Source organism: Toxotes jaculatrix, chromosome 19 (genome assembly GCF_017976425.1).
Source record: "Toxotes jaculatrix isolate fToxJac2 chromosome 19, fToxJac2.pri, whole genome shotgun sequence".
NCBI classification, from domain to species: Eukaryota; Metazoa; Chordata; class Actinopteri; family Toxotidae; genus Toxotes; species Toxotes jaculatrix.
Genome location: NC_054412.1, coordinates 20,911,206 through 20,979,780, shown reverse-complemented (window position 1 = coordinate 20,979,780; position 68,575 = coordinate 20,911,206). Strand labels below are relative to the sequence as shown.

At 42.3% G+C, this 68,575-nt stretch overlaps 8 protein-coding genes and 2 non-coding genes across 13 annotated transcripts in view; 4 read left to right on the top strand and 6 right to left on the bottom strand.

The window, feature by feature from the left end:
- Positions 1-1,211, bottom strand: part of gja1b (gap junction protein alpha 1b) — a 6,539-nt gene extending 5,328 nt beyond the window's left edge. Inside the window, exon 1 of the mRNA XM_041064329.1 lies at positions 1,079-1,211. The gene's annotated coding sequence lies outside the window, so the exon portion shown is untranslated. The remainder of the gene's footprint in view (positions 1-1,078) is intronic.
- Positions 1,212-3,081: 1,870 nt separating this feature from the next.
- On the bottom strand, positions 3,082-5,044 carry LOC121199584 (gap junction Cx32.2 protein-like). Its single transcript, XM_041064412.1, has 2 exons — positions 4,939-5,044; positions 3,082-4,198 (listed from the first exon to the last, which is right to left on the bottom strand). Exon 2 carries the CDS (start codon positions 4,180-4,182, stop codon positions 3,310-3,312), a length of 873 nt encoding a protein of 290 aa, XP_040920346.1. The 5' UTR covers positions 4,183-4,198; positions 4,939-5,044; the 3' UTR covers positions 3,082-3,309.
- A 4,438-nt stretch (positions 5,045-9,482) lies between these two features.
- LOC121199838 (gap junction Cx32.2 protein-like) lies at positions 9,483-12,747 on the top strand. Its single transcript, XM_041064799.1, has 2 exons — positions 9,483-9,529; positions 11,034-12,747. Exon 2 carries the CDS (start codon positions 11,043-11,045, stop codon positions 11,805-11,807), a length of 765 nt encoding a protein of 254 aa, XP_040920733.1. The 5' UTR covers positions 9,483-9,529; positions 11,034-11,042; the 3' UTR covers positions 11,808-12,747.
- Positions 12,748-13,178: 431 nt separating this feature from the next.
- On the bottom strand, positions 13,179-22,749 carry mcm9 (minichromosome maintenance 9 homologous recombination repair factor). Its single transcript, XM_041064797.1, has 15 exons — positions 22,645-22,749; positions 21,072-21,252; positions 20,582-20,747; positions 20,208-20,314; positions 19,743-19,949; positions 19,566-19,647; positions 19,216-19,416; positions 18,983-19,108; positions 18,527-18,646; positions 18,257-18,431; positions 17,883-18,085; positions 17,572-17,775; positions 16,323-16,405; positions 15,568-15,713; positions 13,179-15,140 (listed from the first exon to the last, which is right to left on the bottom strand). The coding sequence occupies exons 2-15, from the start codon at positions 21,234-21,236 to the stop codon at positions 13,307-13,309; spliced, it is 3,819 nt and encodes a 1,272-aa protein (XP_040920731.1). The 5' UTR covers positions 21,237-21,252; positions 22,645-22,749; the 3' UTR covers positions 13,179-13,306.
- Positions 22,750-24,182: 1,433 nt separating this feature from the next.
- Positions 24,183-34,096, top strand: cep85l (centrosomal protein 85, like). Of its 2 annotated transcripts, none has more exons than XM_041065097.1 (13): positions 24,183-24,539; positions 25,598-25,762; positions 26,513-27,378; positions 27,473-27,558; positions 28,573-28,690; positions 28,809-28,976; positions 29,068-29,220; positions 29,370-29,521; positions 29,787-29,904; positions 29,997-30,047; positions 30,691-30,789; positions 31,487-31,667; positions 33,924-34,096. In XM_041065097.1, exons 1-13 carry the CDS (start codon positions 24,491-24,493, stop codon positions 34,088-34,090), a joined length of 2,373 nt encoding a protein of 790 aa, XP_040921031.1. In that variant the 5' UTR covers positions 24,183-24,490; the 3' UTR covers positions 34,091-34,096. The 2 variants fall into 2 exon arrangements, with proteins under 2 accessions (XP_040921031.1, XP_040921030.1); XM_041065096.1 differs by having other exon boundaries at positions 29,367-29,521.
- Positions 34,097-35,807: 1,711 nt separating this feature from the next.
- On the top strand, positions 35,808-35,878 carry trnag-gcc. Its single transcript has one exon. It is a non-coding gene; the product is annotated as a tRNA-Gly (tRNA).
- A 1,556-nt stretch (positions 35,879-37,434) lies between these two features.
- Positions 37,435-49,167, bottom strand: gopc (golgi-associated PDZ and coiled-coil motif containing). Of its 2 annotated transcripts, XM_041064594.1 has the most exons (9): positions 48,660-49,167; positions 46,144-46,308; positions 43,715-43,738; positions 41,341-41,516; positions 40,968-41,133; positions 40,780-40,875; positions 40,379-40,543; positions 40,117-40,282; positions 37,435-39,674 (listed from the first exon to the last, which is right to left on the bottom strand). In XM_041064594.1, the coding sequence occupies exons 1-9, from the start codon at positions 48,918-48,920 to the stop codon at positions 39,559-39,561; spliced, it is 1,335 nt and encodes a 444-aa protein (XP_040920528.1). In that variant the 5' UTR covers positions 48,921-49,167; the 3' UTR covers positions 37,435-39,558. The 2 variants fall into 2 exon arrangements, with proteins under 2 accessions (XP_040920528.1, XP_040920530.1); XM_041064596.1 differs by lacking the exon at positions 43,715-43,738.
- A 1,481-nt stretch (positions 49,168-50,648) lies between these two features.
- On the bottom strand, positions 50,649-55,924 carry LOC121200028 (peptidase M20 domain-containing protein 2-like). 2 transcript variants are annotated; one of them, XR_005896482.1, is made up of 9 exons: positions 55,387-55,924; positions 54,730-54,878; positions 54,449-54,591; positions 54,218-54,372; positions 53,816-53,951; positions 53,411-53,518; positions 53,059-53,230; positions 51,489-51,686; positions 50,649-51,342 (listed from the first exon to the last, which is right to left on the bottom strand). XR_005896482.1 is itself a non-coding variant. In XM_041065060.1 (8 exons), exons 1-7 carry the CDS (start codon positions 55,792-55,794, stop codon positions 53,064-53,066), a joined length of 1,266 nt encoding a protein of 421 aa, XP_040920994.1. In that variant the 5' UTR covers positions 55,795-55,924; the 3' UTR covers positions 50,649-51,686; positions 53,059-53,063. The 2 variants fall into 2 exon arrangements, 1 of the variants encoding a protein (XP_040920994.1); XM_041065060.1 differs by having other exon boundaries at positions 50,649-51,686.
- A 3,930-nt stretch (positions 55,925-59,854) lies between these two features.
- LOC121200008 (transcription factor 7-like 1) lies at positions 59,855-61,462 on the top strand (the record flags this gene model as incomplete). The annotated part of the gene is made up of 6 exons (XM_041065035.1): positions 59,855-59,961; positions 60,082-60,152; positions 60,384-60,540; positions 60,815-60,922; positions 61,055-61,103; positions 61,317-61,462. Coding segments are annotated over exons 1-6 (624 nt in total), but the record flags the coding sequence as incomplete, so codon positions are not given.
- A 5,270-nt stretch (positions 61,463-66,732) lies between these two features.
- On the bottom strand, positions 66,733-66,805 carry trnal-uaa. Its single transcript has one exon. It is a non-coding gene; the product is annotated as a tRNA-Leu (tRNA).
- Positions 66,806-68,575: the final 1,770 nt, after the last annotated feature.

Below are 68,575 nucleotides of genomic sequence, written 5' to 3'. Positions count from 1 at the left end.
GAAAACAACCATGAAGAGCTGTTACAAGGTTAGAGCAGATCTTATGAGGTAAAGAAGAAAAGCCTGAAGCAGACACACAGACATGGACTTCAGATAGCGGGGACGATGTTGGCTGTGCCTTCATAGGGACATTAACGTGGATAAGTAGAAGCCTCCAGTCTAAGCCACATGGTGCCAAACTAAATGCATGTGCTCTCACTTATCTTATGATAAACTCCATTCTCTGTATGCTAAGAGCTGGATAATACACAAAGTGAAGTGTCATTGTATAGGAGTCACCTGCAGTTTGTGAATCTTCAGCCTTCAAGAGAGTCAAAGATGAAGAGTTAAAAACTGGAGGAAGTAAAAGAGTTTGAGGAAACTGATGAACTTTTTGTTGGCGTTAACAGACAGAGAACATCCCGCCACTTTCTACTTGACTGAGTCTGTTTGCTGGAAATGAGCAGAACAAAAGACTCCAGCACAATGAGCCTCTCAGCAGATGTTAGTGCAAATCCTGTCCTCAATGAGAGGACACAGGATGTCAATGAAAAACCTCCAAATTACTCAATGTTCCAGTCTGGAAGGGTCCCGGTGTCACAGGGCCACTGAACAAAGTAGTCACTGGGTTTAAAAGGACAAGCAGGAATCCTTAAATGTATAAAAGTCCAGAGGACAAAACCAGTGTCTGTCCTCCATGTCCCAGAATAAAACCAGTACAACAGCCACAGGAAGCTTTGGGTGGATAAAAGATCGGAACGCGCCTCAGGATTTTATTAGTCATTAGATAAATGAAGCAAAAATTAAAGCACTAAATGAAAATTTGAAAAAAAAAACCAACCAAAAAAAAACGCCTTTCCTCTGGCGTGGACACATCCTGCTCCTTCTCTTTGTCAACACTGGGAAACTTTAATAAGAGGGAAAAAACGGATAAAGCAAACAAACGCTGCGCTTTTTCAAACAGCGGAGGAAACTTGTCAGAGTTTAGAAGCTGCTCTGCGCGGACTCTGAGGCGCACCGGAGCTTCCCCGACTGTTTCTAACGGGACAGGAGGAAAGTTTCTTCTCTAACAATCCAACACAAAGTGGCTCTAACTTACCTGGAAAGTTACGGAGAGAAAGAAGAGGGGCCCAGAGGGACTTTCTCCGCCACTTGTACAAAACTCTCTCTGGCGATGCTGATATCCGAGTGTGGGACCAAGGAGGGAGACTGAGTCAAACTTGTCAAACTTCCCTTATAAGAGTCCAGAACTGAGTCCGTCAGAGAAAGTTACAGTCACCTGATCTCTACGTCAAGACAGAAGCCGCTGTCTGCTGGGAGGACAGAAGGAAAGAGTCTCAGTGAGACAGCCAAGGTGTGGACGTTTGGGGCTTTAATGTTTCATCTCTGATGTGAAACCAAAGAGTCCAAGTGTAAAAAAACAAAACAAAAAAAAAAAACTACAGCACATCATCTGAGCCTGTCTTACATACACAATTCACACAGAATGTATCAGTGATTTACTGAACTAACTACTCTCCATTCTGTGTAATGAGGAGCCTGCGCCTCTTCACAGTTTACTACATTGAGCTGATGAGTGTTTGCATTTACTTTGGAAAAAGATCCGGATACTTTGTTCATAAGTGCTTGTAGTAAAAAGGCAGATATTTCATTTAATTACATCACTTTTTGACTAAGTCTTTCAACCAGTTAATGAGTCTAAAAAACGTTTTCTTGACAAAAAAAAAGAATTAAAACAGCTGAGATTTCACCTCAACTAATGTCAAGACTTTTCTAGTGCGGAGTCTCAGTGTTGATTTTAGTGCAGTGATTGTAATGTGCCCATAGTGTTTCATGCTGTCACATCCTGCCTGTGATGTCCTTATTTATTTATTCATCCATTCACTGATGTTATTTTTGTGTCATTATTCTTTAACATGTGAGTGACTGTATGATGTTGTTTCTAAAGCCCGGTGTTTGGACGCTTTCCTCTGATGCCTCTTGTGCTCTTCTGCTGAGACTCATGATTTTTTTTTTTTTAAAAAGCCTTCTCATCACTATAATGATTAAAAACGGAGTTGGTATTATTATTATTGTTGTTGTTGTTGTTGTTATTTAAATACATTCACCAAGTTCCATTTCTAAAGTCACGCTAAAAACCCTTCTTGTGTATGTTGTAACTTTCCATTAAACCACTTGTGTCTCTCAGACATCGCTGCACCAGTGCACAGCACCACCTAGTGACTGTACAAGTGTAATGCAGGTGAATGTATGGAACACGTTGTGTACATGTCCTAGTATTACATGGTATTAAACAGACTGTGCATGCTTTAAGGTTTAACAGGATCACTGGCTTAACAAGGGGAGTAAGAACCTTCAAACAACCATTTAAACTTGTGGGCTGCAGCATTTCGGTCCCCACAAAGCTGCTGGACCCCACAAGTATTGTGGGCTCCTGGTTTTCAGACCACACAAATATAGTATAACAAGCTCACACAAACACACACATACGAACACCCACTGTTCTGAGGACAAAGCCGGTGAGTGACCTAGTTGTTCCTTGAGGCGGCAGCAGATTGAACAGTTCTCTTAACTTGAGCTTGAAGCCTGCACCTTGTGAAGACTGTCTGAAGCTTCATGAGTAAGAGACAGAGACAGATTCCTCCTGATTACCAGAGGCTGTTTGTGTGTGTGAAGTTCCTGCAGCTCCTTTAATGAAAGAGTATGATAATAATAATAATAATAATAATAATAATAATAATAATAGAGGTCTGTGCGAGAGTCATGTGATATGTGGATAAAAGTAAGTTAGTAAAACCTTGATGGCTATTGCTTCTTCTGTGGCTTGCATTTACTGTGATACATTTATATCTATAACCATATTATATAATGTATACTATAGACTGAGATTTCCTTCTATAGATATCCTTCTCTTTTACTGTTAATTTTACTCTTAACGCGTATGACCTAGGTATTGTCATGTAAGCTGTTTGAATGCATACTTTTCAGTGTAATCAACTTCATCAACACAGCAACAAATACGACATGTTGCAGATATAGTTCACATAACAACATATTTATTTATTATAACCAAGTCAGAGCACAATATCAACTGAACGCTTAAAGAAAAAAAAAACACAGCAAAGAGTATTTGGAAAGTATCAGTGTTATTATGCTGATTGTTATTATCTTGAGGCGCAGCAGATTTGGTAAATCAAGAACCTTTCACACAATCCAGTGATTGACCATAAAAAAATAAAAATAAAAAGAAACAGTAAATGTTTAAGAGTAATTTCAGCTAAAAGAATAACGAGAGCAAACATCTAAAAGTGACGTGTAATTCATAAGGTATCAGGTGTCCTTTTCTTTATTGATGGAGTCCATGTGTTTGTCATCATTGCAGAGGTTTGTCAGATGCTGAGAAGACAGAGGTGGGAGTGGGTAGCCTCCATACTGGCTGCTCACGCCCCCCCAAGCTGGGTTGGATGGGTATGGCTCTAAATTGAGCGCATGCTCGTTACTAAGGAGCTTTTTCCTAGCATCTCTCCTCTTTTTACAGAGCAGGTAAATTATCTCAATGATGTTGAGGAGCACTGAAAGTCCTGAGACTACAAGCATGAAGAAGATGAAGATTGTCTTCTCTGTGGGACGTGAAATGTAACACTGGGCACCGGTGAATTTGGCACAAGGTGGAGACAAAGTACAGTGGAAATAGGAGACAATGAACACAGGGCCCAAGATGAAGAACTGGCCCAAGGTGAATCCCACCTCCACGAGGATCTTAACTACCAGCTGGGTGATGTAAGTGTAGAAGAGGATGCCTGTTATCTTTACCTTCCCTCTCTCATCGGTATACTTGGGTTTCTTCAGTGCATTTCCATTAGGGCTGTCCCGCAGGTGCTCCTTCATCCTCTTCTCTTTGTGGATGATGTGGACAGCATGGCCCAGGTAGATCAGGGTGGGTGTTGACACAAAGGTGATCTGCAGGACCCAGTAATGAACATAGGATATTGGGAACATCCAGTTGTAGCAGGCATGTTCGCATCCTGGTTCCAGGGTGTCACAGTAGAACTCCGACACTTCATCTCCCCAGACTTTGTCAGCAGCAGAGCCCAGGACAAAGATCCTGAACAGGAAGAGGACGCTCATCCAGACCTTCCCCACCACAGTGGAGTGAGACTGGACCTTGTCTAGCAATGACGACAGGTAAGACCAGTCGCCCATGGCTGCAATCTAACGTCTAAAGGGAAGGAGAAGCACACACAGAAAATTAAAGAAAAGTCTGAGTAAAACAAAATGAAAACAACCATATGCTGTCATAATCTAGGTTTACAGCAGGTAAACCTAGACCTTCTACCATTCATAAAACTGAATATGAGCCTTTTAGACTTCCTTCTCTACCTGTATGGAGACAAACTTATCTAAATAAATAAATAACTGGAACATGGAAGCAAATCTGCTGCTGCTAGATGAGGAACAGAAGAAACACATCTTAAACAGTGTTTAGTTCCCCAATGAGAGACAAAAAGACACATTGGAAAGAAAGTGCAAAGTGACTCGGACAGGAACCTGAGAGGACTTCCTGAGCTCTCTAAAATACAAGAGCTAAACTCAATTCAATTCAAGTACAATGAAATTAGATGAATAACTTTTATTTAACTTTTTATTAAGTTTTTCAGTAGGAGAAATGGTGTAAGATTTTTACTTTTTTCACTTACTTCCATAATGTCTCTTTAAGCAGTGTGATAAATGCAAACCCAGACATCTCAAAGCTGTGTACAGTTTTTATAAGCATGGGATGATTTACAGATATAACACACATTTCCCATAGTAGCATAGTTACTTAAGATTTGCGACATGCTGAGGTAGTATAAGATGGAATTTGTCATAAAGAAACACTGAAATTCATCTTGTGACACCACAACATGCAAGTGAACAAGCGTTTTAATTCAAGCTTGCAGAAACATAAAATGTACTCACCTGTCAGGCTTCAGATATTAGAAAGTCTTTGCCGTGAGGCCATCACAGAGGAGCCAGAGCACGGGCAACGAACGACGAGACGCACTGACCAAAATCAGACTTAAATACCTCTAAAGCCTGTGGGTTTGGTCATTCGGTCAACCTGACACTCACAGCTTCTTGTTTTTTTGCCCATGAGTCAAACTTGTGACAGTTTTGTCCTCTGAAAAGATTTCATCACCCTTAGTTCCTGTAAAGGAAGCTACAATGACCCTTAACACTACATTTTTCACACCATAAATCATATTTTCGCCTTACCTCCCACTTTGAGAGACAGATAAGACAAGACAAGTTGCACGCCCCAGACTGTGTCCACATTCGTTTCACAGACACACCCTGTTTACTGTTTATGTGAAAGATTAATATGCAAAAAAAAATGTTTATTGTGTGAAGTGTTTTACAATGAAATCAAGTCATATTTTATATAAATCGCTAAATATCAAAAATCATAAGTATACTTTAAAGGACGTCAAGATTTTTTTTTTTTTCAACATATGACACCTTCTGTCATTAGATCCTTGAATCAGATAAAGAAAAACTGCCAAAAAGAAAAATATGTTACATGTTTAAAAAACAAAGTAGATTTACAGTGTGGACAATCAGGATGACAACTTTACAGACTATGAACATCAATGAAGAAAATGATCTGGAAGGATGTGGATCAACTTCCACTTGGATTTAAAGGCCTTGACAGAGTCACACTGTGCAGCTGGCTGACTCCTTTTAACTCTGAGCACCGACAGGAGCCTTGTTTTCTGAAAGTGAAGAGCACAGGATGGAATATTAGGTTTAAATCAGACAGGTATGAAGGGACCCGCCCAGTTAGGATTTTATAAGTCATTAAAAGCACCTTAAAGTCTGATCTGACCTGGATACGGAGCCAGTGATGGGAAGCTAAAACTGGTGTGCTGTGGTCAAATTTTCTGGGTCTAGTTCAAGTTCTAGCTGCAGCGTTCTGAACCATTTAAAGGCTTTTAGTAAGTAGCTTTCAGTAAGACCAGGAAAGAAAACGTTACAACAGTCACACAAAGGTGTGAGTTTGAGTCTCAGCATGTGCCACAGATAGAAAAGCTGTCTCAATGTGCTGATGAAAACAGAGGGTAGCATCATGTGGTCTGTGTCGGTCCAGCCGGTTCATCAGAAGCAGCTCAGTGTCGTCTGAATTATGTGACATCCAGCCGTTTCACGGCAGATAAACCTCCAGTTCAATGACTTGAGAAGTATCATCAGGCTTTAGAACTGTGGATAATAAGGACTGCAGAGGTTGGTGATCGGAGCCTTGTGATTTTTAAAAACCTTGAGAAGAGGTCAGCAATGACTAAGTAAGGGCTGTCAGTTAAATGGAAAAGATCAGCCTCTATCTCGTCTGGAAACACAACAGGAAGTCTCTGAAATGTGTCTTCTCACATGCAGGGGCTCATGCAGTGTCCAGTGATGCTCGCTCTTCTGTTACCTTTAAAAAAACATTCATTCATCTGGGCCATCCTGGACTTTAGTTCAACATCACAGTCGTCTGTATCTAAAACAAAAATTACAAGTCGCACAAAACAAGGCTGCCAAATTTTTTTTCTGTGTTGCTCTGTTAAAACCAGGACTGAAAAGTTGCTCTCCAACCTCTCATGGTTCAACCATTCGGCAAAGGATTTCCTCAGAGGATGGCCACATGTTCAGCTGAGCCATTAACTCAAACACACCAAACACTTTATTGCATTAACACACAAAACTGCAACACCAGACTGGCCAGTAATGGTTATATTGTGGTGCCCAGTCTCAGGACAATGTTAGTTATGGAGCTAAAAGAAATTGGAATGATTTACCTCTTTTAATATGCGGCTAATAAAAAGAAATCATCCCTTAAAAAGAATCTGCTGGCATGCAAACGACAAAGTAGTTGGAAGCTGATTGGACTGTTGTATCATTTTTATTCTTTTTAAACTGCAGCTGTCAAAATTTTGTTTTGAGGGATTTTCTTTCACCATCACCAGTGGTGGTGAGGGATTTTCTTTCACCATCAGCAGTGGTGGGGAGGATAATTAGCTTTTTGTGATTCACCTTTTTAGCAAACAGGTGAGTAATATGTGTGTGTGCGTGGGGGGGGGGGCTATCAGTCACTGCCTGGAGTTCAGAGGTTACTGATTCTAATAACTAATGTAAAAGCCATCTGTGCCTTCAGATACAAAACCTCCATTCCAATGAGATCAACCCGCTGAATGATGAATTTAAGGTAAAAGATTAGATGTTTCACTAAATGTTGGATTAAAAACTCGGGTTTTGGTTGAGAGTAGACGTGTGTGAGATCACAAAAACATGTTACATTCTACTATGCACATGGTGCAGTAGTTTATACATAGCAATACGTGGCTGATATCATTAGCATTTAGCAGCATCTGCAGCTAAACAGCTCGTTAGAGATCTCTATCATATACTGATGAGGATGAAATTATTAGCCCCCATATGAAAATTTCATTTTTTCAAAACTATGTCCCAAGTGCTGTTAAACAGAGCAAAGAATTTTTAGCATAGCTTCTAACATCCTAGCTTTATTTTGGATGCTTACATTATTTTATTTTGCATATAGAAACAAAATTATTTCACAAAAACTACCAGGGTCAAAATTATTAGCCACCCCATGCTAATAGTAAATTGTGTAATCCTTTTTGCTGGATAACTGCCTGCAGTCGTTTGTTGTAGTTTTCAACAAGTCTCTGACACATTCTTCTTTGGCAAATCTCTCAAGCTCTTCCAGATTTGATGGCCTTCTGGCATGGACTTTGGTCTTCAGTTCACCCCACAAATTTTCAATGGGATTCAAGTCAGGGCTTTGTGCAGGCCAGTCATTAACGTTCACTTTGGTCTTCTGGAGGTAGTTCTTCACCAGGTGCAAAGTATGTTTTGGGTCGTTGTCGTGTTGGAAGACAAAGTGACGACCCAGATCCAGTTTTGCTGCTGACTGCTTTAGGTTTTCTTTCAGAATCTTCACATATCCTTCTTTCTTCATGATTCCTTCCACCTTGACGAAATTCCCAGTTCCAGACGCACTGAAGCATCCCCACAGCATAATACTCCCACCACCATGTTTCACTGTGGGGATGGTGTTCTTTGGGTTATATGCCTCTCCCTTCTTTCTCCAAACATAAGCAACGTCTCTATGGCCAAAGAGTTCTAGTTTCATCTCATCCGACCAAAGGACATGCTTCCAGTATGCATAATCTTTCTCCAGGTTGTCCTTAGCATACTTCAGTCTGGCTTTAAGTTGTCTCTTTGGCAGAAGTGGATTTTTTCTTGGTCTGCAACCTCACAGTCCTGTGCGGAGCTCTGGTGTTTGTCTCCTTTGAGGCTACAATTCCCGACTTGGCGAAGTCATTTGCTAGTGTCGTGGCAGTTGTTCGGGGGTCTTTAGAAACATCTCTCACTAGTTTTCTTCTTAATCTTTCGCTTCCTTCGCTACTGTGTGGCTCTCTTCGAATTTCTTGATGATACTTCTCACTCTAGAAACGCTGTGATAACTTTGTATATCCTTCTCCTGCTTTGTGAGCATCAACAATCCTTTTTCTCAAGTCTAAACTGATTTCTTTTGTTTTTGGCATGATGCTTTTCAAGTGACAGCTAAAACCCTTACTGAGGTTTTTATAATGTGTGTAAAATTGGGAGATAACCCTCAGTTTTAACTTGATTTTACAAGCTTTGAGCATTATAAAGTTAAAGCAAATTGTTGCACAACAGTGGTTTGTCCTATGGATCAATAAAAAGGTCAGTTCTTAAGGGGGTTTATAATACTGACCCGGGTAATTTTAGTTTTTTCTGAAATAGTTCTGTTATTGTGTGCAAATAGAAGTAATTTATGCTTTCTAAAGAAAACTATAATGTTTAGAAATGCTATGTTGAAAATTCCTTTCTCTGTTAAAAAAGCGCTTGGGATAATTTTGAAAAAACTTTAAATTTCAGAGGGGGGCTAATAATTTTGTCCTCAACTGTAGTTTGTCCACCTAAGAGTCGTGTATTTTCACAGTGAATCGGGTCTCTGAGCTGAGTGGAGTGCTACCTGGACCTGGGTTTGTTAAACCCTCTTCAAGATAGGGCCTCAAGATTAGGTAATGAAGCAGGACCCTTAAGGCCCCTATGATGTCAGCTGACATTGTGTTTTAATGGTAAAGCACATTTTAATTAAATTAGTATAAACCACTTGAAGCATTCAGGGCCCTTGGGGATTTCTGTCCCTTTGACCAGCAGCTGAACCCAGCCTGTGGCGCCAGCCTTCTTCTACATAAGCAGACATTTTCATAGGAGTGAGAGTTATTCATCCCATCTTGGAAGAACTGACATGGTTTCACTTTTTGTCAACAGTGGGTAATTAAGCTATCATTTCTCAGCATCTGTTTATTTCAACACTGCTGAGTGACAGACAGTCACGTCGTCGTTAGGGAGTGTGGGTGGGTCAGTCAAACCTGGGAGGCATCTTATGATTCTGCAATCATCAGCGTGAATTATAAGAGGGAAGTGAGAGAAAGCCGGTCACAGTAAAGGGACTGACAAGGCAGTGGTCATCACTGAGGTAGGAACACTTATCGCTGTTTGAAGAGTTAACGTTGAATAGATTCATATCAATTATTAATCAGTGTAAATGTGGAAACTCTGAATTCTCTGTTTATATTTCACAGCCTTCCAAAAGTTTGATTAATGAACAGTCTGAGGTGTAAAATGTATTGTTATAAGATGTTAATAACATACCTGAGAAATCTTTTTTTTTTTTTTTTTTTTTTTTTGCTGGAGGTGTTGTGTCCTGAGATGCTCATTTATTATCCGGCACATAATGTCTGGTTTCTGCAGCCCAGTACTTCTGGCATTGGTGTCACTTACAACTCAAAATCTATAATTCAAGAAAAAAAAAAAAATTAGCATTGTGCATTATGAAAAAAATGCATTTGTAAATGAATGAGCATGACGAATCACATATAAAATCTTTCTATTCTACTATCCATGATGCTGGTGTTTATCTTTTCGTTAACTGAACAGTCTGGTTCCTGAACAATACTTAGAAAGAGTGTTTGAGTGACTTTCACTTGTGATCTGTTGCAACCCGTCTGACTTGTCCTGATTTCTTTCTATGTATCTAGTGAGCTAGAATTTCACAACCGGCTTTCTTTGTGTAGGGATGTGAGACAGCTACATTTCTTTCAGTTCAGTTCTGCTTTGATTTTAAGATTTAAAAAAAAAGCTGAGTAAATCACTTAAATTCCTCAATATCTGCACTGGAGTCCAGTCAGCATAAATGAAATGATGTGCTTTCAGTGTGAACAATATCAGCCTCTAAAGTTCCACTGTTATGAAACTTCCTAAAATGCAAACTACAGCAACAAGTGAAACAGCACATGATGTGACTGTTTCCAAAGTCACTCATTATCTGTCAGTGTTAACTGTAAAGCCGCTGAGACTGGTGCAGTCAAGAATGTGTTTTACGGTGTTGGTGCAGCCTGTGCTGAGAGCTCACCTCTGTCTGACGGCAACTGTGTGTATTCACACAAACACTGATGCACTGTAGTTATTTGATTAGCCCTGCGTGTGTGCCTAACCTGGAAGAAGGCTCTGTCCCCTGTCCTTGATTGACCTTTTCCTTGTCTGAATCAAGGGTCTTATGATGGGTTTTTTTTTTTAATGTTCAGATCAACCTGCTTGGTACTGTTACCACACAACCAGATCACAAACTACAGCGTTACTCTCACAGGCTCTTTATGCTTTGAGATCAGTATTTCCTCCTTGCCCCTGTATACATGGGCTGAGAAAAGGATGTTTTACTGTGACACACCTCTCTTCAGGGCTGAGTACAGGTAATTGTAGTATGTAGAACAGTGTAACCATGGCCTTAACCCCATCATGCTTCTTCCATCTTCACCTATTGATAGGGGAGAGTCCCTTTATAATTTCACATGAAACCCATTCTAGCAGTTTGACTCAGTCATGGGCAGTATATATATATATATATTTTTTTTTTTTTCTCTTCACTGTCTTTCTTTTATGTTGTATGAAACAGAAATGTGGTTTTCATGTCTCTCTCACAGGTTTTCATCATGGGGGAGTGGTCCTTCCTGTCTGATTTGTTGGACAAGGTGCAGTCACACTCCACTGTAGTGGGGAAGGTCTGGCTGAGTGTTCTCTTCCTCTTCAGGATCTTCATCCTGGCTGCTGGCATAGATAGAATATGGGGAGATGAACAAGCGAACATGAACTGTAACACCAAAAGCCCTGGCTGCAAGAACGCCTGCTACAATAACTCCTTCCCCCTGTCTCACACGCGCTTCTGGGTCCTCCAGATCCTCATTGTCTCCACGCCAACACTCATCTATCTGGGCCACGTCCTGCTGGTGATTCGCAAGGAAAACAAGCTGAGGAACCGTCTGGAGCAGAAACTTAGTAAGAATGGGATGGTTAAAGCTCCAAAGTATTCTGATGACCGTGGCAAAGTGCAGCTCAAGGGCGTCCTGCTGGTCAGCTACATGATACAGCTGATATTCAAGATCGTGCTCGAAGTGGCGTTCATTGTAGGCCAGTACTACCTCTACGGCTTCATATTTATGCCTATTTTCATTCGATATTCCCACTACCCCTGTCCATCAGAGGTTCTCTGCTACATAAGTCGTCCCACAGAGAAAAACATCTTTATCGTCTTTATGCTGGCCATGTCCTTCCTCTCCGTGATCCTCAACATCATGGAGATGATCCACCTGATTATCTCAAAGACGAGGGAGAGGAAAAGGAGGAGCAGTGGCTCAATTCCCCCAGAAATCTACAATTTGACCAAACCAAAGCACGGTGAGAGGGTAACACTGTGCTGAAGGACTGAACACAGATGTTCAGATTTCAGATGGATCCTGAACTCTGCCGAGGACCTCGCTTTTTCAAAACTGTTAGACATGTCAGAGTGTTTCTACAGTAATAGACTATAATATTTTACTTACATTTACAGCTTTAAAGAAATGAGTTTTAGGATTACATATTGCTAATGTAAATTGCATCGATATCAGTCATCTCACAGACTGTGGCTGAAGAACTGGTTCAGAGTCACCATTTCAGAATTTTCCCGGGTTCTGCTCCTGTACAGTGGAAATATTTCTCCTTCGAGCCTAAAACTGATTTTTAATAATAAAACTCATTAAATCAACACAGTCTTACAGTAAAACATTCCCAGAATCTTTCTAGCTTTGCTCTGACGGGTGTCCCAACTTTTCAGGTCCATGTCCAAACCAGTGCATGCCTTAGTATTAGATGACATGTCCCCCATGTTGCCTCTGGGTAGGATGAGAATAGATTTCAGTGTGGTGCTCATCACGTCACCCAGCAGGAGTGAGTGAATAATGTCTAACACACACAACAGGAACTACATTTCACTACAGTCAATAGGACAAACGGGTCATTTTCATTTTAAAGGAACTTGCACACCCACAGGCTGTAGTTTGGACACCCACCATATGATTACCTATGATTAACATGTTTCCAGCTGTGTGTCATCTAAATTCCTTTTGTCATTTTGCTGTTTTATATATTCAAAAAGTCAGAAGTGTGTGTTAATGGGTTTTATTTTCCTTGAATTGTTGTTTTGATGATCCTTGTTGAGGAGTGAAGCTGCACTGATGGTACAGCAGCTTTTTTTTTTTTTTTTTGCACATACTGGACTGAGGGTAGATTACAAGTGCAGCTCCTCCACCCACTGTTTCAGTTGAACTTTAAATTGTGAATCATATGGTTTAGTGAAATGTAATAAAATCATGAGGACAAGGGGGAAACCATTACAGCATTATAATGTCATTGTGTGTTTAATTTCCATGACACTGTGTCCATGAAACGGTTGTCCAGGTAACCTCTCTGTTTCACCATCTTCCTCAGACTTCCTCAAACATCCCCGCATCATGCTGTCACCATGTGTCCCCAAATCCCCAAAAATACCAGAAAATGAGGAACACAGTGGTTTCTCGGTAAAATGGGAAGTTAATTCTTGATCTTTAGGATTAGGATCTATCACAGTGTTGTCCAACACGACTTTAATCTGCAGCTTCGGGCCCATTAAGGGGGGTGATGACAAGTCTCAAAAATAAAAGCCCTCTGTCAGCTTTGGCGGAAGCAGGACAGAACTTGATTGGACACCTGCCGTACTGAGAAAATCCCACCGTCGATATCAGGAATCATGTAATGAATTACGGAGCTGTTTCACATGTGTTTTATTAACATGATGAAAAATCGAAAATACAGTTCTATACACCCAATACCTCACAACCAGGAAGTGAAAAGTGACAGTGATGGAATATTGTGGTACTCTCCTTTAACCAGCCCTATGATCTCAAACCTTGGCTTTCTTTGAGACCTCTTGGTCCCAGTCCGTGTCGAGGACATCGTTACTTACCTCAACAGAGCCGAATAGGGACAGTCCCGAGAATGGACCCTTAGAAGCACCACACGCACTCCTCGGTGGAGGGCCCAGCTCAAAACACTTCCTCTTCTTCACATTGACAGCAGGACCGTCACTGATCAGTGTTTTTGCAGCATGAGTGGACTCTGTGTCTGTCTCTTGTTCATGTCCCCATCCTGGTGTGAGAACTGTGGTGTGTAAAACATCCTTTACTTTGCCCATGGTGTCTGCGGAGTTTGTCTCCTGTCCTAAGAGACTGTGTTGGAGGGAATCTGGAGTTTTCTTGACATCAGAATTTGCTCTCGAGCATTCAGCGCCGTTTCTTTGACCTAAACCTTTTATCGCTGCAGCAGGATTTTTTTCCTCTCTGGTTTGAGCTGTGGTTACGGGATCAGTCGTGCAGGTGAATGAGAATCTGGAGAGTTTAGCCAGGGTTGAAGAAGCCACAGTGGATTTTGAGTGGCCTGACTGAACCCGTGCTGGACCATTGGTGTAGGTGCTTGGTGGGGTGACAGGAAAGCCATCTACAGCAGTCTTATCAGCAGTGTTAACTCTACTTCTGTGTTGCTGACACTGATTTTCGATGTCATCGCTCCCCTTTATCCTACTTACAGTTTTTCCCTGTGCTGATTTGTCCTTCCCAAAGGAAGACACGTCCTTATCCAGCTCTAATGATGTTAAACAAGTACCGTCCCCTGACCCACTGTCTCCCACCTCACTGACATAGCTCACCTGTTTCCTCCTGCTTCCACCCTCCAGGAGATTTTGGTACTGGTTCTGTTTTTTCTTTCGTTCGTTCCTCTCTGTGTGTGTAAGTGGACTGGCTGACTCATTCTGACTAAGTGGCCTCTGTTTACTTATTCTGTTTTCTGTGTTGATGTGGAGATCTCCACTGCCTTGGTTACATTCACTCGCGCTGACGTCGGAGCTGCTGTTAAAGTCCCGGTTGTTTAATAAAGGTCTCATCTGCTTTGGTTTGAATATAAAGCCTGACAGCTTTGCGTGCAGGTCTTTACCTGTTTCAGCTTCAGCTGCCATCTTTTCCCTCAGCACAGCACAAATCTTCTTAGTCCCAGTCTTAGCCTGGTCCCTTTTGTCTTCCTCCTCAAATCTACTTTCTCTCCCAGAGGACTGGTTCTCCTGGATGAGGTTATTTGAGGGGCGGTTTTTGCCCGATGACTGTGTCGTATTTAAAACTAAATCTGTCACAGTTTTTCTCGCTCTATCTGGGGACACCACCCTGTCTCCATGTCCTCCTCCTCCTCCCTCTTTGTCACACTGCTGATTATTCAGCTCCAGCTTCCTGAGTCTTCTGTCTCTCAGGTTCTTAGAAACCTTCTGAAACACACACTGAGGTTTCTTTGGATGTTGTTCATCTTTTTGACCCTCACTATGAACATTTTCATTATTCCCACTTTTACTGTTGCCTTCCTCTGAAGGAGAGGAAACTCTTCCACCATGGTTAACGTCCTTCTCGGTTTGACAGTTTGGCTGTTTGATTGCCGTAGACCAGCTAGAGTTTGGAGTTTGATGTCGGTTTGCTTGAGTTGATGTCAGCACGGGCGAGGTCATGTCATCTGGTGATGCTGATGGAGAGATGGCGTGGAACCAGTCCAAACCACTCTCCACGGTGACATCACCCTTGCAGTCACTGGTGACGTCATGGCGGCGTGTTTTGTTGATGGTGTTTGTGTCTCTGAGCTGATGCTGGTAAATATCAGTGGGTGGATCACACTGGGAGGCCTCTGAGGGGTTGCTCTTCAGCCTAGTGAACAAAGAAAATATGGATCAACTCCTTTGCTACCAAAGAGGACGTACTAAGAAGAGAAAACATAACCACAACATGAGACAAATAAACTACACTGGCCACCCAGAGTGCACTGGTGACCAAATGGTTACAACAAGTGCCACATAACTCCAACGTCTACGGTTCATATCTGGCCAGGTCACTGTTAACTATCATATAAAGGTAAAAATCCTGAAGGGATACAGTGCAACAGTATGGGTGGTTTTTTAGGAGTCCTAGCAGGGAAGATGCAGGAGCCATATTGTTTTTGTTCTCATTCTTCTTCTTCTTCACTTTGTGCAGCAAAAACCATGAGAGCAAAAATTTGCAGGTGGGTGACATGGTGTTAATGTATTTCACTCACTGACTGACATTCAACAAAGCAGAAAAGCAGTCAGTCACTCACCTGGCCAGTCTGTCCATCTCCTTTCTAAGGAGCCGTGGCAGGTTCAGTCCTTCCAGCAGCACCTGACACTGAGTTTGATACTGCTCTCCGGGGTCAGCAGGGAATGAGGTGAGCAATGCATTTATATTTCCCAGCAGAGCACCGCCCTAAAAGAGGACAGCGGTTATAGACTGTCACTGCATCACAGACTGCAGTGTCACTGGGGAGATGGATCAAGAGATCAAGATGAATCAATTAACAGCAAACATCAATCAATTCAATATTTCTGCTGAGCTTAAAGAGTAACTACACTTGACTTTGGAGAGATAACTGCATAACTGCACTGGCCTGTGTGGGTTGAAATACTGTATACACGTCTCCTGAACCTTAGCTCATATCTCTTGTTGGTGGTGGTGCAACATGGACCGTGAAGGCAGATTATAATGTTTACAATTTGATGGAGTTTTTCCCCATCAGACTCTACCGTTACATTCTTGTAGCAGGGGATGGGTGTAATTGCTGGAGTACGCCAACTTAAGTGAACACACGCCAATTTATTTGTGAGGTGATAAAAATCTCTTGTGTAGCGTTTCCGTTTTTTTTTTGTCCGCACATATTTTCAGCAAACCTAATACACAGTACAGTGCAAACGTTTTGGTGTTTAGTCTATTTTTCTCCAAAAGTCCAGATAGTGTCTATCGTATTACTGGCTGCATCATCAATCAATGTAGTCACCAGTTAACATTTGATAGAAGCTCACACTGTTTTCTCCTTACCTGCATTGAGCACTCCATGACAGAAACAGCCATGACAGCGTCCTCTATGGTCACCGTCTCTCTGTACATGAGCCTGGCATGAGCTGCAAGGTTAAAAAAAAACAAAACAATTCTGTGTGAGGGAGACAGCTCCGCTAGTTTCAGAAGGTCAGTGACACTCAAGCCCTGTATGCATAGAAAAAGCACATGAATGTGTGTGTGAATGTATCTTGTAGTGTAAAGCACTTTGAGTGGTATTTGCTGTTACTTTTAAGGAAATAAACACAGTTGATTTAGGTTGATTATAAGACAAAGTTATCAAATTAACTTCTTCAATGAAATGCATGGAGCAATACACAGAACAATACTGTGTACGGAGTGTCAGAGAAAAAGCCATTCCACCCCTGTAGCAAGCAGACATTTAAAAATGACCCTGTTTTCAAATATTACTGCACCTGAACATCATAAACTTAAAATAAATAAATAAAAATGAAAAAATTCAACAGTAACAGTGGCCCCAAACCCCCAAATGACTGCAAAGGATGAAGGTTTAGCTGACACAAGAGCGGTGGTGGTCTACATGGAAGTGGAACATCAGAGGGGAAACCTTACCTGCAACCTCTTCACAAAAGTCAACATCTGAAATCTGTAAAATAACATCTGGATAAGCCAGAGCGCTTTCGGAAACAAGTTCTGCGAACGGATGAAGTCAAAACTGGAGAAAAGGAGCAGCAGTTGATTAAGAAAACACCTTACTAACTCTTCAGGGGTGGGGGTGGAAATAATATTCAGCTTCGGGGGATGTGTGGCAGATGACTTGGCATTATTTTTTTTTCTATTCCTTAAGTTGATGTAATAAGAAGTAACGGTGCATTAATATGATCTTTTAGTATGTGCTTACTTCAGGGATTTAGATTTTTTTTCACCTCAAAAATCAACACACTATGTATTTTACCCAAACCTTTTTTTTATACAACTGTAACTCTGGTTTTCCAGTATCACAAAGCTGGCTCACCTTTAACCAGGGTATATCACCATGGTAGCCTACAGTCCATGGTTAACCTGCTCCAGAGCATACTGTCTTCAGACAAACAAATAAAATCTCTGACAACTGACCATTCAGCTCACTAGAAAAATATCTGCATCTCTTGATTTAACTGAATGACTTCCAAACCTTAAATAATTTTCAAGCATTTTAGTTTGAGTAAAATATCTGGAAGTAAAAAGAACAGTGCTGAAAGTGAAAGGTGAATCCTGAGTCCATCCTCACCTTCAGCCAGCCTGCTCAGACTCTCCAGCATGCGGATGGTGGTGCGGGCAGCGCTGCGGCCGTCGCTTTGCCTCTGCAGCTGGTAGTAACGCGTCATGATGCTGTTGGCCTCCTCGGACACCTGCGGCTGCAAGTGTTTAATCACGCTGAAATAAGCCTTCATTTTGTCCATGGACCACAGGTTGGAAGAGTCAGCAGGCACTCCTGAGAGCAAAACAAGACCACTGACAGTTCACCACTTTGATCATGGAGCCCCTCCTTGCTTTGCTTTTAGCATTTCATTTCAAAATTCAAAAAGGAACTTAATGTACCTCTGTCCTCCAGAATAAAAGAGGAGATGACTCGGTCCCACTCTGCGTTTCTGGTGTCCAGCAGAACTAGGACCAGGTCAAAACGGCTCAGCAAAGGGCTGGCCAGAGCTACATTCACTGACACGGGCTCATTGGGATTGTACTGGCCTTTAGGGTTCGTGGCTGCCAGGATGGTGCTGCGAGTGTTCAGCTTACACACAATACTTGGGGAGGGATGAAAGAAGATACAGAAGAAACAAAAGTAAGGGTAAGTAGTAGTAACCACATGTTCGCCCTCTCTATTCTGATATTCTAGCTAAGGCATCTGCCTTAGCTAGAATACTATGAGCTATAAATATATATGAACTATATGTGTAAATGCATGACTGTCTTACCCAGCTTTGGCCACGCTAATAGACTGTTGCTCCATAGCTTCATGGATGCTGATGCGGTCGTGTTCCTTGATACTGTTGAATTCGTCAATGCAGCACAAACCACCATCTGACAGAACCAGGGCTCCTGCCTCCAGGTGCCACTCGCCTCCATCTTTCACTGCCGCTACTGTCAGTCCTGCAGCAAACCACATTATGTGTCAAGAAAATCAGCTAATTCAGTAATACATTAAGCAACTGGTTAAGTTTATGTCGACAGTGAACAGGGCCTACCTGCACTTGTTGATCCAATTCCAGCTGTGAGTACAGAGCGAGGCATGACCTTAGCTGCGTACTTCAGGAACTGAGACTTCCCTGTGCCAGGGTCACCAACAAGCAACATGTGACACTCCCCTAGAGAGGACAAGATTTAACTCCACTGTAAGACAGGATTCCACAAAGGACCAATTTGTCCAATAACTAGCATAGTGATTGGCTGTCATTTGTCATTTTTAATAGCTTGTCAGTCTTAAGAGGGTGGGCTGAATCCTTTTATTGGTGTGGTAGATGGTATAACCAAAAGGCTCAGTGGTAATTAGACCTAAAACAAATCATTTTACCAGTGCTTCCTGTGCTGTGAAAATATATAGTGAAAATAAGTTATGGCCATTTTTATTATTACAAAATTACAAAAACACTGAGGTACCAGTGTTCTTCTGGATTTAAACACATAAGAAATAAGAGAAATACCCCTGATCTTGGTCCCAGAAGAATCTATCCTCTGCACCCCACCAGCCAACACCATGGCCACTGCCAGTTTAACCACGTACATTCCAAACACCTGTGGGCACAGGCTCAACAAGATCTGGTTCCGACCTAGAGTGAGGGGAGAGAATGACATGAAAATAATAAAGAAATCGGAATAAAGCAAGAAACAAAAATGTAGTTGATTTTTTAGTGTGATGAGGGAAATTCTTACATACCAGCTATGGGATCATGTTTGTAGCTATCCCAGAAGTCCTCGAATTCTTGCTGAACGTCCTTCATGAGCAGAGCAGCGGCAGCCTGTTGGTTGTTTACTTCTATGTTGTTCGCTTTGAGAACCAGCTCCACCTCACAGCGAGCGCCATCATAAAAGGGCTTCCAGCGCTGGCGCATCACCCCATAGACGGTCACGTCATCTCCTGAGGGCAGCCCATATACAGTCCAAAATTGAATTGACACTGACACCACAACCTGTCACGTCACAGGCAGTCAACATAACGAAACACAGACGTAGCAGCAAAGCTTTGACGAGTGTCTCTTCTCAAACATTGCTATTTACAGTTCTTACCAGATTTACAACTGTCAACCAGATCGTCCTCAAGCACCACCACCATGGAACGAGGAATACTGCCCACTGACAGCCTCTGCACCTGAGGTAAAGGGGGCAAGCAATAACAAAACTGTGAGAGAGATCAATTTGTTTAGTAATTGGGAAAATTTAGGATTGCATGCACAGGTTCCCTACTTGCTCTTGTATCTTGATCTCCTGATAGTCCCTGCAGACAGCAGGCTCAGATCCTCCAGACAGACAGCTGAATTTGTATGAGTTACAGACATTAGGATTAGGACAGGCCACCGGTGGGACGAAGGTGTAGAACTGGTCAAAATCAGCCTGCATCGTGAAAACGTGACGACACTTTGTGCACATGTAATCACGCTCGTACTCCAGAACCTATGAGAGGGGGACAAGACACTGCTTCAGTTTTGGTTTTGTTGTAAAAACAGTATTGCAGTCCTGTCAACTGTTAATGTAACCAGTTGATTCAAATAAATATTCTACACGTGCAACTACAGTAGTATCATCAAGTTTACTTCACTTAAAAAATAAGAGCTGCTGTTAAAGGGCGTAAGCGCTAAAAGGGTGTGACGAGCAGTATACAATTCAGTTTCAACTAATTTTTTAAAAACCGAACATGTGCCGTGCTGTTACCTTGGCAACGCTGGTACGTATGACGGTACCTGTGACAGACAAAAAATGCCCTACATCTCTGGACCTGGGAATGGTGTCTCTGGTCAGTTCTGGACACACTGGCAAACCTAGACACGCATATTAGACAAAAAGAAGAAATGAATTTAACAGACAAAGCAGCAGCAAACACTAAACATGACAGTGTTTGACACAGACCATCGAGACCAAACAAGACCACTGCCTCGCCTCTTCTCTCTCTCTCTCTCTCCAAAAAAATGACTTATAAATTGTTTTGCTGTATATATGTGACAGTCTGAATACCATCCAGCTTCACAATGCAAGCCCTGAGCAACATCTGGTAACATCTGACCATCGCTGCCCTGTGGAAATCTTACCTGTAATGCGGGTATGAAGAGTCTGTCTCATTCTCTGCTCTTTGGTTCTTTGTCCACTGTGGTGCTCGGGAGAAGCGTTCTGTGATAACTCCACGGCGGTTTTGTGCAACACTTTATCAAATATAGCCAGGACGCCACTGGGATAAGCGTTGAAATAGTCCCCAACCTGTGGCCACACAGAGTACAGATACCATGTAATTAGTGTAAACACAGAGTAAATGTAAGAGTGTACTAAAGTCATTCTCTCTTATGAAATACACATACATGCACACACACACACACCTATCTACATATAGTATATACACAGTATATCACAGCACAGTGAATGATGAATGATTTGTAAATTGTTTTTTGATCTAAGGGATTTAATCACAGTTAAGAATTATAAAACAATCAGCCAGACTTTATTTATATACCACTTTTCATACAACTTTACATTCGACTTTTGTTTGAATACAACAGATTGTGTTTTGAATTGTGTTGACATTACCTCCATATTGGCCTCAAACAGTGTCATGGCATTAACAACAACAGGGTGATGGGTCTCGTCATTGGTATCTGCAATAAGCTGGAGGATGTCGCCATGGTGATGCTCTGCTAGATAGGTTTCAAACACCCGGCCAATCAGGACCTCCTGTTCTGGGCTGATCAGCATAGTGAAGTGATGTGACCTGAAGTCCAGGAAGAACAGAAATTAACAAAGCAATGATAAGGGTTTGATATTTATATAACCCGAAATAAGACAAATGTCATGTCCACTGGAGTTAAAGCAGCTCTAGCAAGTTCCAGCAAGAGAAATCGACTGGTTATAAATACATTCACGTGCATTCAGGAATGAGAGTTCTATGCTTCTGCATGGATTCCTCAAACATCATCCACCAGAATGTGCCTTTCACTAACTTCTTTGTTGAAATGTGACAAAAAGGCTGCAAACAATGATTATTTTCATTACTATTCACAAATCTTCTGGTTATTTTAATCATTAATTAGTAATTTACCCATAAATTGATAGAAAATAGTGAAAATAGCAATCAGTTTCCTAAAGCCAACAGTTACGTCTTCCAAATAGTTTATCTGACCAACAGTCCAGTCCAGTTTAGATACTCAGTTTATCTATGTAAGACACAGAATAGCAGCAAATCCCCACACTGCTAAAAGTAAACTTGTGCATTTATGTCATTTTTTTTTCCTTGAAAAATAATTTACATTCACTGAGCACTTTATTAGGAACACCATACTAATACCAGGCAGAGTCTCCCTATGCTCTCAAAACAGTCTCTGATCTTCATGGCATGGATTCCACAAGATGAGCTTCTGCTCCATGTTGATATGATTCATCACATCATTTTCATTCTGATGTTTCTGACCTGTAGGTGTTCATGCTCTGGTCTGCTGCAATGTGATGATGTGGCTGATTAGATTACAAGCAGGTGTACAGGTGTTCCTAATAAAGTGATCTGTGAGTTGCAGCATTTCTATTGATTAAACAACAAAGCAGCAGATAAAGTAATCAAATGAAAATCACATATTCTCGGATCAAATATTTTTTAGTTGGCAGAAGTGCATGCACACACCTCTGCAAAAGCTCTCATCACCTTTCATGTATGTTCCGTTTCGCCTTTCACTTTAGTATAAATTGTACAATTTTCCTGATTAATCCAAAAATGTTCTGTTCTGAGATTTGAACATGAATCTGAACATTAAGAGCTGCTGTCATGATCTCAGTATGGAGGAATTACGAACTCAGATACGACCAAGATGCGACTATTCGTACTTCATGAAATAATCAATACGGGAACAATAAAGTGAACACACACTGTCAGTGATATTGTGGCTGCACACATATCTGTCCTTACACACCAAGACAGGCGTTTCGGTGTTTGGTAACGAGCCCGTTCAGGATTTTCCCAGACCCAGACCGTCCCTCGTCCTCTGCCTTTACACATCATAACTCTGAGCCGCAGTCACACTAATAAGTTAGCTTACAGGGGAAGATGGCTAACCGACTGTGCTGTAAGCTCTGCTTAAACAGCTGACGAGTGACAGGCAGAAAGGTTACTCACCGTAGCTTACAAAGACAAAGACATTTGTTGGTTTCCTTCCCCGGTGTAAACAAGCAGAGTTGTGTTGAGCGGGCTTGACGTTGGTCCTCTTCCTCTTTTCGACGTTGCCGCCACCTGATGTGATTGAGTTTTGGCTCTTCTTCTTCTTCCTCGCTTGGTTTTATGGCGGCCTGCAACTGTTGCTCACATACTGCCACCTACTGTACAGGCGGATGTACTTCATCCCCGGTCTACTTTGCATCATTAGTTATATAAATCATTCATAATCCCTCATTAAATTCTATTGTATAATCTTTCATGCATTCATTCATTCATCTTCTATACCGCTTGATCCGTTCGGGGGCTGTTATGCCAGCTGACTACGGGCTGTCGTAGTCAACTTACAAGGAATATTCAGGTGGTTCCCCTGAACATCCAGTGGTTCCTCCACTAAACATGGTTAAGATGCTTTTAGTTTATATGCTGTTCATCTGTTTGTAATAGCTTTTAATGAAACTGTAGAGCTGCACGTAATATTTTTTAAGTGCAGCAGCATGGTGACAATGTAAGCCGTTGACATGGTTTGTGTGTCAAGCAGAGAGTTTCTTGGACTGATTTAGAGAAGCCACAGCTCTGGGGAAGAAGCTGTTCTTCTGTCTGGTTGTGTGGGTGTGGAGGGCTTTATAGTGTCTGCCTGATGGCAGCATTGCTGCCAGATGCTGGTTGCTTTCCTGAGGCACCTGGTGGTGTAGATCTTCCCCAGTGCGGGAAGTTTAGCCACTTCTTAAGACCCCTCAGAGTGTGGACTGCAGACTGCAGTCTTGTATGTAGCAATGAGGGGATATTTTCATGAAGCGCAGAGTTCATAGTTAGATCAGGTACCTCACAGAAACCTGAGTAGAACAACACTTTGACCAGTCTGTAGTCAACATGAATACTGGAGGATGTCTAGCCCCAAATACACATGGATCAGCTCATTGGGGATTATTGGTTGATCTCTCAGGAGTTATTGCTGCATCACCATTCACTGACCACTATGTTGGAATATTGAGGTGTCTGGGATTTTAATAATAATTTGTTACTAAATAATGGATTCTGTAAAAACTCTGCAGAATTAATAGAAAAGAAATAAGGAATATGATCAGATGGTTCAAATGTGAACATTCAGTTACTGACAGGTTTAAAAAAAAATCAAATCTCCAAAAAATTAGAATATGATCTTCATCTTTAAAAAAATAAAGCATCTTAATTAACTACTACATGACATTTATTGTCAGCGTCTTTGGTTACAGTATATATTATACATTAGCCCACATTCCTCATTACTCCTCCGCACACACATACTTACACAGATACACAAACGATAGCCAGTTCTTTGTATTTCGACGCATGACGTCAGGAGGTGTCGCAGTTCGCCTCCAGGGGGCGTCCTGGAGGCCTTACCGTAACTGCAGGAATAGACGTCCTGAGAGAATCTGCGGGAGCCTCCGTTACTCTGCAGTGAGCAGCGCCTCCGACATGATAAATGTCCTCGGTCCGTGTGTGGGTCTGTGCCGTGCCGTTCCGTGCCGTGTTGGCAGTACTGAGGCTGAGCTGAGGAGGAGGAGGAGGAGTTTTGTGGGGTCACTTCCACTCAGAAGACGCTGAGCTCGAGACGTACAGGCTGACTTTAGAGGAAGGGTTCCCCGGTTTTGAGACGGAAGAACCTCCACATATGTTTTTTTTTTTTTCATCTTTTGTACTACGATGTCATGAGCGAGAAGGTCGCCGCGTTCGGACTCTTTGTCCTCGTTTGTTTCCTTTTGTCCCCTGATTGACTGACCACCGCTTTCTCCTGCTGTGATACAAAGCACGCCGTCCACACAGGATGTGGTCCAGAGGGGATTTTGAAGACGGATACGAATCGAATAAAACAGGTGAGATAAGATAACGGTCTGAGATCCAGGGACTCAGAGAGTCTGTTTTAAAAGGCCGTAGAGCTGCCGTACAGCAGCTGGCACAGACACCGACGGGGGGTGTTAACTGTGCTACAAGGCTACATGAACGCGTCCTATCAATAAACTGAGCCCGTGAAAAAGAAGCCTGTCTTGGTTTATCCTGTGTTTCCTTGTGTTAGTGATGTGCTGCCAGTGTTTGTTGGGTTTTTTTCCCAGCTGATACCAAACCGAATACAGAGCTCAAGATCCAGCTGCTGGATCTGTATCTGACTGGGCCTAACTACGATGCTCATTAGTATCAATACTTATTTAAATAATATAATTACACCACAATACAATAAATGTGTCCTGGATTGGTTAGCAGAGCCATTACTGATGCTGAGGAGTGATGTGTGTGATGGTCAGTGGAGGCAATAATATGCTCTAATGGAACAGATGACATGATCACATTACTTTTTCCACTAAAGTAGTAGTGTAACATGTTAATGTTAATACTGTTACTGCATCATCCAGTTACAACTATTAATTCAGTGTGTCAAAATTGTGCTATGACACCATTTATCCACCTGGCAGTGCTATGATAATATGACCTGCAGAGCTTTAGAAAGGACATGACAGCATCTACAGAACAGTGTGTGGGCCTCCCAGGGCCGAGGAGGCAAGAGAAGCTGAGGAAGAGGCTGCTAGTTGACTTTATTCAACCTTCCCCTGTTAATCTGGTTCTCTGACAAACTGCTGTTTGGTGTAGGAAGGAGCTGAGTGATAGTAAACAAAACATCAAACTGGAGAGCACATCATTTCTCTCCAGTCAGAACAGCTGTGAACAACTATTCTGCAGTGTTTCAGTGAGTAATGTGCCTTCAAATGCCCATTAAGACTCCAGTTTCTTAACATTCCTACAAAAACAAACAAACAAACAAAAAATATTTTTGAAAGAATTAAAGTTAGAGATAATGGAGAGTGGTGCCCCCTGATAGGCCCATTTGTTTGTGTAATTGAATTACTTGTGTAACAGCCTTTTAAAAATGGTTGTTCAGGCTCCAGTAGTGGTGGCTCTCCAGGCTGGGTCCCGGGCCATGAATCAGCTTGGCACAGCAACCCCCTTGGCCCCGGGAGCAGTATCTATGGTGGGCGTCGTCACAGCACAGTGTCTGACAGCGGTGACACTGGCATCGGCACTTACTACTCTGACAGCGTGGAAGGTAAGATGTCCTGTCTGTTTATCACAGTATTGCTGCTTTCACACACACTCGGTTACAATAAGTCTCTGGACCTTTGTGTCATCTGACAAGTTTCTCTTCAGTTTAGAACAGGCCCAGCAGCAGGACAGGTTCACCAGTGGCCTGCGTCACAGAGTCCGTTAAGTCATTTCCAAAAACAGTCTACACTCAATAACCAAGAATGATGAAGTGAAAACAGGTTTATAGAAATTTTATTTTCAGTTTATTAAAAATTATAAACTGAAACCTCTTATTTACCAAAGTCTTCAGAGCATTCATTCAGTACTTTGTAGAAGTTTTTTTGGAAAATCTGGGTGAACTTGCACCAACTACAGTGATAAATAACAGCACAGGTGCACAACGCGCAGTGCTCTACTGACCTGGTTAGAGCAGGCGGTGGGAGGACGGTGTAAAGCATCTTCTTTGACACCACACTATAGTGTAGTTGTAGTACACTAGTACACAATAAGCATTTCCCCTGTTGCAGCACAGTAAATACCAAACGAGGGAGGACAAGAAACCTCACTGCGTCTCGGAAAATGAGGGTCAGATGGTGGACTCACCTCCAGCAGTTTAGAAGTCACTTCATGTACCTTTAGACAGCTGCATTCTTGTGATACATTTAATAAAATATCCTTCATTTTGTTCTGCTGCTGCTGCTGATGATGATGATGATGATGATGGTGATGGTTTCTGGTGATTCACAGTCTTCATCCGTATGTCCTTCTACAGACGACTCCAGTTCCAGTACCACGCCTTTGTCTTTCCAGCCACTTTCCCAGCACCACCTGGGCCAGGATGATGATGGCATCCCCACTGTCCTCGTCAAGCCGTCCCCATCGTCCTCACCCAACACCAGTTTTAGAGTACCATCCTCACCCAGCAGCGCAGGTCGTTGGAGCAGGTCTTGCCAGCTGCTTTCGCCAACCGTGTCTCACCTGGGTGCACCAAACTGTCTGGACATGAAGGACCACCAGCCCATCCGCAGGTGGTCCTCTCTCACCAAGCTGTCATCTGGGGCTGATAAGAGCTCCATCAGGACACCAGGCTACCACTACAGCCCAGACTCACAAGGCTCGTTGGACAGAAGTCTGCTGTATGGGTACAGAAAGGAACCCCTTGGTTCAAATGTGGACCTTTATCTACCTTTATCTTCCTCGTTGCTCTGCCATAGTTTGCTACAGCGCTCGCCGGGTGCCGGCCCCTGCTACAGGTACAACCACAACAGTAGGTCCACTGGGTTGGAGACAGGCCTGTCCCTTTCCTCAGCTCTGTCATCACCGGTAAAACACAACAGTCTGGACATGAATTACAGTGCTTTACCAGAAACTAGACGAGCTCGGGGAGGTGGGCAGGTTCTTGGCCTCAACTTACCCAAACAAGCAGACTCATCAGTGGGTCATCAGGCGGACAGAGGCTCCCCAATTCAGCCAGCAGTTCGCACACAGATGTGGCTGACTGAGCAGATGGAGTACAGGCCCAAAGCTGAGCGTGGAAGTGAACTGGGTCAGACCAGTGGCGCTGGAACAGAGGGCTACGGTGGAGATGGACCTTCACCATGGCAACAGGGACATCAACAGGAACCAGGGCTTAACCAGGTGAGACTGGTATTGTAATAATGAGGAAGTAGAGGATTATTATGTACTTGTGCACTGCATGTGTTAAATTACCCGTGTTTGTGGATGTTACCAGGTGCTGATGGGGACGTCCCTTCCTGTCAACACTCTGGTGAAGGTTAAAGAGGGACTGCTGAGACAGAGAGAACTGGAGATAGACAGGTACTGCAGGACACACTCTCAAACACTTAGAGCTGCTCTGACACGGTAAACGTGGAGCGCAGATACACTGAGCTGCAGCAGTTCCTTTGCTGAAAAGCTTTTCATTAGTCTCGGTAGATAAAGATGCAGTTTGTGAAATCAGCCAATCGTCTTTAAGAGGTTTTGATGAGCTGCTGCCAAAGGAGCTTACATCTTTTCTCAAATTCTCAAATTTTAGGAGCTCCCAGTTCTGACCAAGTGACTTTATTTGACAGGATATTTTCCAACTGAGCCTTGATTAAGTAGGTAATATCATTTAGGACTTTGTCACACCTCTAGGGATTTGCACAGTCGAAGAAAATGTAACATTTAAAAATAATTGTCTTAAGGTCAGAAAAGGGAGCAGCACAGATATTGAAATGCACTGTGGCTTCAGAAAGTACTCAGACCCCTATTTTTTCTTTTACACTTTATTGTGTTATTGATTTAATTTTAAATGGATGAAGTTGCCATTTTTGCTCATCAAGCTACACTCAATGACCAAGAATGACAAAGTGAAAACATGTTTTTAAAAATCTTTGCAAATTTATAAAAAAAAAAAAATCAGTTCAGTACTTTTTGTAGAAGCTCCTTTGGCAGTTACAGCTTCAGGTCTTCTTGGGTGAGTCTCTACAAGCTCTGCACACCTGGATCTGGGCAGTTAATCTCATTCTTCCAGACAGACTCACTCCAGTGTGAAGGGTTTGGAGCAGTGATCACAGGGTCGTGCCTTAGGAGATACTTCGCACTGTACGTCCAATCAACTCACTCGCACAAACAATTTACATTAAAAAAAACAAAATATACAAGCTATAAATACAAGCCCCCTATTTATGTTACGTCCCCGACTTGTCACAAACTGGGCCAATCAGCTATGACTAAAGAGGGAGATGCACACAGCCAAAAGTCAAAAGACCTTGAAAAAAAGCTACTTTGCATTGACATGATATTTACAGATGGCCGTGTTTGTAAGCAGGAAGAAATTCTGTGTTTCAGACAAAAGCAGCAGATCTTACAGCTCCATGCCCGGATCAGAGAGAATGAGCTCAGAGCCCAGCAGGTCCTGCAGAGCCAGAGAGGGTGGTTTGACGACCCCCACATCCTGAATACTAAGGTAAACACTCGGCCACATGTCTGTGATGAATCGGCATTCAAATGCATCATTTGACAATCGCAATTCAAATATTTAATCGATAAAAGTAACAGTAGCCCATGCTCCGCTTGTACAATAGGAACCAGCGATGAGGACGCCAATCAAACAGCCCTCTGATAGGCTGTGCTGTGATGAAGATCTTGGTAGGAAGCTAGCAGTGGCTGAACTGGAAGTGCTCCATTTGAATGAGTTATTCAAGCAAGTCACACAGAAATATGCAGAGGACATGAGAAAACTGGAGGACAAGGTACACAAAGGCACTGAGACATGACTCACAATGGCAGTGGAAATTGGTTAATCACATTCGGCGCTGTGAGGTGTGTGTTTCATGTCCGCAGATAAAGACGAGGGATCGCTACATCAGCAGTCTGAAGAAGAAGTGTCAGAGAGAGAGCGAGCAGAGCCAAGAAAAACAGCAGCGCATCGAGACGCTGGAGAAATACCTGTCTGACCTGCCCACGCTGGACGAGGTGCAGGCCCAGGCCCAGCAGGTACACACACACACACACAGTGTCACACAAAGGCAGTTCAGCCTATTGATCATGTTCATATGGACAGTGGTGGAAGACTCAGATCATTTGCTTACATACAAGTCTCAACACAGTGTAAAAATATGTGTGTGTGTGTGTGTGCTCAGCAGGAGGAGGTCCAGCAGAAAGCCAAGGATCTGGAGAAAACGGTTTCTCAGTTGGAGCAGAGCCTGGAGGAAGGACGTGCTCTGATGAAGGAGAAGGACATGAAGATCGAGATGCAGGCCAAGAGAGAGAAGGAGCTGATCGCATCTGTGCACAGGTACAAGAGCAGCTAATACCTGTCCAGTAACCAGCTGCTGTGCATTCACAAATGCTCACCTTGTGATATTCAGGCTAATTTGAAGGCTGGAGTGTTGTTGTTTTTTTCTGTGCGGATTTATCTGATTTATCTGATATCCTTGCATTAACTATATACAGAATACAGTTGTGCTGCCTACAGAATTCCTTTGCATCCACTCTGAACAGACTCTGGATCTCTTGCTGAGTGTAAGTCGCTCTCCCTCTCTCTCTGTGTCTTGGTGAAGCCTGCAGCAGAAGGTGCAGCAGTGTTTGGATGATGGGGTGAGGTTGCCCATGCAAGACCTGAAGCGGCTTGAGGTGGAAAACACTCAGCTTCTGGAGCAGCAAGACCACAGCAGCAGGGTAGCATCCAAAACACACACACACAGATTCACAAATAAATGCACACATACGTGAACCAAAGCTGTTAACATGTTTCCTCTGCCCCCCACCAGATGATTGAGCATCAGAAAGAACAGATTGAAAGGCTGAACTTGCAGTTAACGGTATGGAAATCCACACACTCAGTGATCGTCTCCACCCCGGGATCATGTTCTTTAAAACAAAAGAACTTTATTTAAATTTAAACCGAAGACAAACCCAAACACATAATCGAAAACAGCTACTGTATGGTATGTCCAGAGGTGGAGTAGCCAGAAACTGTATTCAAGTCAAAGCAGGCTCTTTTAGCTCATTGTTTTTTTAGCCTCTTTTAGCCCATTGTTTTTTTTAGCCTCTTTTAGCTCATTGGTTTTTAACCTCTTTTTTAGCCTCTTTTAGCTCATTGTTTTTTTAGCCTCTTTTTAGCCTCTCATTAGCTTGTATGTGCCTCCTTGGAGACAGTTGGAGAAGCTAAATTCTGTGGCCCCTCTTCAACTGTGATGAATTATCTAAAAAAAAAAAAAATCAACCTGGGTGACTACTTTTTATTTAACTCATAATATGTCCAAACTCTAAAATACTTCTGCATCATCATCATTTATCTAGTGATCTTGCTTGTGTGTGACTCCATTTAACAGTACATATTACTGAAAACACCTCTGGATCTGAAATATCCTTACTGAAGGAGAAAGTTCCTGCTTCATTCACCTGCAGTCTGTTCTTCCTCTAAAGAATAAATCTGACCTGTGGCATTCTGTGCTTCGTTAGGCCACCAGTACAAGACTGCAAAAGAAGAGAGGCCTGTCTCATCGACAGCTGTCTCACCAGGAGGACAGCCTGCTCACCCCATCCAGAGCCTTCCCACAGGTATCACAGTTTGGACGTATTAGCTCAGTGTCTCCCTCTGTCTTTCTGAGCTGGGGATTGATGTGGTTACTGATCAGTACAGTGATCATCCTGTGGTTAGGATTTTCAGGTTTCAACCCTGTAGAACTTAAACGCCAAATCCAAACTGATCCCTTAAGAACTTTATAAGTCAGTCTGTTGTCTCGTTTTAATCCACAGCCTAATACAAAAACATCCACTCAAGAGTTGATCAGTCAGATCTCTTTATGTCTGTAGGCTGTAAAGTAATGAACCAGACCCATTGTTATGGGTGGGCCCCCTCCCATCCTGAATGACAGTGGTCATTTGGTTAGTATGCTAACATGCTAACATTGTGACCTCAGCACTGTGGCTGCACAGACTTGTTAAAGCAGACTGGGTATTGGTTAGCTGTGAGCTAAGTCACTGTTGCTGTACAATGTAAACAACACTAATTTCTAAATTTAGAATGAAACTTCCTTGAATCCACTCAGAAGTCCATCTGTTCCTCACAGAGGCAGAGATCTGGTATCTGATCAGTTAAGCATATTCGTCAACACAGAATTCATATGTGGAGGGGAAACAGTGGGACTGGTGTGTCCCTGAAGGTCAGGGTTTCTGCTGAATCAGAGCGGGGGTGTGCTGTAGAGAACTGAGTAACTGGAAACTAAAATACGTGCCTTTGTTTCTGGTTGAGAAGCCGCGGCAGGCGGACGAAGGCTTGTTGGTGCATCCTCTGTCCCACAAGGAAATGCCAGAGGTGGGCCGGCTGCTGAAAGAGATGTCCCTGTGTCTACTGGACCTCCAGGCTCTGTGCAGCATCCTGACTCAGAGAGCACAGGGGAAAGAGCCCAACCTGTCTCTGCTCCTGGGCATGAAATGTATGTAGATAACACAGACACATACACATACTGTCTGAAAAGCAAGACTGTGAGCATGGGTGAAGGTACAGAACAGCACAGGAAGTGAAGTATTTATGCTCACATGAGGTAGAGCTAAGACATTCTGGCAGAGGAAAAGTCAAACCAGGGGAAAATATAAACACACACACACACACAGGAGTGGCTGAAGACAAAACCAGAGGCAGGTTCAATTCAATTCAATTTTATTTATATAGCTCCTTCCACAATCAAAATTGTCTCAAAGCGCTTTACAGAGACCCAGAGCCTGACCCCAGAGCAAGCACTTAAGGCGACAGTGGCAAGGAAAACTCCCTTTTAACAGGAAGAAACCTTGAGCAGAACCTGGCTCAGATGGGGGACCTTCCTGCCGATGGCCGGGCTGGGTGAAAGGAGGAAAAGGAGGAAGATAGGACAGCTGGGAATGGAGGAGAGGAGGAGAAGGACATGCAGCATATTATAAAACATGATACAAACAGGGTTGGAAGTGGACAATGTTAGAGGGCCAGCATTTAGATTACAGTTAGTGAACAGTTATTGGATAATGTGTGCTCAGCAGATTACAGTTATGATAGGAAACAGAGCACGGAGGCAAAAAGTTGTCATGACTGGTAATTATTTACATTACAGTCTGCAAAGAATATTAATCCAATATTTATCTGTAGCACAATGGAACATTAAACATGTTAGAAATAGATCATTGTAAACAATAAACAGCAGCAGGTGGGTGGAGCCAGGACCATAGGACATGCAGCTCCGGAGCCAGAGGTACCTGCAGTAAGGTACAGAGAAAGAGAGACCAGAGAGAAACAAACACAGGACTACGGGACAGAGAGGACACAGAGTTAATGACATGGAATAAAGGCTAATACATATGAGAGTGGCTCTGAGGAGAGAAAGAGAGAAAAGAAGAAGTGCGCAGAGGATCATGGGATGTCCCCCAGCAGCCTAGGCCTATAGCAGCATAACTAGGGGATGATTCAGTTGCCTGAGCCAGCCCTACTAAGGGCTATATCCTTAACTGTAACAGTGTCTATAGAGATAATTGTGGCTAACTATAAGTTTAATAAATAACTAGGACTGCAACTACAACTACAACTAATTATAAGCTTTATCAAACAAGAAGGTTTTAAGCTTAATTTTAAAATTAGAGAGGGTGTCTGCTTCCCGAACCCAAACTGGCAGTTGGTTCCATAGGAGAGGGGCCTGATAGCTAAAGGCTCGGCCTCCCATTCTACTTTTAGAGATTCTGGGAACGAAGCAATCTGTTGGGATGATATGGTACTATCAGCTCTTTGAGATATGAAGGAGCCTGGCCATTTAGGGCCTTACATGTAAGGAGAAGGATTTTAATATCAATTCTGGATTTATTCTGGATTTTACAAGGAGCCAATGAAGAGAAGTTAAGACAGGAGTAATATGATCTCTCTTGCTAATTCCAGTCAGTACTCTCGCTGCAGCATTTTGGATCAGCTGGATGCTTTTTAGATAGTTAACTGGACATCCTGATAATAGGGAATTACAGTAGTCCAGCCTAGAAGTAACAAAAGCATGGACTAGTTTTTCAGCATCACTCTGAGACAGAATGTTCCTAATCTTACTGATATTGCGCAGGTGAAAGAAGGCGGTCCTAGAGACTTGTTTTATATGCGAATCAATACAAATCCTGATCAAAAATAACTCCCAAGGTTCCTCACAGTCGTACTGGTGAGGAACTGGAAGCAGGTGGATGGCGATGGAGGCAGGTAACACACAAGAGAACTGAAACGAGGAACTGAAACGACAAGAGAGGTATTTCAGAGTAAAACAGGAAATAAGACATGATCATTTTGTCTAAAAAATTATTTATTACACAGATCTGTTCTTACGTGTGTGTGTGTGTGTGTTTACACAGCATCAGACTATTTCTATTAAAGAGTGAATGTGTGAGTGAGTGAATGTGTACAGACATGGAGGTTTTTCACCAGTATGGTTTCACTTCAGTTGTTTATGTCCACTATCTTTCTACTCACCTCTGTCCTCTGTCCTCTGTCAAAGTATATTGCCCTGCTTGGTCAGCACAGGCCAAGGTTTGGCTTAAGTCATACAGCATAATGATACAGTGTTTTTAATGTTAGCTGAGAGAGTAGGAGTCTTCATGGAAAGGGCTTGATCTTGAATTTATTTGGTGACAGTCTAGCTGCTGTATGTTTCCTCTTACGTCCTGATAACCTTGTGTATCCTGCTGCCTTTGCCCAGCATTGAGTGTCTCAGCGGAGGAGAGCGACAGCAGAGAGGCAGCCGAAGAAGAACTGAGGTTCAAGCTGCTGGAAGTCGGCCAGCTGAGGAGAGACATCGACGAGCTGAGGAAAAGCATCTCAGACCGATATGCTCAGTATATGGGCGACAGCTGTGTCTCCCAGTGACGACGCCAGGAAACCCTCCCACCCCCCACCCCAGCTCAGATGGAACTGCTCAAACCAGAGCATGTGTGTTTTAACTATTTTACTTCTCACTGCTTCATAGATAACCACATAAAGAATTCTATTAATGATAAGGAGAATTCTAAGGTTCATACCAAGGCAGACTTTCACCAGAAAAGTGTTCTGGTTCACCTTCATGGTGTGAACGTGATCATGGAAGATGTTAATGTGACCTATGGTGTTCAGTGTGCTCCCATATGGAGTACTCAGCCTTCACACTGTAGTTGTGGGCTCAGTGGGACTGCACCACAGTTTCTGCATCACAACAAACGTATCAAATTCTCCTGGATCTTCCAGTCTCGACACGACTGAAGGCACACGTGGAGAGAACTGAGGGCGTGAGGACAGTCCCAGGTCTGTCAGCTGATTTACTAGGATCTAACAGGTAAAAGAGCTGAGTTTATGTTTATAACTGCATGAATCAACCTTTTTATACTAATCAAATGACTTTGTGATGTGATGAGCCCACAGAGAACCAGCTTCACGGAGCTTTTTTTTTTTTTTTTTTTTAGCTGTGTTTGTCAGATCTGTAAATAAGCAACTGTTTGCGAACACACTCTCCATCCTAGCTTTTTAAGGTGGTATATCAGTGTTGTAGTCACAGCTTTTTTGCGTTAGCCACAGCTCTCCCAAAAATATCCGATAATAAATACAACAGCAGAGATAACCTGTGAAAAGAGCACTTTCAGACACAGTAATAAATGTGCACAGCAATACAAAACTAACTGCAGAAGCACATGTTCAGACTGGATATTGACTTTCACCTTCAAAAATCCAACCTCAGCAGTTGGATCCCACACACCTTACATAATGAAGCTGAGATGCAGATCTGACTTCTAGAGGTTAGAAGCTTGGAAATCTGTAAATTAAAATCTCTTAGCAATATCAGGCGATATTTGTCAGGAGCTTGGTCTGAGAGCAATTATTTGTACAGTCAGCAGATTTCTTTGGCATCATGTCATGTATTATTTATCATTCGGGACTGTTTTTTTTTTTAAGTGCCCATTGTTTCCATTCAGCCTGGAGCACAGTGAACCTTGCAGCCAAAGAAGCTGACAGAGCAAACTGAAACAACACGTGCACTTTTTGGTTGAGATTTTCTAGAAGATGAATGAATTCCACTGTGGAACTATCAAACGTTTTGTCTGCATGATTTACCAGACAAGTGCAAGTGCTCTAACCAGCCACGAGCCCCTGTGTGTTCAGTCCACCGGTGGATGATTTAACAAGCCACTGGATGGCTTGTTCCTCTGTTTGAGAAATTGTTCTGTGTTTGATATTCTCTTAGTTTTACTGCCAAAACCTATGAATGCCAAAGGTATGTTTATTTACAGAGATGTTCCTAAATAATATGTTTTTTTTGGAGATGGAAGTTCAGATGGCAAATAAAATTATTATTTTTTTAAAGAATTATGTAGTTTTATGTATGACTTTTTACAAACTGGTGTCAGAATACCTGCAGTGAAGTGTGTGCGCAGTAATGTATGCTCCCACATCACACATTCAAAAATACATTCAAAAGACTGATACACACATATGCACACAATATACAAAACCCTTTTCAATAAACGTTGCATATAGAATCTATAGAGTCTCAACTTCAAATGTGACTAAAAGAACTTTGATAATTCAAAAAGTACTCAAGTTGCAGAGCAGAGTTGCATTGGTGGTTCAGTGGTAGAATTCTCGCCTGCCACGCGGGAGGCCCGGGTTCGATTCCCGGCCAATGCACATAAACTGTTTCTTATTCTATTCCAACACCAAGGAAGCAGACACATCATCACCAGTTCCTGGCAGATCCAACCACAACCTGGTGCACCTCCTGCCTGTGTACACCCCATTCCTGCACAGACCAGCTGTGACCTGTACAGTCAGAAGATGGTCCCCTGAGCCTGAGGAGGCTCTGAGGGACTGCTTTGAAACTACTGGTTGGGACGAACTCTGTGATCCTCAGAATACGTTAATTTTTGTGTGGACAACACTGTACCCACCAGGACTGTGCGGAGTTTTCCAAACAACAAACCATGGATAAACGCTGACATTGTTGGCCTCATCAAGAAGGGTCAGAGCAGGCTCTACCTTCTCAGGAGACTCAGGTCCTTCGGAGTGCAGGGGGCTCTCCCCAGGTCCTTCTTTGACTCTGTTGTGGCATCAGCCATTTTTTATAGTGTGGTCTGCTGGAGGAGTAGCATCTCTACGGCAGACAGGAAGAGACTTGACGAACTGATCAGGAAGGCCAGCTCAGTCCTGGGTTGCCCCCTCGACCCAGTGCAGATGGTGGGAGAAAGGAGGATGGTAGCGAAGCTATAATGAATGATGGTGAATGAGTCCCACCCCATGCAGGACACACTGACAGGTCCTTCCTCCCTCCTGCTGTATATGTATGTATGAATATGTATATTCTGGGTGCCTGTATCTGTCTCTTTGCTGCTGTGACGGATGGAATTTCCCCATTGTGGGACTAATAAAGGTGTATCTTAAGTTAAAAAGGAACAACTTCCTGTACATATAAGTCAAAACAGGAAGTGTTGCATGTATTGACCACACTCCTTCCTATCAACACAAAAGTTGGTCCGCTAGTTACTTATCCCCCACTGAGGTTCTGTGCTACATTTGGTGCCAGTTGTTCACTAGGTGGTGTGTTTCTGTTGCACATTTCAACATTGCTCTGTCATGATCAAAAAAAAAAAAGGTAAAAGTTATTACAAGAGTCTTTATGCTCCAGAAAACCCCAAACTCCATTCATTCTTTGTTGACACTTACCTCTAATCAGTGGTAGTGAGTGAAAGAATCAGATTATGGATACCAGCAGCTGAATGAGTTTCCTCTGTAGGGTGTCTGGACTCACCCTGACATCAGGGGGAGAGCTCAGAGTAGAGCCGCTGCTCCTTCACATCATACTGAGGTTTTGAGGTTTGAGAAGTTATTAAATAAATGGAAATAAAACACAATGAGGAAAAACTCTTAAGTAGCCCTACTGGAGTCTCCAAATGTAAGAGTGAATGTATTTATTTTTCCACAGAATGTAATTTAGTGAAAATTTAGTGACCATTGATTTTTCTTGCGGCAGTCCAGATTCCAGGACTGTATAGGATTTGGTTGCCGGCACAAACTACCAAGGTAACAGAGGAATCTCCCAAGCATAAATGTGTGTCCTAGACCAGGAAAAGCCCTCTACAACCAGATCTGAAAAGACTACAGCATAACTTCAACCTGATAAGTAACAAGAAGTGCCAAGAAGACCTGTTTAAAAAGGCAAAACATATTCCAAATGCATTACAAAGAAACCAAATTGAAACAAAACTTTATTTAAAGGCTAAATAAATTGTTTAGCTAGAATACATTACCTATAAAGAACGCACATCATATATGTGAAGAGTTTAGAGACACAAACCAAAGCGCCAAGGAAAACAGAGTAAGAAAAAGCCGGTAAAGACACTGACATGTGATTACTGAAGGTCACAGAGTCAGGACATACTCAGGGTTCCACTTACTCGTGTTCCTTTGGGCCAGAAACACTGGCAGGTATCAGTGGTGCCGATAGGTACAAGAGCTGGGCACAATAAAATACTCAGCATGGTGTCAGGGAGGACCTGATCTAGCTGTTCCATCCCGTTTGGAGTTCTTCGTGATTTGTTGTATTTTACTGCATTATATTGTGAGCTGTTTCTGACAAAATACAGTGTGTTACGATAGAACATAATGTGACAATAAAAAAAAAAAAAAAAAAAAAAAAAAAAGTATACAGCAATACACGCAAGTTAAGAAAGACCCCATTATTAAAAATGATTGTATTCAATCACATTGTATCTTACAAGTGTTACTGTTCCCACCCCTGTATATTCACCACACAGTGACATGCTGAAATATGTTAGTGATGGAACCAGGTTAAAAAGCTCTGAAGGGATAATGGGTCAGTGGAACATCCACCCTACACTCACCACCTCATCAACAGGACACAATACCAGGACAGGGTTTTTTAGAGGTCATACACTAGTATGACAAGCACAGTCACTGAAATAATTACACTGTCCTCAGACTCTCAATGACAGGCATTAAATGCTGTATAACATGCTTTTTTTTTTCTTTTAATGTTAATTCAAAAATATCCAGACGTCTTCTTCTCATTGTCTATCGTAGTGTCTTCATTGTTTGATTGCTTTGCTAAATTCTGGCTCTGAAGGGCTTCGAGATTTGTGAGGGACCCACAGAAAATACGCGGATGAATACACAGAATAAGGGATATGTCTGAAAAAGTTAAAAGGACAGAAGGCTGCAGTCTCAGTCGGGATTTGGAAACAACCTTTATGACTTGAAATACTGACTGACTCAGACTTCAGAGGGTAAATTACAACGACTCTCCACAGATTTCTATGTTGGATAAGAGGGATATATAAAAAAAAAAAAAAAGAATAATTAATAAGATTGCTGGTTCATCAGCTGTCAAAGCATACTTCATTTTATGGATAACTACAGAGAAACACTCAACTTATAAAACTTCAGAGGCAGAAGCAGCTACTCAGGTACATGTAGACTGTTTAGCTTGGAGAAGAAACTTTGCCCATCGTTGCTCTTGGACTTCAGTGTCCAGTATGTTCATTCATTCATTCATTAGGCCCTGGATCTGTGATTCAACACACCATCCACCTGCCTTGTTTAGGTTTTATGTGTTTTAAATAAGTGTACTGGTGATGACAGGTAAGATTTTTACAGCAGTTTTTTGCATCTGATATTTATTTCACAAGGTTTTTTTTTTCAATTGGATTTTTTTTTCCCCCATCTTAGTCCAATGTGAATGAACGGCCTCGCTCTAGTTCTTGGGAAGGTTGTTGACAGATTTATTCTCGTCACTAAAATGAAATTCTTTTTTCCGTTCATTTCCATTTTGAGATTATTTCCCTGGGGAAGGCCGGGGGGGGCAATTATCGTCTTGTCTTAATGTTGCCAAGACAAAATGAGTAACTATACAAAACAGAAACAAAACACTCTTCAAGAGTCTCCCTGAAAGACATTTTCACCCATGTGTAATCTCTTCCTCCCTGATGTCCCTGAGCCTCCAGGACAGCTCAAGAACGCCCACACTCTGCTCTTCTCTCACATGCAGCCGTCCTATCAACTCCCAGAAGTATCTTAATAAAATATCTCCAAAAAAAAAAAAAAGTCACACACTGGTCAGTAACACTCCCTCCTCTACATATCTGCCACCACTGCTTCTTCAAACATGTACTTTTACCCCAAATCATTGCCACATGCCCAGGATAAACCCCCAATGCCCACAACCCCAGAACACAAAGAACACCCTAGTCCCTGGGCTTGTCATCAAATTCTTTGATTGAGGTCTCTGAGAGGGATTTCGGCCCCGATCCCCTTGTTATATCTCCAAATACCAATGCAATGGCTTGGCTGAGCCTCTAGAAGGAGCAGTCAGTCTCAGGAGGCTTTGAAGGGGTTTCCTCTGAAGGTGTCTCGCTGGAGATCCCAGTATCTCCATTCTCTGGTCCGTTGCTCAGTGACATCTTCTCCAGAGCTGCAGGGTGGACACAGATGTTCAGTCAGTATCTCAACCTCATAACCAAAGCACAGTTACGTGGTGTCTGCCCAGAATATTTCAATCTATTTCTATTTCTATTCTATCACAAAAGTCCATAATCCCAATCTTTACCTCCACAAAACCATTAAGCTTCTAATTCACACCATCCAGATAAATGATGCAGAGGTAATAAGAAGTTTCAATATCTTCTGGAGGAGTTGGAGGTAAGAGACTCTAATCTTACTCTAGGTAAACACAAGCACTCAATAATATCAGCCTGGGTCCTCTTCTCATAATTGTCTTTCTGATTATAGGTCATGCAAACCGCACACTCACACCCTCTGTTTTAAAGGCGTAAACTTGTATTTCATGACTGAAGCACTCTGAAAGTCCCCTTGTGAATCTGTGAGCAATCTAATTCGTGGTTTTGAAAACGTACCTTGCAGCGGAGCCGAGCTGTTGCTAGGTGGCGCTGCGCTACTGTCTTCCAGTTCGTCCAGGTAGAGTCGGTAGCGATGGCCGCTGTCGTCCTCATACTCCACATTCTCATCATCGCTGTCCACCTCCGGAGCCACGTACACCACCTCAAACTCTATCTGCCCCCGCTGACACAAACCCAGACACCCAGAACCATCAATTTAAGAGGAACAGAAAAAAAAAACACAACATAGCGGTGTAGTGTGTGTCTGTGTGTGTGTTACCTGCTGGGACAGAATGGTGACAGCCTCCTTGTGTTTGGCATCTCGCAAATTGATGCTGTTGACAGCAAGGATGGCATCGCCCACGTGCAGACCTCCACACCTGTCAGCGGGCTGACCCGGATGGATCTCTGAAATTAAAATGGGAACGCCGTGCTCCTTCCCACCCTGACGAGAACAGAACACACGAGAGTTAACTCAGCTCACTGCTAGGAGGTGAAGTCAGAGAGGTGCTGATGAACTGCCGTTTATCCTGGCACCTAAACTGACTGCACGGCCGAACTTCACAAACAGTCACGGTGGCATGTGACAGCCTCCTGAAGCTGAAGGAATTCTCTTCATTTTCACAACCTGCACAGCCACTTTCAGGAAGAAGAAAAAAAAAAACAGCTGTCACTTCTTACTGTGATGGAGATTCCCAGCCCCTCGTGATCGTCTTTGACCAGCACCACCTTTCTGATGGGGCCTACTCCCTGGGTTTTCTTCAGCATGTCTGGGTCCTGTAATTACATTCATACGTTCAAATCTGAAAGCACACAAATAAAAAAAAAAGGCATAAAAGGTTTCAACTGCTCTGTAGTTTTACACTCACATGCCCCACAGGAGAGGCGAGGGGTTTCTTCGGATCGTTACGACCTCTGCACGCTCGGATGACAGTCTTGTGGCGGTGAAGGTGAATCTCTGCCTCCAGCTGGTTCCACAGCTTGTCGTGTGCTGGCCCTTTCATATCACGGCCTAGTAACTGGATCTGCTGCACCCTGGAAGACCGACAAAAAGACTCTGCTGTCAATTCAGATTTCAGGCAAGTCCCGTCTAACCTTTTCCTGCTCAGCCAAGAAAGCGGTTTCCTTGGCAACATGAAAAATTGAGGAAGAACACAGACATCTCCTCCTATCAGTGATTGAGATGTGTCCAGCGCACCTACAAGAAGGTACCCTCAACTTAAAGCTACAGGTGTTCCTTACCTGCCAGCCAGTTCCTTGTCCAAGTATTTGGCAGCGAGCCTGGCTCCATACACCTCGGCCTGCAGTACTGCCATGTGCCTGCGAAGGGCCTCGTTTTCTTTCTTAAATAGTCTCACTTCTGCCTCCAGCCTTGCCACTGCTAATTTCTCCTTCTTACTGGCCTCCAGCTCTTGTTCCTAGATCAAGCAGGTCACACGTAAACACGACACATGAATACATGGTGTATGAAAATAAATGTACATTTGAATTTTACCAATATCTATGTAAAGAAATTTCAACTCATACAGCGTTAGTGTTAGTTTTTTGTTTTTTCCTGTGATTTGAATGTTTTACTTCCATGAGAAAAAAAAAAACCCTGAGAAAAGCTGGAGCCCAAAAGCACAAAAGAAAACACAACAACGGCATATTATTGCCATAAATATGTTGTGATTAACGTGCTAGCATGCTTATACACATCCAGCACACATAGAGCAACATTAGCATCCATCTGGCGCTGTGTTTCTATACAGAAAACAAATGTAAATCAAAGAATCACCCTCTTTTAAGCCCTGTTTTGGTCTCCACCACCTCCTGAGAAAACTGTCTGACTCTTTAGCTCCTAAATGCTCCACTATGTTCACCAGCTAGCCTCAAATTTTGTGTATTGGCAGTTGGATGATGGGCAGATGTGATGATAGCTGTTCTGTCAGTACAAGCAACCCCTTCCACATTACACCTATTGTTAATATAAATATATTTATTAGTCCAAGAGTGTGTGATTCTAGCCTGCTACAGGCCTGAGCAACAACTGGATTGGTGTCAGAGATTATTTCCTTGAACTGTAGACAGCAAAGTCTGAAGTTATTGAGAGGAAGCAGGTTGATATTTTATTTATTTTTCTTTTTAGCAAGACACGTCACTGTTTTCCCAGCAGCAGAAAGTCTGAGTTAGCAGAAGCCTCAGATAGATAACCCCAATCCTCAGCACATGAAACTGAAACCACCTGCTTAGTCACACACCACTAGATGTGTTAGAAAAAATGCATTTCATGTAACAGACAAACAAAAAGTAAACACATGTGAATTACAAGGGGCAGTGAGCTGCAGTTTCACATGATTTGCTCTCACTTTTTATTCAAAATTCAAACTTTCATTCAAACTTGGGAGAAAGTGAAATATTCAAACTGTATCGACCTGTTTGAATTGAATTTACAGAACATTACAGACCCTTTGAAGTACTGGTTTTGCGTATTGGTCCAGCAGAGTGTGCCCTTAAAACTCATTATCTGCTTGACCTATTGCTGGCCTATTGATCTATTTTTAAGGGTCCAAGCCCAAGGGGGCGTCGGTGACGGAAACCCTACAGTAATCATGCAGATTTTTCATCTTCTTCTTTTTTTTAAATTTTTATTCTTCTGTAGATAAACGTACTACAGCGTTCACTGCAAAACCTATTTTTGCAAACTCCTCCTAGGTTGTGAGTCTGCACTGAACTTTACACACAGAATCTACGGGCTCTCATCATCAAAAGATATTAAAACAAGTTTGATAATCCAAGAACTGAAGTTATAAAGGAAGAAACTCCTGTAGGCTGCAGACAAAACAGGAAGTGTTGCATTTCGTCACTACAATCTGCATGTACATTTGCACGTATCATCTTTGTGGAGTTTTTATGCTCCAGTGTTTATGTCAGGCTAGGTAACCACGCTTTCTGGAATACCCCTCAGAAACATTCCAACCTTGGTGGAGTGTTTTCCACTGTATGTGCTGCTCCCACTGAGACTTGCATCGTGTCCGTGGGACCTGTGGGTCCCACTTGTTTCGCTTCGACAGGTTTATTGGGTGCAAACTGGGCGGAGGGCTTGGAACCTGCCTGCAGGTCTAGTTGGTTTTGTAATTCAAAATTCCCCCTCTGTGTTTCTGTCCTTCCACTGCAACTCAGTAAGGAAACGTCCCACTAAATGTACTGTTTTACTTCAGTTTATTGGTAGTTACAATCCTGTTCCATCAATCCTGCCTATTTGTACTGTCTGTAAAAAAAAAAATAAATAAATGAATAAATGCACCTGTGCTAGATTCTTCCATGTATCTGTGCGAGTGATGTTGTGTGTCTGTTGTTCTGAACAACAGACATGCCCGCAGCCTTAATCTGTGCACGTAAGCACTTCTTGGAAGTACTACACGTCACACAAGAAGAGAGTTGATGACTTGCAAATACTGCAAGTGTGACTCATGAACAACTGAGAAACTGTGTTAAAAGTAGGAAGACAGCTATAATTCATCTCTCAGTCCTTTTCTACTCCTGCCTTTACGCATCACCAAATCACTAGTTGTGCCAAGTGTAGCTGCACAATCTGTACTATCTAAACAAAACACACAACCATACACAAACTTACCATCTCTTCCAATGTTGGTGCAGGCTTTAGGGGAAAAGAGGCAGAGGAAGGGCAGAGAGAAGTCATAGATTAGAGAAAATCAGGAAACGGAGATTGTGAGTAAGTTAACCATTCAGTAAAAGAGGGAGATACTGTATACTGTAAAGTAATAAGCATGTCAGAATGGGGGGGGGGGTGTAAATGAAAACACTGGAAGCAATGGGAAAGCAGGAGCAGGGAGTACCAAAGCAACAGCAGCCTACAGCAGCCCCGTCACACACATAACAGCTTTCTTGGTCTTTCATATGTAACTACACTGATTATAAGTTGGACTGTAAGTGCTGTCAAAACACTAGTACATGACAGCACTGATGCTAACCACACCCCGGAGGACTGAAGCTGCTGCTGATGCTGCATTTTCATTACCCAGCTGATAGAGGGGAAAGTGCAGACCTGGCACCAGCATTGTCTAAAGGTTGTCTTGAGGCCGCCTTGAGGAACGAGTGTTAAGACACACACTTGGTGCCTTTTATATGAGCAATTATAGAAGCAATTATATTAGTAAGTTTGATTTTAAAGATAAAAATTGACATAATGTTTAATAGTCATCCATGGACATCCTGCAATACCCCACTAAAGTGAAAAGCAGCAATAAAAAAAATCACTGTGGTGGGGAAGGAAACTGGAGAAGAGACCACTGTTGTGGTTAAACTTAGAGCTCACAAGGCTCTGCAGTGCTATTCATAGTATATATTATAGTACATTTTTAAAAGTAAGCTATAGACACCATTTAGGGTATGTTCACGTTTGATCATGCAGGGAGACTGTCAGCAAGTCAACAGTCAATGTATCCAGATGTTGCTGAAGTTCATACAGATACATGGGGCACTACGCAGGACATATGGTGAGAAAATAAACACAAGGGAATTAAATGTCTTTCTGCACTGTTCTATAATGGTATGAACAGTGAACCACGCTGGCATGAGGCTTTGTCTAGTTTGACCACCAGTTGTTTTACACAGATAAAATCGCTATTTTGTCCATCAAGCTACATTCAAGAGCCCATAATGACAAAGTGAAGACACATTCAGTACTTTGTAGAAGCTCCTTTGGCAGCAGTTACAGCTTCAAGTCTTCTCTGGGTGAGTCTCTACAAGCTCTGCACACCTGGATTGGGGCAGTTTATCTCATTCTTCCTGACAGATCCTCTCAGGCTTGGTCACATTGGATAGGAAGAGTCTGTGAACTGTCATCTTCAGGTCTGCCTACAGAAGCTCTTTGGGGTTTAAATCTGGGCTTTGGCTGGGCTACACAAGGACGCTGGAGTTACTTGTCCCGAAGCCACTCCAACATTGTCATGGCTGTATACTCCTGAAAGGTGAACCATTGCCCCCATCTCATGTCTTATGCCCTCTGGGGCAGGTTTTCTTTAAGGACCTATGTTTGGCTGTAATCATCCTTCTCTCAGTTCTAACCAGTCTCCCTGTCCCTTCTGCTGAGAAGCCACACCCCCGTGCTTCACCATAAGGGCCACATTGAAAGTCTGAATACTCAACTGACGTCCTCTGTGTAAAAGTCCTACAAACCCTGGCTTCGTCTGCAGCATCTAAAATGTTTGAAAAGCCCACAGAGATACATCACACACATCAAGTGCTTCAAAAATCTTGGATATGTTGGATGCAGAGGAGAAGACCCAGTCTGTCAGAGGAACGAGGCTCTGCCACGTTTTTTTTTTTTTTTCCAAGTGAGGAAAAAATATTCACATTCACATAATCCAGTAGAACTTCATATATATTAAGATCCAATCATCCCTAAAGCCTATGCCATACAAGAGCTAATAAAAACAGATGGAATGATCGAAGTTGTCATATTGACATTTAAGGTGTATTGATTGATTTGAGCAACATGTAAAGAAAACATTCAGTGCAAAACAATACTTTTTGTAAGTGGCAGTTTTCTGGTTTTGATTTTTTTTTTTAAATTGCCAAAAATTTCTCAAAAACACGTTTTCACTTTGTCATTGTGGATTACTGAGTGAACTGATGGGTAAAATCAAATCTGCCACACAGAGTGCAAAAAGTGAAGGGGTCTGAAGACCTAGGCCACTGTGAGCGTGCGATGTTTGATCCTTTCAGCTGACCACATAAACCCACAACTGACTTGGTCACGTGTTAGAGAGTCAAATATATTTTGTTTAACTTAGTTTCCTCTGGAGTGATCAGGTTAGAACATTTACCAAATGACTGCAAAACCATCAGGTCAACTCTGAATGTGGACCATTGTATTATCTTTTATCCAATGTCTTACCTTCCTTCTCTCCCAGCACTTCCTGTCTTTATTTCTATTGTCTCTGACCAATAAAGGCAAAATGCCAATAAACACTGTTAAGAAATTTATTTGCCTGGTTGTAGTTTTGAAGGTTGTGGACAGCGTCTCCTCCCCCCACCTACCAGTCTGTCTTTGATGGTGTCAGAGTCCTCAGCCTGGCCTTGCTTGGCATGAAGCTGCAGCTGGAGAGCATGAAGCTGCAGGAGCTGGTCGTGGACCTCCCTTTCTACCACTGCCCCCTCAGCCTTAGCCTCAGTCAGCTCCGAACGCAGGTCCACCAGCTGAGCCTGGAGAGGAGGGGACGCATGAATGGAGGGAAATTAGTGTGTAAGAACAGACATCAGAGGCAACTATGCCAGGTCAGAGTCAACAGAACAGTCCCAGTAGGACTGCATCTTGCAATGGTAGACCGTCTTTCTTAAAGGTGTCTTGAGTGGTCCAGTAAACAAACACAGATCTGTTTACAAGATCTATTTACCTTCAGTGTCACTCAAAATACATTGTGTGCATCCTTCAGCTCTAACAAATATGTCGAGTGAATTTCCTTCCTCATAAAAGCAGACATTTTTTTCAATTAGGGTTGCATTAAAATGTTTCTCTTAAGATTCTGTAAATAAACTGAGATAATAGTTTTTTGAAAAAAATGTTTCTATTGTTGTATTCTCAAAGGACACACACACACACACACACACAAAATGAGACCTAAGACATTATTATTCTGGACCAACAGAGTTAATCAATCTATGTGTTTCTGGGATTTAGAGCAGCTCCTAAAGCAACACCATCTGTAGAAAATCTTGACCAGGACATCAGATAGAAATTCTGGATTAAAACAACTGACAAGCATTTGTACTACGAACAAACAGACTCAGGGACAGCTTTGACAACAGGGCAATAGCCCTAATCAATGCTAACAAATAACCTTTCTTAATCTGGCTAGCCACCTTTCTGACAGCAAGTCATGTGCAATAAACAATGTCTTTGTCTTTGTATATATTTTACACACTATATATTTCTATCCTGGATATATTTATTTTATTTTATTATTTTATTCTACTTTTTTTATTTTTCTTTTTTATTCTGCACTGCAATTGTATGTCTTCTTTTGCACTGATGTGGGACAGTACCTCAATTTTATTGTACTTTTGTACAAAGTATAATTGTGAAATGACAATAAAGATTTATCTTATCTTATCTTACAATCAGCTCTGCCTGACAAAGAGCTGCAGCACAGTCCATTTCATTGCTTAACTGTCAGGTACTGTCAACACAAAGTGTGTTTATTGATCCACAGATTGGACTTTTGCTGTGTTTTTACACAGACATGGTCATGAGAGAAGGATTTTCGTACGGCAGTTGGTAGTTTAAGAGGAAGTTTTACAATTTTATAACTGCAAAGCAACAGAAACCTTAACAGTCCAAACTGCGAGAAAAACAAAATGGGCCTCACGCACGCACATTTTCATACTCCATGCTTCATCAGAGCAGTGCTGGACTGCCAATGGCTTCACACTATTCCTCTGACCATCAGGCAGCAGGAACACCATAATAACCAATGAGAAAGGTGGACACAGAGAGGAATAAGACTGCTAGTGAGCAAACATGGACGTAAGCAGTGCTCGTTTCAAACCTATACAAAAAACAATGCATTTTACTGAGTAATACACAATGCAAACATAACTATTGTTATGGTGTTCTAATTTAAAGGTTACACTGATGTTTTTTGTCCTGTGAAGAGAGGCAGACTGTTTGTCCATGACTCCTTCAACAGGTCTGGATGTCACAAATTTTGTACGAGTATGAGACAAGTGATAACTAACCAGTAAGCCGATTCAGCAATAAATGACAAAAGAAATACATTAAATCAAAATGAATCTAGAGTCCCGACTGTGATCTGAAATGTGTATATTCACAACTCTTGCCCTTGTCAGAGCACTTGACTCCTATCTTGTCAATAATGTGTGGAACTTCTGTCTGAACACACACACGGTGTGTTTTTATGTGTCACATCTCATGGGCTGCTTTCACGTGTTGTTTTAAATGGTTATATGTAATTATTGTGCATCTGCAGGAGTCACAATAATGAACCGCCAATGCATTCAGGCCATCATGAGCAGCTCTGTGACTCCAATGTAACGGTCTATCACTCAAACTACTTTACCACATCAGTGACAACTGCAGTCACCAGTCAGAGACAGTATATGTGACATGGTGTTCCAATGTGGCACAGAGCAGCGGTATGTGGCAGTGGAACACGAGTGACGTGCCATTTCCCTGTGCCACATATCACTAAACCAAAGTGCCATACTACTACAGACGGACATAATGGTACACCACTGGTATATATACAGTCATAGCTGCCCACTGAACACGGTTTATAATGAACACTCATTATCAGCAATTATATAATTTAGTAAGAGTGGGCATATATGTCAGTTACATGTCAGTGGAACATGAGTGACACAGTGACAGCCAAGAGTTAGAGTCTGAATCAGAGTATGTCACCGGGGCAGGAGCGGTAATGTTACAACGTCACCATCAGTCACTTTCCCCTTTCATCGGGGGGAGTCTGAACGATCACTCGCTTACAAGTGACTTAAATGTGGCGTTAACCGAGCATCGTTCAAGACTTACTGACCTCCAGCTTATGGTTGAGTTGAAAAACCGTCTGGGTTTTGTGACACAGCTGAGCAAAACAGGAGCTCAGGCTGGTCATCTTCTGCCGCCCCTCATACGTAATGTCGACTTGATCTGGGTCTATTTCGCCGAGCAGAAGGTCCACGTCCACGAAGGCCTTGTCGAATTCTTTCTCAAGCACTTCTAGCCAGCGAAACATGGACATACCGGGGCCGAGGCCTGAGCTATGGCCGGCCGGGGAGCATCCAGCCGAAGCAGACATGGCTAAAGCACAGCGGAGCTCTAACGTTAGCGTTAGCTTACTAGCTAACTTTGATGGTAAGAGACGTTAGTGAACGCCCTCTCTATTGACCACTGGTGAAATGACAGTCGAAATAACGCTGAAACTAGACTGACTGGACTGCGTATCGGGTTAGCGGGTTAGCGGAGGGAAGTCTGACAAACTGCGTTTCCTAGTTCCTCTGAAAAACACAGTCTGAACAGGAAGTCCCACATTAGATTCCCGACTGCATCTGTGAGGCTGCTACTACATCCTGCCTGTCTGCAGGGGAGAGCAGTGGATCGCAGAGCAGAGCCTGCTCTTCTTCTTTGACGATGTGTGACGCTACTAGCTGCGTGACTGCCCCCCACTGGATGAAAAGTGACACTACATCAATCACAGTTCATGTACTTCGATTTAAACTGGACACTGCTTTTACTGTTAGCTATGTTCTCATATTGGCCAAGCAAAGTTGCAACTGAAAAATTAAAAATCTCTAAATCTGATAATCTATTGTACGGTGTGTTCCTTTCGGTGTTCTATTTTCAGCAGAAAAGATTTCCACAAAAACACGATGGACTGTCTCAGGAAAACCACATTTGCATAATTGGTTTCCCTACAATCTGCAAATATTTAACTCGCAATGCTCCAGTCTCAGTTCAGCTAACTTAACCACATCCCTTCAGCTTTTTTCAGATTGCTGCTTGTCACACCTCCAGTGGTGCTGGGCTGACTGCAGGGTCATCAGCCAGGAGCCAATCTTCTCTGATGTATTGCTCATTAAAGCAGGAGAAGTTCTACCTCCTCTGCCAGGTCTCTGAGGGCTTTCCTTAGTTTAGTACCTGTGATCGCAACTGTCTTTATAAACCACTGGGTGGATACCATAGCCTGGGGCCTCTTTGCTGTAGTGGTGCTTTGTGCCTCGCCCCCTTGCCTGACAAACTGGATCAGCTGTTGAGATGTTGCTGAGCTGGCCCTGTTGGTTTCCTGTCTGCAAGCACGTCTCTGCTAGCTTCCGCAGAACCTGGTCATGGCACCATCTGTTTTGGCCCTGTGTCAGTGCAGCCTATTAGCTTGAAAGCTTGGGTGCCTGAGCTCACACAGTTGACAGTCTTCCTCTGTGCCGTATCAGATGTGCAGATTTGAGGGACTGGGAAGGGTGTCATATGTGGCCCAGATAAGGAAGCTGAGCCTTGCTTGAGGGAGCCTCCACATATCTGCCCACAAACTAGTTGCGTTGACACAGCCTCCCAGGTAGTCCAGCTGCCCTGTCGCCATTGGCTGACAGCTCTCTCATGTATTTTCATTCTTCCATTTTAATGACTTCAGAGATCAAAAGGTATTTTTACTCCTTCCTTGGCTTTGGACCACATCTTGCATGCTGCACCCCACCCAAGACCAGCTTTGCCCAACTGCGGCAAACCAACAATATCCTAATGTTTCAGTCGACTGAAGACCTGGTCTGCTGACTGTATAGTGTTCCATTTATGACCTATTCGAACCTGGGGGTTGTCATTTTGCACTGACAGGTCAGGCAAGACTTTAAGCTTGAACACAAGCCTCGCCTTCTCCTGTTTGTAGCCCTAATCAGTGGACTTCAGGAGAAGCCTCAGGGTGTTTCTTGCAAACAGACCTGCGTTGGTAAGGCATCAAGGAAGACTTCACTGCTGCAGTCAGGAACACAAAGGAAGAGAACCCAAATACAGAATCTCCACTGGACAGAATGGTGCATAATAATGTCCTTTTAATAACATAAGTACACTGGCAGAAAGCCACTGGCCAAAAGTCAAACAGGGAGAATAGAAAATCATCCACAGCGGAGAAAAATTCAGAAAATCCAAAGTCTTTCCTTGAGGAAAAAACAAGCCACAGAGGAAAGTACACAAGGGGGGCACACAAGGAACAACTTGGGAGACAAAACGATGATGTGAACTCATGCACGGGGGCCTGAGAAGGCAGACTTCAGCACAGCACAGATGAACTGACAAGGGGACAGGGGAGCAACAAGACTAAAATCCACTAGGGCTAATTGACAACAGGTGACACACATTAGGGCAGGGCAGACAATCAACAAAGGTGGGAAACAGACAAAGGCAAGGAGTAGACTAAGACGAATCAGGAAGTACACGGGAACTACAGAACGAGTTCAAGAAAACCAAAAACACAAGTAACATGACTTCAACATAACAAAACCATTAATCAAAGAACCAAAAACTCAGGAAACTAGAGTCCCAAAAGAGTCCAGGAGAAGCTATAAAAAATCCAAAGCTGTTCAAAATGTCCACAAAGAGTTCAAAACATCTCCCCCATGGGTTGATCACAACACTCAAATGCCAGACAGGTCTGACCATTATGTTCAAACCACTCAAAGAACATCACCACATTAGTGCGGTTTGGATTCAGGACATTGATGACACCTGGACACCTGGAGAGAAAAGAGGAGGAATGAAAAAACTTGATTATATAGACAGGTATCAGCAGTTGGTGGGCCATTTTCTGATGGAACTGATGAAAACTAAACACAGGAATATAATCCTGTGTTTAGTATAATATATAAGTCCAAAGATCTACCTATCTCAGTGTCTCAGTGTCCTGGATAAAACCAATTTCCTTACGGATCTTAACAGCTACTGTCTCTTTTGTTGCCAGATTCAGGCAGCTGGCCACTTTCCAAAAGCAGCCTTCACCAATAAACTCAAGAATGAAGTAGCCAGAAGGGGCTGCTGAACAGAGTTTGATCTGCCTGGACCTCAGATGCTGTCAGTGTGACTGTGGAGACAGATAATGAACATGGAGACAAAACGTGTTGTGTCAGTGTATTCAGCGTGTGAGGGTCATTCAGTCAGTAGAAAACGAACAAACACACAGTTGAATCACAAGTTTTGTCCTTGTATTTCTGAGGTCATCATTTTTTAAGACCATGTGAAGAATGAAAATTCATCAGAATACTGAGGATTTTCTGATCACTTCAATGGATTATTTGTTGTCGTCAACACCATTTTTCCCCAAACTTTCCCAAAGTTTTTTCCCTGGTTTTTTACCCTGTAAGTACCCAGCATTCACAAAAACATTTGCAATATAATTCATTTCTTCTCTCCTGCTCCTTCTTTGCAGTTGCTGCTTCACATTAAAAGCTTTCTACTTGCGAACCAACTGGGTGGTTTTATTGTTTAGAATTTTAGAAGTGGATTTGTCATTATGTTAGTGGAACTGTTCTTTGATTACCTGAGTGTTTGGGTGGGGTCTGCTGTACACCTGAGTTGAATTAGCTCATTACCTTGACTGTTGTATATTGGACTGTTCATACTCAGAGGAAGACCTATGGCTGAAACGTGATATTTGAATAAAAGCTCTACAGGCATCTTGTTCCACCTTTTCTCTACCTTTGGCCTGTTTCTCTGTCTTATACTTCACTCATTCACTCTTCCCTGTATGATAGATGTGAAGCAGTGAACATCACACTTTTCATTGGCAAGTCAAAATAAGAACCAGTCAATCCACATGAGGTGCTCATCAGTAAATTATTATTGATATTTATTTTTATTGTACTGATCTTTTTTTTTAAACAGGGACAATACATATTGATTAGTATACCAGTAAATATGACTATGTTAGACAAAAAGCTAATTTTCAACTTTTGGGCAAATGATAAATTAGCCTCTAATATGACATAATTTGTATTGTCATTACATGTTATCAATTATGATTAACTTTATTTTTATGGTGTATTTCCTGTCACCTGTTCCATCAATGAAATATTGTGATGGGGGATACCACACTGTCTCCCTCTGGTCATATCTGATCATTTGTGCTCTGCTGATTTTCTCCCAGGACTCAAATGATTACAACTTCAACATACCAGCCAATTAGAACTGAAGAAGCCTTTCAGATGAGAAACATCTTAAAGAACCTCAAGCAAGTTCAGTTGCCTTTGTTTAGCTGTTGGAAATCAATATAAAACTGTGTCACCCTTTTTAAGGGTTAATTAAAGATAACTTTCTGGCGTCAGCATGAAAGTATTTTTCTTTCCAATTTAACTGATAAGCGAAAGTAAATTTCAAACATGACAACAAAATCAACACATTGACACAAAATAATCAATGCTTATAAAAGCAAAAGCATTAACAGTAGCAGCCTGCACCTGCATCAGTTCTGTTTTGCAGACGCTGCCAGCCTTCTGTCCTCCTTCAGTTTGGCCTCAGTGAACTCCTGCTTCACCCTCTGCAGTAGCTCTGGAAGCAGCAGGACATCCAGGGCCGTCATGGCGAGAGCCTTTGCTGTCCTCAGGGTGAAGAACTGAGCTCGGTCATCACCTGCAACAATGACACACTCATTGTCAACCATACAAACGCAGATCAGTCTAAGTCAGGCATTAATGTTTTTCAGACTACCATAAATCAAGTTCAAAGAGTTAACATTTAAAGTCTAAAAGGTGATGTTAGCAGCTCCTATGTGTGCATGTGTGTGTGCATGTGTGAGAATGGGGTGCACACCAGCAGCAACGGTGTACTCCTCTGTGTGGTTGAGAGCATTACAACCGATGTAGAAGTACGGATGGATGCCAGGAACCGCAAATGTCACATTGCCAAAGTCCGTGGAGCCTAAAAAGAGCAGAGAAGTGAGGAAAAGGAAAGGTTCAGCAGGGGCATCATGCTCAGTCACTGATCCATGTCTGTATTTAAAGTAATAGTTCAATGTCATTATTTGCTTCCTTTAACAAAGTTTAATAGTAGAAAGAAAATGAGGTGTGTTAAGGTGGTGCAGCTGCTGGGAACCTACAGAGCTTTCAAATAACCCCACCTGCCTTTCAGTCACCTCTTCATTCCTTCCTGTTCCCAGCTCTGATGCTGCATGTCCATCACAGAGCTGCTTTTCACAGTCAACAGATGTACACCTACCTGATTCATTTTTGAGAACATCTTCATCTGTGGTGAAGTCCATCCCCAGAGCCTTTCCATTTCTCTCGTACAGCTCCTCCAGTGCAGAGTTGCGCAGCATGTTGTCAAATGTATTTCTTGCAAACTCTACCTCAACCTGAAAGGCAGACAGATTGTTGTTGACTTAAAGCTACAGAACTTTCAGTAGAAGTGGGCTATAAAACTGGGTATAGTTTGGAAATTGATTGTTGTATTTCTACAGTCTCTCCTCAGCAGTTCAGCTGAAGTAAAATATCATTAATCTGAAAAGCAGATACAAATTTCCTGAATGACCCTTCACCAAAGAAATCAGCATTATTATCCTCTGAGGCAGCTGTGGGGCAGACCTTACAGTGAATGTGCTTCAGCTGAACGTGTTCTCACCTCACAGCCAGTTGCCACAGCGGCTGATCTAAAGCACACCTCAGCTTTTGCCTTGAGGACAGAAAGCTCAGAGACTGAGGGGGTCCTCAGATAGTACTCCAGCTCAGTGTAGGCAGGGATGATGTTTGGTTTCACTCCACCATGCTTTATGATACCTGCACAGCAAAACATGATTGAGTCAGAGCTTCCTCAACTCCGACACAGGAGAACAGAGGAGCAGCAGTTGTTCACCGTGAACTCTCCAGTCTGGCTTCATCTGCTGTCTGAGCACAGACAGGCTGTTGTAGCACAGCACCGCTGCATCCAACGCATTGATTCCCTCCCAGGGGTAGGCCGAGGCATGAGACGCCTTACCGTGGTACTTTATCGTTACACTGGAAGACATGAGACAAACCACACCTCAGGAAAAAAAAAAAGAGAGGGAGCATCAAAATGTCAACTTTTTAGCATACATAAGAAACATACAAAGATAACATATTCATAGAGGAGATGTGTACTGTAATAAAGCTTACTCGTGCTCTGCCACACAGGGCAGGTATGTGGCATCCTCCTTAGATGGGTGAGCCATAAACACCACATCCAGACCCTCAAACGCACCCTCCCTTAACATGTCAATTTTACCTCCACCATCTTCCTCAGCTGGAGTCCCCAGCACTGTCACCTGTGGAGGAAAGTCGAATATATAAGCTTTATGGATCACAAATGCACAACCTGTATTTAACATTTCTCAGTATCTGTGGATGTTTAAAATCAGCAGGGTGTCTGCTGATGCTGACAGCAAGGGATTTGACCAAATATTGAAAATGGCGATTATTTCAATTTATCCTGGAACTTCCCAGCTACATTCAATCCTCTATACCTGGGGGATATGTATAAAAATGGCTAAACTATGCATCTGTTGTGGGTGTAAACTGGTTCCAATTAAAGCTGGGCTTGATCACTATGAGCAAAAAAATGGACTACGCTGTAATTAACCATGATGCTTTGGGTTTTGGCTCAGTTCCTAGTGGCCAGACTCTGCCCTGCACTCTGGACCTGCATTTCTTCTTAAGAAGAGACTCATATTCATCTTAACTGTCCAAGCAAACCAAACTGCATTGTTATAAACAACTGTTCTAACCTGGGATCAACTTCTCTCAACACTGCAACATGATGTGTAGTTGTCCTACCTGGACCCGGAGAGAGAGGTTCTGTGTGCTCTCCAGCACAGCTTTGAGCCCAAGAGCCGCAGCAGCTCCAACCTCAGCTATCAGGTTGTGTCCACATGCGTGTCCAATACCAGGCAAAGCGTCGTACTCGCACAGGAAGCCCACGTTGACCACGTCTCCCTGCTCGCTGCCTCCAGTCCCCCAAGTGGCCCGAAATGCAGTCTCGAGTTTGAAGTGACTGTCGACCGTCCAGCCTTCCTCCTTACGGAAAAACACTACCAGTCTGTCATGAGCCTTCCTCTCCTCATAAGCCAGCTCCGGGTGGCTCCATATGTCCTTACTAAGGCTGTGCAGCTTTGCTTTGGCTTCATCTATACAGCAGCTGACTCTCTGTTTCAGCTCCACCACCAGCTCTGCTCCTTCAGACATCTTGTAATATTGCCTGTTTGTAAATTAACGGACCAAAAAAAAAAATCCATTAAATTCAGTCAAAACATTCATGCTAATGCTACAGCACTTTCCAACGAGGAAGTAATGTGCTGTAATCTTGACCTGACGTACCTGACGTAGACGTGGTGGTAACGTATTGTGTCACTTCCTGTTTGCTGTTCTGTCAGTCCATGTTTGGACTGTTTCGAGTTATCCGAGCGTATCAATCAGCATTAACTTTTATAACACGTATATTGCATCTGTTGTGCACGTGCAAATCTAATCGCTCTGTCTCTGGTCCGCTAGCTTAGCTGTTAGCAATGGTTTCTCTCTCCCCCGCTGTCTCTCCTCTTTCCTGCTCGGTGTGTGAGATGTTTAGTTACTCCTCTGGCTCCTTTAGCGATAATGGCATGTGTAATAAATGTATGCATTTTGCGAAATGAATGAAGTTAGAGACTCCAGCGACCATAGTTAAACGCATTCCTCGGGCCTGAGCGGGCGACGTTGAATTAAGCTGCTGGTCAATTCTTTAACTCTGTGTCCTCTCTGTCCCGTAGTCCTGTGCTTGTCTCTTTCTGGTCTCTCTTTCTCTGTACCTTTCTGCAGGTATCTCTGGCTCCGGAGCTGCATGTTCTCTGTCTGTGGTCCTGGCTCCACCCACCTGCTGCTGTTTATTGTCTATAATTATCCATTTCTAACACATTACTGTTGTTTAATGTTCCACACTTTTAAATTTTGGATTAATATTCTATGCAGACTGTAATGTAAATAATTACCAGTTGTGACAGCTTTTTGCTTCTGTGCTCTGTCTCCTATCATAACTGTAATCTGCTGAGCACACATTATCCACTAACTGTTCACTAACTGTAATCTAAACTCCGGCCCTCTAACATTGTCCACCTCCAACCCTGTTTGTATCATGTTTTATATGCTGCATGTCCTTTTAACCCGTGTTTCTGTTCACCTGGTGAATATAAGTCCAATATTCACTCTCTTGCAGCTCAGTTTTTGCTCTCTACCAACTCAAAATATTTACTAAAGCCAGGTAATTCTAAAAATGAAACAATGAGAATGATGATAGTGAACTGTAAAGTTGTAATCTGGGAAGCTAAAAACTCACTTTAAAGTTCCGTAAAGCTGAGGGGGACTGCACAGTCATTCTCAGTACCCTCACCACATGAACAGCATGTCTATTTAAAAATACATAAACACATATTTTCTATTGAGTCACAAAGTTAATATTTAGATTTAAACTTTGAGTCCTAGAGATAGAGAAGCTGGTTTTCCAGGGATGTCAGTGGAGGCTAAGTTGGTATTCTAGGGACATCGAGCTACATTAGCCTGCTGAAGAAGTAAGCAGGAAATGAGACGAGAATGTGAGACATAACATTGTTAATCAAATAGTAAGTAATTAAATCGGGTGAAGGCCAGTCCTTCTTAATGTGTATGTGCATTTTAGGGCTTTCACTTTTTTTATTCAAAATTCTAACTACCATTCACACACTGACGAAAAAAAAAAACTTTTTTACTCAGCGCAGTGCAGTCAACATGTTTCGACTCCTTTGATTTCCCTGTAGTCAGTGATCATTTTTACCAGCTGCAATAGTGTGGCTGAGAGCCCAGGCAGGAGCAGCAACAGATAGAGCAGAGAAAGCAAAGATTACCTGTGTTGACTGCAAATAACAGATCCACAAGCGTCAGTGACGTGTGGTGTTTGCCCCTAAAACAACCCAATGCCTTGTTCAAGTGAGCCCACTTAGAGAAGAATATTTTCATGATCATTCTTGCTCACTAAAATAACTATTGCTTTCAAAATCAGGTTGTTGTCCTGCAGTTTAGTGAATGTCCACATTCTTTTCCTGTGACAGATTGACTGTTTTGGCCATTTTGGGTTATATGATTTTCACTCGTGGTCATAAATGCTTTTGAAATGCATATTGGTGAAGTTATTGTATCCTAAGATCCAGGGAAGAATTGATTGGTTTTTATTTTGCAAAGAAAAAAAAAACCAATATTGATCTAATTTCAGTTTGTATTTGTAATTTCGATAGCATGTTCTGTGGTTACAAATTAACTAATAAATTTTCACATTCTTTTGAATTTAAATTTCATGTCCTGATGTTGATTTTTATATATGCTAATATTACAGTTCCATTTAGACTTAGATTTGAGATTTTTTTCACTGATTATTGAAATTATATGCAAATTATGTATGAAAGGTAGGAATGACTGCTATGGCCATTCTAGTAGTTGTGGAATTCTGGTAGTTCGAGTGTTAATGACAACTTCAACCTAAGATCTGTGACAATCTTCACCTGCCTAGCAGCAGTCCTGTCCTATAGGCCATCATGAAAAACTGTGTGTCCACTGTCCTCTGTCATCCTCTCTGCAGTCAGATAAGTAGAGGTGGAAGAGTTTTGCATTGACTCCTCCTCACAGGAAGGAGAGAAGTAGACGGGACTAATCTCACTTCTTGTTCGGTAAAAGGAGAATGCAGATTTACTGGCCAGGAATTGTCTGAGACTGTAGTTTGAAAAAAATGTAGTCATTTTTTATTTAACAATTCGGTTTAGACAAACTAGGAATAGAAGCTATTTTTGTCATTCAAAAAAAACCTAACCCTCATGTGACACCCTATAAGTACAGAGATGTGTTTGAACCCCTGTGCTCATCACCTGCTGTTTTGGCTTTCACCCAGTGCACGTGGGGATACACTCAACAACATGCAGAAGATGTATCACGTCACAAGGGTTCAAGATGCAATCAGGACATTTTTGTGTCACTGCTGTGTGTGTGTTTCATTGGTGTGACTGTAACTGAGCTGTGTTTGAGGTTGCAGGGCACTGATCGTCATGCATTGTTTCTTAACTTGTGTTTATTCATCATGTTTTGGTGAAGGGCCATTACTCTGCTCAGCTCATGAAAAGGCAACAGTGACAGGAAGCTTCACCTAATCTGAGAGGACAGGATGTGTAGAGTACTCAGAGCATGTAGACTGTAAATAAACCTTTTCCTTGATTTAAATTTGAACTGGAATGCTGATAATAAACTGATTAAAGTCTTGATATTCATGGTTTTCATTTGTGTCACGCATCCACTTCTTTTTAAGTCCCACAGCTATGCTGATTTGTATTTTCATTATTGTAAAAGTACTTTTACTTCAATAAAAGTATTGTGATCCTGTAGAATCTTCACAGGAATTAGAATGTTTATATTCATTTATGATGATGTCATTCTATGGAACATGACCCAATAAGTGACTGGTGTTGGTTCATTCCACCTGCAGACCTCACAGAGTTCACAAGGTACACTCTCACAGGCAACTGGAAACTGGAAGACAAGAAACATCTATTGATTGAAGTAAACTCTGTCAGCAAACACAGTAAGTACCTACTTACATGGCAAAGATTTTTTAAGCTAGGTTTGCCCGTGTTGTTTTTAAATGCAGGAACAGTTAGCTCAGCATGCAATGGCATTTTTAGTAGTCATAACTTGACTCTTAACTCTCTAATCGCACACCTCTGTGGCCTCTGTGGTAGGAGTTACACAAATTCTAACCAAGAATCCAGTTTGCACTTGGTACTTTTATGCTTTTTGTTATTCCATGTAAAAATGCCTCAAAACTTCCTGTCAATCTCATAGGAGCTCAGTAAGAAAAAACCAGCTACAAACTTCTGATGATGGATCTCAGCACAGAGTTTGAGCATGTGATAGGGCAGATGGAGTGGGGAGAAGTGCTTGACACTGTGAAGGAGATGATGGGTAGTCTTTTGGGAGACTCACCCATCCCTCCACCTCCACCTGCTGCCCCTGTTGCCCCTGCTGTCAGTGCTGAGCTGAGGTTTGACACCCACCCTCAGCCAGCGTATTATCATATGCAGTCAGGTCACCTGAACAGCCAGATAGGTGCTAACAGCCAGGGACAGGTGAGATACTAAATATAGGTTAGAAATAAGCAAACACAATCTCTTCAGATAAATCCAATGCTGAAGATTTGCTCTGTGATGGTTTAGTGAATGGCTATTCTGACACCTGATGGACAGATGACACAGATGATGCACTTTGTCTAATTGCATGTATTTGTGCATGTTTGTATCTGCAGTATCAAAATGTGCCGGTGGTGAGACTTCATCCGAGCACGGGGAACCTGGTTCCTGTTGGTATGATGTAAGTAACACACACATTAATGCAAACAAACACATGAGTGTACACAAGTACAAACCTTTGTTTTTATCTTCAAGCAGTTTTTCTGTTGTCTGATGTATGTTTCTGATGTTATTTATGAAGGAATGGAGAGGTGGTGTACATGTTTGCCACAGATGGATGTGCTCCTGCTTTTGCGGCCCCTCCACATCAAAGTAAGTCAGCCTGACTGGCTCATGTTCTGTGGCAGTGGTCACCAACTGGAAGACCATAACAAAGCCTGACCTATAATCAAATCATAGTCACTTTTGATTTCATTTCTTGCAGCTACCAAGATCCCAGCTGACTTTGTTGCTTGTTTGTAAAATACTTCTTTCCTCACAGTTGTACACAGTGGTAATACATGCTCTTATTCTGTTCTTTGTTTCTTTTCTGTATTTCCGTAGAAAGAGGAGGTGTGAGAGCCAGGAGAAAGACAATCAGCCCTACATCAAGAAGCCGCCCAATGCCTTCATGTTGTTCCGGGAGGAACAGCGACCAAACGTTGTGGCCGAACTGAACATCAGGGACAGTGCCACAGTAAACACTGTCCTTGGACAGAGGGTAAGTGTCCTCACTCTGTCTGTTTGAAACACTGTGTCACACAAACTTTATCACAATTTGGTCCAAGATTTTTCTGCAGTCATACACTGATCAGTGTCTGAGGCAACACTCTAACCATAAAGCTTCACATCTTGGCAGTAATTTTTGTTCTTTTCTTGAAAGGAAATGATTGGAATATGTTTTTAATGTTTGTGTTTGTAGACTAGTCGGCCTGTCGCTGCATGTAGCCGTGTGTCAATGTGTGCACTGACAGTGTGTTATTGTGTGTCCACAGTGGAACTCTTTGTCGAAGGAGGAGCAGGCCAAATATTATGTAGAGGCTGAAAAGGAGAGGAGGCTCCATGCTCAGCAATTCCCTGAGTGGTCCTCCAGGGACAATTATGTATGTACACTGTGCTCAGATACAACTCCTGCATGTTTGCATCATTACAGTAGATAAAACAACACAATCCTGGAAAAGAGTTTTTATCAGCTGATATCAGGTGGAAAGTCAAGTGTGTTTGTTTTTGTATAGGGCAAAAAGAGGAAGAGGCAGAGGAGCAGGGCACCAACCAGGGCTGAAGGTACGGCAATATTAAGTTATGATGACCACAGATTGTAGAAACATTTACCAAATGACTCCAACCCCCCCCCCACACACACACACACACTCACAAGGTGAAAACAGCTGTGTCATCATGGCTGTTGAATATTACTCAGTACAAGTTTAAGAAGCAGTATCCAGTTTTGAAAGGATTTTAGAAAGTCTCTGAACAGTGTTTTTGTTTGTTTTGCAGCATCTGCTTCTAAACCGCTGGAGGTCACACAGCCAGCCAAGAAGCTTTGTGTGGCACCAGAGCAGATGTACAGTCCCCTCTCTACACCACCTCGACTGCCCTCTTTCACCCCCCCACCACCACCACCACTTCCCACTACTTACCCCCCCAACTTACACCCACACCTCTCTTTTCTCTCCCCCCCACTACTTACCCCCACCCCCCCACCCACTACTTACCCCCACCCCTCCACCCACTACTTACCCCCACCCCTCTTTCTCCCTCTCACTCCCCCTTTTCCCTACCCCCCCTTCTCCCCTTTCCCCCTCTTTCACTTTAAAAATGTCTGTAACTGTGTGCATAAATGTATATCTGCACACACCTGTGTATATATGTATATATGTAAAGATCAATCAATCAATGAGAAACTACAACCCTTTGCCTTGCTCCTCACTTGTAATGGAGTATTTTTACATTGTGGTATTTGTAGCCTTCTTTTACTGAAGTGAAAGATCTGAGTGCTTCCTCCATTACTGATTATTAACACCCCAGTCAATGGAGAACAAGTCCACTTATTTCAGTTTTTAATTCTTAAATAAATAATTAAATAACAACGTTGCTTAAGCTCTGACTGAGTTCGGAGAAGAAGCCAGAGACCTGCAGCTGCTCCCCAGCTCGGCCTCCACCGCCCAGCTGCCTCTCAGTGGATCTCAAAATCCCCAAGTCTCACTCATTTCTTTACATTTTAAAGTTGGTTAATTCCAGTACAAGCTAAAAACAACTACAGACTGTTTGCTCAGCTACAACATGTAGAAACATGAAATAAGAAGATGAAATTAGATGAAATAAACAAATCCATCTTAAAATAACTAAAATTCGCTATGAGATTTGGTCTTGAGGTTCAGGACTGCAAATACTAAATTTCCCGGTTAATTATTCAATTATTAATTATCCAACATAATGGTATAACAACAACATCAAACAACAAAATGCCAAGAGCTTATAGGTTTAATCAACAATTAATCAACCAGTTATTAAATGTATAACTGAAACAAAAGAACACTAACTTGTGATTTCCTCAAGCCTCCACGAAAGTTAGGTGGAAATGTACAGGACATAAGCTTAAACTTGAGATTTATAATGATTGCTGGCATCTAACCTTCTGAGATAACTTGTGTTAACACTGGGGAAGCCTTTTGGATGAGAGGTGACGTCCTCAAGAACCTCAAGCAAGTCCAGGTGCCTTCATATAGCACTTTGAAGTATCATGACCTGGATGACTGAGAATGTTCACAAACATTCAAATAAATATGCGGCAAATGGAACATGCTGAGGGTGCAGTCAAAATAATGCAAATGTCTCATGACCAGCGATTTTATATGAAACCTTACATGCTTGTTGTGAAACGGATGTTGATGCAACTTATGACTTTCTTTCTTTTCCTGCCTTTTGTGTGCGTATCTGTTGATCTGGGTGGCAGGCTGCAGCATTCAGTTGCTCTAATATGCATAAATACAGTTGTACTGAACAAACTAAGTAGCCATGGTTGGTTTTATCGCTCTCCATGCACCTTAGTATTAAAAAGTATATTTTTAATACTTGGCCATAATACTGTCCAGCCGTGGCTATGCAGTTCTTTGTCTCCTGCACGCTCTCCTATTTCCACTTTTGTATTATATACAGCTATATAGTTTTTAATCATTTTAAATAACTGGTTATTTAATTCATCAATTTATTACATTCTTTTATACACCTTTCTTGTGATATTGATGGTTAATATAATTGTTGAAATGAACCATTTTTAATGTGCAATAAAGGTAATTATGAAGCTCTACTCTAAGTTTGTTGATTTTTTTCATATATCTATTATGCATACTACTGTAATCATCAAAGAACACACTTTTATTTATAATGAATTACAAGTGTATTTCTACATTAGCTTTAATCAATGACATAAATAATAGAATTTTGTATTTAATGTTGCTGCAACAATGAAACATATTAAAAACTACTTACCTTTACTTAGTTTTAATGACATTGAAAACACTAATTCAACAAAGCATCTTGTTAGATTCATCATGAGATTTATGGTAAATTTGGAAAAACCTGACGAGTGCTCTGTAGTTCATAGAAAATGCACTCAGTGCCATTACCTTACAGTAGGTTTATTTGAAATTCAATATAACAGAAAACTGTGATCAGAAAATTAATAAGGCACATTAAATACATTTTTAATTAGAATAAGTGTAGTTTGGAATAAAACTAATGTATGTGAGCTGTACTACACTGACAGTTTGAAGTCTCCATCAAATGAAAAACATACAAGGACAAGCAAAATCAACTATTTAACCTAATTAATCTGAACTCTGTCGTATCTTCAATACACAGTTTGTCTTTTTAAAACATACTTCTACAGTGGTGACAGCAGCACACATCTATTACAGGAGTCACATTTGGCTCCTGTAATACAATTCTGCTTCGCCAGATATCAAATTGGGAAATACTTTCACTAATGAAAGTGGTGACTGTGCTAGAGCTGATTCCACATTTAATTCCAGTTTAATATTTTTTCAGTCCTGTTTACTAGCATCGCCTCTACCAACAGCAGAGATGAAGTCCAAGACGTAAAACTGTACCTGTGAAGACTTGGGACAGAGAACAATAAACTTCTAAAAAGCTGGTCCGTTCTTTCATCAGAGGAAGCTGAACTGGATCTGGGTTTTCTGGCATCCATCCATGCAGTCTGCCTTCTCCACAGATGAATGGCAGCAAATATTCTGCTCCATACATGAGGTCTTCATTCTGTTGGCACAGGTTGTTCAGATGTCTGTGCCCGGCCAGTTTACCCGGACTCGTTTGGCTGCCAGACCCCGCCTTTTGCAGAAGGAGTAAACAGAGTTTGTAGGAGTTATCATTTAGGGAAAAGTATTTGGTGAGTAACAAGCTTTCTTTTCTTTATTCAATACAGACAGGCTACTATCAGTAACAGTGCAATAATTCGTTTTTACAACACTAAAACTGAAACTGTGTCTTAAGCTAAATCTGGCTTTTAGCTAGCTAATTACTTCAGAGTAGTCTCTTTTATAGTTAGCTTACAGTGGCAGTCTAATGATTTTACTTGAAACAGGACATACAGTAGCACTTGTGGTGAGTCTGCAGGCATGATAATATGTGTGTTGTTTCATAGTCTCCTTAAAGTTGGCACGTTTTCCATAAATTCGTGCTAACAAAATTAGCGCGTTAGCACGCGCTGTTTTGGCTAACGGCTTGACATTCATCCACGGAAGTAGTGATGTGTCGCAATTCTCCATTGACCCCCATGTTAAAATAGCCAACTTTACAGCCTAAAAATATATATATTTACAGCCTGGTACAATTTTTGTGGGGGGGGGGGATTTTTTTGTACCACAACCGTTTTTGTGTTATTTAGGCTTAATAAATTAGGGCGTGGTTACGCTGAGTGACAGCCCATAGACAGGCACAGGCATTTGGCTGGGCTAGGCGGCTACATCCAGAGGCCTCCGGCTACCTCCAGCGGTTGACAGGGACTGCAGTGTCCGTGTTTGTTTGCCAATGTTCGGATAGGTTTTTGTGACAGTATGGCTTGTTGTAGTGTAGACTGTACTAACCGACAGTCTAAGGAGTCTGTGTTGCAGTTTTTTTGGTAAGTAAATTTCTCACTATTTTACCTGGATGTTTGCACTAATTAGCATGTATTAGCATATTTTGCCACTGGCTTATGACTTAATTGCCGATTTATGGTCGCTGCTGATACAGATAGAGGACAGAGCGGATAATGTTAGGAACGCTGTTGCGGTGTGTTCCGTGCTCTCAGAGTCCGTTTATTGTGGGAATACTATTCTACAATCTTATTTCGTCTCATTTTTCTGTTTAAAAAGGCCGACATTGCATGGACAGAGCAGCTCCGTCAGTAAGCGGCTGCTGTGTGCTGCTGTAACTGTAAGTGGATAGTGGGTGGAGGCAGCGGTAAATATTAAACATTTTAATATATTATTATCATCATTATTTTGATCTTTATCATTAATAATAATGACAATGACAATAATAATAATAATAACTTTTAATATAGTTAATCAATATGAAATAATAATGATTGTTTCACAGTTAAATAACAGGCTAGAAATAAATTTCCCCCCACAACTCCACCAAACCCTGCAGCTCCATCTAAAACCTCTCTATCTGAAACAGTCATGTTTAAAACACAGCAGCAACATTATGATCTCTGTTGTATGCTCTGTGTCGGACTCGGGGACTGTCGTGTGGTGGATGTAGCTGCCGCTTAGCTTGTTAGCCTAGCTGATTAGCCTTAGGCTAGCTCGGTTGCTCCGTGCTAAGTGGCGGGTTCTCGGCCGGTTGACCCCGGCTGACCCGTAGAGCAACCGCCTCTTCGCCAAATATGGAAAGTACAGTCCCACTAAAATCCAAGATGGCGCAGCTCAAATGCCCATGGTTTGGTCACAAAACCGACTCCCGAAACCAATGGGTGACGTCACGGGTGCTACGTCCATGTCTTATGTCTATGGCCTATATGTCAAAGTCAAGGCCCGTGGGCCACATCCGGCCCGCAAAAGAATTTTCTATGGCCCCCGGGATGATATTTGATTAGTATTAGAACCGGCCCGCTGGCGTTTAGCGTGCGCCAATACCACATCCACAATGCAAGGGTAGCGAACAGACTCACTGCAGTGCTAGCCTGGTTGTCATGACTACCAAAACTCTTCGCGCTATTGCAGTGCAGCAAGCGGGCATCGTTTTAATTATCCATCAGCAGTCAGAGCAGATGTCGACTTTCAGCTACCCCCCTCCCTAAAAAATGGCTAAACGGAAGGTGGACGTTTGAAATTACTAACAGAGCCATAAGACAATATTGCTTTATTCATTTAATGTACAGGACATGTGATTTCTCTTTAAAGGAAGTTTGTTTTTGTCTATGTGCCTGTTGAAAATGTTTTCACTGGAAATTACTGACAGAGCCATAAAAAATACTGGATTTAAACATTAGCCTAAATAGTATACACCTTGTTAGGTATTGGTTAAATAGGCTATGTATAATAATTTAAATATGTTTTAATAAACATTGAATCAGCCCTTGGCTTGTAGCAAATTTGTTTTTTTGGCCCTCTGTGTATTTGACTTTGACATCTCTGGTCTATGGGTATAGTTAAGAAAATGAGTGACACCAGGAAAAGAAGCAAAATCTGGAACCATTTCAGTTATATTGATAATACAAAGGCAGAGTGTAGAGTCTGCAAGAAAAGTTTAAATTTGTTTAAAAGTTTAATATTGTTTTTGTCATGTCATCATCTGCCGCTTATCTGAGTCTAGGCCCAGGTCGCAGGGGCAGTTCCTGCCCAATTCACAATGCACCAAAGTCCTATGGCACCTCCATGGGTGGTGAGCCCATGGGAGATGGTGTCACCCGGAGTGGGATTCAAACCCACGACCCTGAGAAGTTAAGTCTCATGCTCTACCAACTGAGCTAACCAGGTGGCTGATGTTTTTTGTATTTTTAATAATTTATTTTTTATGTAGAGTAAATAAATAAAGGTATATTTATATAATAAACATATATAAATTAAAAATACATTAGTAATTCATTTTGTGCATATTTTTATATTGTTGTTGACAGTAAATTAATTCAATCAACATAACAACAACAAGCCGCTTGGGAGTCGAAAGAGCCGAAGATTTTCATTTCCTGTCATGTGACAAAGAGTGAAGTGTGACATCTAACTGGATAAAACCTCAGAACATCTGAAACATGACTTAAATAGTTCATTACTCATTTGTTGCAAATGAATTTCCTCTTGTTGGACTAACACAGCACTGACTGTGTGTTAGTGATGAAGAGTTAACAGTGAATGAAGCAGGTGAGTCAGGGAACAAAGTCTTTATTTACCTTTTGTAGTTTTACACCTCAGCAGGAACCACAGACCTGATGTCCTGACGTGGACCACCTAGGACCAGCATCAGTGTGATCTGACTGTCGCCCCTCCTACCCTCAGACTCACTCATTGGACTGACAGGTGAGATCCACTGCACACACTGGACCCACAGGTGAGGTCTGCGTTTACCTGTCTTTCTGCTGGAAGTGATGAAAACCAGTTCTTACTGAATCCAACCTCCAACAGTCTGTTGGAGCCGCATGTTGAGAAGTTCTTCTTTCTGATCCAGACACTTGACAGTGGGTGGGTTTATATAGGATCAGTTTGCCTGTCCTACCTGCTCATTGACACTGCTCTCTGATTGGCTCTGACAGATGGCGTCAGACTTCAGTGACGTCAGACCTCCACCATGATGGTGAGTGTCATCAAAGGTTCAATCGTGTGTCTGGGATGAATTTCCTTTTTCTGGACTAACACAGCGCTGACTGTGTGTTAGTGATGAAGAGTTAACATTGAATGAAGCAGGTGAGTCAGGGAACAAAGTCTTTATTTACCTTTTGTAGTTTTACACCTCAGCAGAAACCACAGACCTGATGTCCTGACGTGGACCACCTAGGACCAGCATCAGTGTGATCTGACTGTCGCCCCCTCCTACCCTCAGACTCATTGGACTGACAGGTGAGATCCACTGCACACACCGGACCCACAGGTGAGGTCTGCGTTTACCTGTCTTTCTGCTGGAAGTGATGAAAATAAGGTCTTACTGAATCCAGTCTCCAACAGTTTGTTGGGGGCCACATGTTGAGAAGTTCTTCTTTCTGATCCAGACACTTGACAGTGGGTGGGTTTATATAGGATCAGTTTTCCTGTCCTACCTGCTCATTGACACTGCTCTCTGATTGGCTCTTACAGATGGCGTCAGACTTCAGTGACGTCAGACCTCCACCATGATGGTGAGTGTCATCAAAGGTTCAATCGTGTGTCTGGGATGAATTTCCTTTTTCTGGACTAACTAACACAGCGCTGACTGTGTGTTAGTGATGAAGAGTTAACAGCGAATGAAGCAGGTGAGTCAGGGAACAAAGTCTTTATTTACCTTTTGTAGTTTTACACCTCAGCAGAAACCACAGACCTGATGTCCTGACGTGGACCACCTAGGATCAGCATCAGTGTGATCTGACTGTCGCCCCTCCTACCTTCAGACTCACTCATTGGACTGACAGGTGAGATCCACTGCACACACCGGACCCACAGGTGAGGTCTGCGTTTACCTGTCTTTCTGCTGGAAGTGATGAAAATGAGCTCTTACTGAATCCAGTCTCCAACAGTTTGTTGGGGGCCACATGTTGAGAACTTCCTCATTCTGATCCAGAC

What these genes read in the sequence shown, in the direction of transcription:
- LOC121199584 (XM_041064412.1), bottom strand. Translation starts at nt 4,182, where the DNA reads ATGGGCGACTGGTCTTACCTGTCGTCATTGCTAGACAAGGTCCAGTCT.
- LOC121199838 (XM_041064799.1), top strand. Translation starts at nt 11,043, where the DNA reads ATGGGGGAGTGGTCCTTCCTGTCTGATTTGTTGGACAAGGTGCAGTCA.
- mcm9 (XM_041064797.1), bottom strand. Translation starts at nt 21,236, where the DNA reads ATGCTGATCAGCCCAGAACAGGAGGTCCTGATTGGCCGGGTGTTTGAA. An exon ending in CAAACATGATCCCATAGCTG is followed by an intron (nt 19,109 to 19,215) that starts GTATGTAAGAAT and finishes CCCTCACTCTAG; the next exon opens with GTCGGAACCAGATCTTGTTG. An exon ending in AATTGGATCAACAAGTGCAG is followed by an intron (nt 18,432 to 18,526) that starts GTAGGCCCTGTT and finishes GGTTTGCTGCAG; the next exon opens with GACTGACAGTAGCGGCAGTG.
- cep85l (XM_041065096.1), top strand. Translation starts at nt 24,491, where the DNA reads ATGTGGTCCAGAGGGGATTTTGAAGACGGATACGAATCGAATAAAACA. An exon ending in CCCACATCCTGAATACTAAG is followed by an intron (nt 28,691 to 28,808) that starts GTAAACACTCGG and finishes CTTGTACAATAG; the next exon opens with GAACCAGCGATGAGGACGCC. An exon ending in TCTGCTCCTGGGCATGAAAT is followed by an intron (nt 31,668 to 33,923) that starts GTATGTAGATAA and finishes GCCTTTGCCCAG; the next exon opens with CATTGAGTGTCTCAGCGGAG.
- gopc (XM_041064594.1), bottom strand. Translation starts at nt 48,920, where the DNA reads ATGTCTGCTTCGGCTGGATGCTCCCCGGCCGGCCATAGCTCAGGCCTC. An exon ending in GACAAGGAACTGGCTGGCAG is followed by an intron (nt 41,134 to 41,340) that starts GTAAGGAACACC and finishes TCGGTCTTCCAG; the next exon opens with GGTGCAGCAGATCCAGTTAC. An exon ending in CAGCTCGGCTCCGCTGCAAG is followed by an intron (nt 39,675 to 40,116) that starts GTACGTTTTCAA and finishes TCCACCCTGCAG; the next exon opens with CTCTGGAGAAGATGTCACTG.
- LOC121200028 (XM_041065060.1), bottom strand. Translation starts at nt 55,794, where the DNA reads ATGTCTGAAGGAGCAGAGCTGGTGGTGGAGCTGAAACAGAGAGTCAGC. An exon ending in ACCTCTCTCTCCGGGTCCAG is followed by an intron (nt 54,879 to 55,386) that starts GTAGGACAACTA and finishes TTTCCTCCACAG; the next exon opens with GTGACAGTGCTGGGGACTCC. An exon ending in CTGTGGCAACTGGCTGTGAG is followed by an intron (nt 53,952 to 54,217) that starts GTGAGAACACGT and finishes TCTGCCTTTCAG; the next exon opens with GTTGAGGTAGAGTTTGCAAG.